This window comes from Arachis stenosperma, chromosome 3, assembly GCF_014773155.1.
Source record: "Arachis stenosperma cultivar V10309 chromosome 3, arast.V10309.gnm1.PFL2, whole genome shotgun sequence".
NCBI classification, from domain to species: Eukaryota; Viridiplantae; Streptophyta; class Magnoliopsida; order Fabales; family Fabaceae; genus Arachis; species Arachis stenosperma.
This window is the reverse complement of record NC_080379.1, coordinates 121,046,781-121,118,869: the sequence shown is the minus strand read 5'-3', so window position 1 is coordinate 121,118,869 and position 72,089 is coordinate 121,046,781. Positions and strand designations below refer to the sequence as shown.

General features: G+C 38.7%; 1 protein-coding gene and 1 non-coding gene across 2 annotated transcripts; one reads left to right on the top strand and one right to left on the bottom strand.

Annotated features, from left to right (window-relative positions):
* Window positions 1-35,533: 35,533 nt before the first annotated feature.
* Window positions 35,534-35,641, bottom strand: LOC130972205 (small nucleolar RNA R71). Its single transcript, XR_009083398.1, has one exon. It is a non-coding gene; the product is annotated as a small nucleolar RNA R71 (small nucleolar RNA).
* Window positions 35,642-51,134: 15,493 nt separating this feature from the next.
* LOC130966649 (ethylene-responsive transcription factor CRF1-like) lies at window positions 51,135-54,942 on the top strand. Its single transcript, XM_057891466.1, has 3 exons — window positions 51,135-51,440; window positions 51,525-51,647; window positions 53,504-54,942. Exons 1-3 carry the CDS (start codon window positions 51,135-51,137, stop codon window positions 54,491-54,493), a joined length of 1,419 nt encoding a protein of 472 aa, XP_057747449.1. The 3' UTR covers window positions 54,494-54,942.
* Window positions 54,943-72,089: the final 17,147 nt, after the last annotated feature.

The following is a 72,089-nucleotide window of genomic DNA, read 5'->3' as shown; positions in this document are numbered from 1 at the left end:
AGTGAACAAGAAGAAGCTTGCGAAAAAAAATGGCGAAAAAAATAAAAGAAAAAAGAAAAAGCAAGCAGAAAAAGCCAATGGCCCTTAAAACCAAAAGGCAAGGGTAAAAAGGATCCAAGGCTTTGAGCATCAATGGATATGAGGGCCCAAGGAAATAAAATCCAGGCCTAAGCGGCTAAATCAAGTTGTCCCTAACCATGTGCTTGTGTCATGAAGGTCCAAGTAAAAAGCTTGAGACTGAGTGGTTAAAGTCATGATCCAAAGCAAAAAGAGTGTGCTTAAGAGCTCTGGACACCACTAACTGGGACTCTAGCAAAGCTGAGTCACAATCTGAAAAGGTTCACCCAGTTATGTGTCTGTGGCATTTATGTATCCGGTGGTAATACTAGAAAACAAAATGCTTAGGGCCACAGCCAAGACTCATTAGTCGCTGTGTTCAAGAATCAACATGCTTAACTAGGAAAGTCAATAACACTATCCAAAATTCTAAGTTCCTAAAGAAGCCAATCATTCTAAACTTCAAAGGAAAAAGTGAGATGCCGAAACTGTTCAGAAGCAAAAAGCTACAAGTCCCGCTCATCTAATTATAATTAATATTCATTAATATTCTGGAATCTATAGTATATCTCTTCTTTTTATCCTATTTAATTTCAGTTGCTTGAGGACAGCAACAATTTAAGTTTGGTGTTGTGATGAGCGGATAATTTATACGCTCTTTGGCATTGTTTTTTAGGTAGTTTTTAGTAAGTTCAAGTTACTTTTAGGGATGTTTTCATTAGTTTTATGTTAAATTCACATTTCTAGACTTTACTATGTGTTGTGTGTTTTTCTGTAATTTCAGGTAATTTCTGGCTGAAATTGAGGACTTGAGCAAAACTCTGAAAAAGGCTGACAAAAGGACTGCTGATGCTGTTGGAATCTGACCTCCCTGCACTCGAAATAGATTTTATGGAGCTACAGAACTCCAATTGGCGCGCTCTCAACGGCGTTGGAAAGTAGACATCCAGAACTTTCCAGAAATTAAATAGTCCATACTTTATTCGGAAATTGACGACGTAACTTGGCGTTGAACGCCAAGTACATGCTGCTGTCTGGAGTTAAACGCCAGAAAAAACTCATGATCCGGAGTTGAACGCCCAAAACACGTCATAACTCGGAGTTCAACTCCGAGAGAAGCCTCAGCTCGTGGATTGATCAAGCTCAGCCCAAGCATACACCAAGTGGGCCCCGGAAGTGGATTTATGCATCAATTACTTACTCATGTAAACCCTAGGAGCTAGTTTATTATAAATAGAACATTTAACTATTGTATTAGGCATCTTTTGACAGTTTAATCTCTTGAATGTTTAGCCTTTGATTATTCGGTCTCTTGATCACTCAGGGGGCTGGCCATTCGGCCATGCCTGAACCTTTTACTTATGTATTTTCAACGGTGGAGTTTCTGCACACCATAGATTAAGGGTGTGGAGCTCTGCTGTACCTCAAGTTTCAATACAATTATTATTACTTTTTATTCAACTCTCTCTTATTCTTATTCCAAGATATACGTTGCACAACACTTTGATGAATGTGATGATCCGTGACACTCATCCTCATTCTCACCTATGAACGCGCGTGATTGACAACCACTTCCGTTCTACCTTAGGCCGGGCGCATATCTCTTAGATTCCCCAACAGAATCTTCGTGGTATAAGCTAGATAGATGGCGGCATTCATGAGGATCCGGAAAGTCTAACCTTGTCTGTGGTATTCCGAGTAGGATCCTGGGAATCCGGAAAGTCTAACCTTGTCTGTGGTATTCCGAGTAGGATTCCGGTATTGAATGACTGTGACGAGCTTCAAACTCCTGAAGGCTGGGCGTTAGTGACAAACGCAAAAGAATCAATGGATTCTACTCCAACCTGATTGAGAACCGACAGATGATTAGCCGTGCTGTGACAGAGCATTTGGACCATTTTCACTGAGAGGATGGGATGTAGCTATCAACCAAGGGTGATGCCTCCAGACGATTAGCCGTGCAGTGACAGCGCCATAGGACCATTTTCCCGAGAGGATTAAAAGTAGCCATTGATGATAGTGATGCCCTACATACAGCTTGCCATGGAAAGGAGTAAGAAGGATTGAAGGAAGAGTGAGTAGTGAAGTAGAGTTTCAAGAGGAACACATCTCCATACACCTATCTGAAATTCCCACTATTGATTTACATAAGTATTTCTATCCCTTTTTATTTTCTTTTTATTATTTTTCGAAACCATAAACCAATTTAATCTGCCTAACTGAGATTTACAAGGTGACCATAGCTTGCTTCATACCAACAATCTCTGTGGGATCGACCCTTACTCACGTAAGGTTTATTACTTGGATGACCCAGTACTTGCTGGTTAGTTGAACGGAGTTGTGAATTCAAATAGAGCCAATTATTAAATTTCATACAAGTACAAAGACAATAGATCACAATTTCGTCCACCAACAAGCACTCAAGAAAAGCACCGAGAGGACAGGCAAGAAGGAGAGCATGGGCAACCACATGAGTAAAAGGTGGTGGAGCTCCTTCTTTGGTTTAACTTTTTCCATTTTTTAATAAGGAAGATCTTGTATGAAATAGAACATGCTTCCATACTAGTTGAACAACTTTCAATTATGCATTTTAAGTTTCTGATGAAGAAGTCTATGCTTGCTAGTCTTTATGTTACTGCATCATATCATTACTTATTGTATGCTTGTCTTTTAAATCAAATGAAAAGAGAATGTTTATGTTATAAAAGACCAGAGTGGAGCTCATGATATGGAGTAATTTTCTGAGTCTTTGGTGTGATCATAAGTTAGCTAAGTTGGTTCAACCATAAGGTGGGAAGACAACTATCTGTCCTGAGTACTTTGCTTTGAATATACCCATGAGACTAAGTATATAACAAGATCCTAATAAGAGAAGGGAAAGAACAATGAAAGTGAAAACAAAAGAAAAAGAGTAAGCAATAAGGCTAGGCACCAATGGTTTAGATCTTAAGACATGTGTCTGTGGTGCTCCTGTGTGAGGGATCTACTTGGATGAATAAGCTCTCAGGAGTACTTTATCACTTGGTAACTTGGGTTAACTAACCCGGGATTATCAGCTGAAAGTCCACTATTAAGAGTAACCCTCACCACAGAGCACTTAGTAACCCAAAGAGGTGCTGGACACCAAGGTCTCAAGAAGGAAAATAAATGAACCAGATGCCTGGTGTGTATGTATGGGGGAGAGACTTGAGGGAGTAAGTCCTTAGGGGTGTCTCAACACCTAGCACCTTGAACCAACTGGTTCGGGAGTGTTGGCTGAAAGCTTATCTTAAAGAGTTGCCCCCTTACAGAGCACTTAGCTTGAAGAACACAAATAAGCCCTAGAATGACAATAAAAGGATCAATAAAAGTCTCATGGGATGTAAGCAAAGTCAGTGTTTTAGGACATGATAAAGGTCTGAAAGCCAGTAATGGAATGAACCTAAGTTGCTATGCATGAAACCACCATAAAATCAGTGACATGACTTCCACAAGAATGACTCATTTCTCTTGGCATTCCATTCATCATTCTCTTGTTCCAGTACTTGCTTAGGGACAAGCAAGCTTTAAGTTTGGTGTTGTGATGCCAGGACATCTTGGCCAGTTTCACTGACCTTTTCTTTACTGTTTTTAGGGTAGTTTCATGCATTTCCTTAGGAAATAAGCTAGTTTTGGGTGGATATTCACTTATACCTTGATTCAAGCATACATTGTGCATTTTACATGATTTCATGAGGATTTTGCATGAGTTTAGTGACAAATTGTATGTTGCATTACCCATGACTTGGATTAGAACTTTGATGCACTGTATTGCTTGATTTCAGGACCAAACGAAGCAAGGAAGAACCACTTAGCAGTCACGTTAATCTAATTAACGTTACCACTAACGTGGAATGGGAGGTAACTTGCAAAGTTAATGAGAAAAGTGATTGCCAATAACGCTCTCGAAGCCATCATTGCCCACGTTAAGAGTCACGTTAACTAAGTTAACGTGAACTCTAACGTGAAGAAGGGACTTTGAGCTAACGTTAGTGACACTTAACATTATCACTAACGTTGGCCAATGATCATAAGTGGCCACGTTAGAGTCCACGTTAACTTAGTTAACGTGGCCTCTAACGTTAAAAGGGGGAAGGAAGCCAACGTTAGTGACACTCAACATTGTCACTAACGTTGGCCTAAGGTGCAATGTACCACGTTAACTCCCACGTTAACTTGGTTAACGTGGGAGCTAACGTAAGAGGCAAGGGAGGTCGACAACGTTAGTGACACCCAACATTGTCACTAACGTTGGAAGCACCCACAAAACCCCCAAGGTGCCACGTTAACTTTCACGTTAACTTAGTTAACGTGGAAGCTAACGTTGATGAGTGAAAGATGAGCCAACGTTGGTGACACTCAACATTGTCACTAACGTTGGGGATGGCTAAGAATGGCCACGTTAGAAGCCACGTTAACCTAGTTAACGTGGGACTCTAACGTGAGACATAGGGGCACACTGGAACGTTAGTGACAATGTTAAGTGTCACTAACGTTCTCGAAGGTTGGCAAGGCCACGTTAGAAGCCACGTTAACCAAGTTAACGTGGGACTCTAACGTGAGACATAGGGGCACACTAGAACGTTAGTGACAATGTTAAGCGTCACTAACGTTCTCGAAGGTTGGCAAGGCCACGTTAGAAGCCACGTTAACCTAGTTAACGTGGGCTCTAACGTGAGGCAAAGGGGTACATTGGAACGTTAGTGACAATGTTGAGTGTCATTAACATTCTCGAACTCATACTTTCACTAAACGTTAACACTCTAACGTCCTGAGCTAAAGTCTCTGCCCACTTCACACTATCTCTCTGCAAGTAAAACCAAGCCCAAATGAAGAGAACTGCTTCAAACTCAAGATCCAAAGGCCCAAGACTTGAAAAGCCAACTAGAAGCTGAGAAGAGTAGTATATATAGGAGTAGCTTTGAATTATTTAGGGAGTTCTGGGAGTTGAAAAATAGCATTACTCTCTGTATTTTTACTTTCTCTGCTCTTCTAGTTCCATGATGTATTCTCCATCTTTGTTTTCATTTTCTAGAGCTATGAAAACTAAACCCCTTTCATTGGGTTAGGGAGCTCTGTTGTAATTTGATGGATCAATACTAGTTTTCATTATTCTTCTTCTATCTTTTCTCTTGATTTTACTTGAAAGCTTTCGATCTTCATCCCATCAGGTAGTTATCTTGGAAAAGAAGCTATTCAAACTTGGATCTCTTCTGAACCTTGAAAGAGGAATGAAGAGATCAAGCTAGAAATGCTTTCTCATGCTGGACCAAATTGGGTTTGGATGGGTATGTGACTATAACCCTCTCAATACTTGATTTGGGAAATGCTGTGGTATAATCAGTGACCACACTTCATCTTTTCTCATAAGTAATTGACCAAGGAATTGGCTATTGATCAAGATTTGAGAGATTGAATTGCAAGAAATTGTAATTCAATCAATTAAGATTGCCAAGGAGATCAATGAGTGCATTGATTGAGGAAGAGATGAAAATGAACTTGATCCGGAGAATTGCAACATCTCCTACGCCCAATGAACTCCCCAATTCTGATCTCACCCTTGCTCTTTAATTTCTGTGTTTACTTTCATGAGCAAACACCCCATTCCCATTTACAATTCTACAATTTACTTTCAGTCATTTACTTTCAGCCCTTTAATTCTAGCATTTACTTTTTCTGTCATTTACATTCCCGCCATTTTATTTTCTGCAAATCTCAACGCAAATTCTGAATTCGCTCAACTAGAACATTCTTCTAATTAAAGTTGCTTGATCAATCAATTCCTGTGGGATTCGACCTCACTCTATTGTGAGTTTTTACTTGACGACAAATTCGGTACACTTGCCGAAGGAAATTTGATGAGAGACAGTTTCCACATGCATCACCCCTTGACCGTGCCAAATTGTGCGTGACATGCTTCCCTGGGCCGTGTCATGGTGCGTGCCTTGCGCCCAAGGAATGTTGCTCTGCCCTCCTTGTGGGTAGCGCAATGGTGCTTCCAAGAGGAGTTCCCAAGTTCAAGCCTTGGTGAAAGCACTCCACTCAAATTTTCTTACATTTTCTTTGGGAGAGAGCACGATACTGCAGTCTACTCTCCTTGAGAGCAGCATTTCCTTGGTTTCCTTGTGTCTCCCTCTTCGAGCCTTGGTGGAAGCACTTTGGTTCAATTTCGCTTATTTTTAGCCCTTAAAGATGCCTTTCACTCATGCCTCAATTGTACGCCAAATATGGATTGCTATATATCGTTGGAAAGCTCTGAATGTCAGCTTTCCAACGCAACTAGAAGCACATCAATTGGGCATTTTTAGGTCAAGTTATAGCCCTTTGAAGTAGGCATGGTCATGCTGTGAGCGCCCCAAATTTAACTTAGCGAAAATTTGCTCCAACCTCACTTTGTTTTCACGATATTGCCCTGCTCTTGGCAAGGGCAGAGCAATGTGCGTGCTAGTTGCTTCCTTCTTTGATTTGGTCATGGGCCACGCTTTTAAGTGTGCTCCAACTTCAAAGTGTGTCCCAAAGCTCTTTTTTCTCCTTTTTAGCTTATTTTGTGCTTCTTTGCTTCTTTTTCTTCTTATTTCCTACAAGATTTATAAATTTAAAAGATCAAGGAAATATACCATTTAACCACAAAAGCATTCAATATTTAAGCACAATTCATCAATTTCTTGTATGAAAAAGCATTGAAAAATAGGTATATGATGACTTGTCATCATACAGATCCTGAGGTGTCAAGGATTTCTCATCCCTGTACCCTTTAGGCGTGTAAAATGCCCTCTGTATGCAATCTTGGCATTTAACGCCAGACTGATGCTTGTTTCTGGCGTTAAATGTAAGCTCTATGCTTGTTTCTAGCATTAAACGCCACTTTGCTGCTTGTTTCTGGCGTTTAATGCCAGCTCTCCTCAGGGTGCAATCCTGGCATTTAAACGCTAGACTGCTGCTTGTTTCTGGCGTTCAACGCCAGCTTCATACTCTGTTCTGGCATTAAACGCCAGCCAGATGCTCCTTATTGGCGTTTAAACGCCTGTAAGCTCTTCCTCCAGGGTGTGCTTTTTCTTCTGCTATTTTTGATTCTGTTTTTAATTTTTGTAATTGTTTTGTGACTCCACATCATCATAAACCTAATAAAACATAAAAGAACAACAGAAATATACATAAATAAAAATTGAGTTGCCTCCCAATAAGCGCTTCTTTAATGTCAATAGCTTGACAGTGAGCTCTCATGGAGCTTCACAGATGTTCAGAGCATTGTTGGGACCTCTGATGAGCGGATAATTTAACGCTTTTTGGCATTATTTTTAGTATGTTTTTAGTATGATTTAGTTAGTTTTAGTATATTTTTATTAGTTTTTAATTAAAATTCACTTTTCTGGACTTTACTATGAGTTTGTGTGTTTTTCTGTGATTTCAGGTATTTTCTGGCTGAAATTGAGGGACCTGAGCAAAAATCTGATTCAGAGGCTGAAAAGGACTGCAGATGCTGTTGGATTCTGACTTCCCTGCATTCGAAGTGGATTTTCTGGAGCTACAGAAGACCAATTGGCGCGCTCTCAACGGCGTTGGAAAGTAGACATCCTGGGCTTTCCAGCAATGTATAATAGTCCATACTTTGCCCGAGATTTGATGGCCCAAACCCGCATTGCAAATCAGCTTCAAAATTCCCAGCGTTTAACGCTGGAACTGGCATAGAAATTGGAGTTAAACGCCCAAACTGGCATAAAAGCTGGCGTTTAACTCCAGAAAGAGCCTCTACACGAAAATGCTTCAATGCTCAGCCCAAGCACACACCAAGTGGGCCCGGAAGTGGATTTTTCTGTCATTTACTCAATTCTGTAAATCCTAGGTTACTAGTTCACTATTAATAGGATCTTTTGACATTGTATCTGGACCTCATGACACTTTACACGTTTCTTTGTGTACCTTCCACGGCATGAGTCTCTAAACCCCAAGGTTGGGGGTGAGGAGCTCTGCTGCGTCTTGATGGATTAATGCAATTACTACTGTTTCTTATTCAATCATGCTTGCTTCCGTTCTAAGATATCACTTGTTCTTAACCCGGATGAATGTGATGACCCGTGACACTCATCATATTCTCAACCATGAACGCGTGCCTGACAACCACCTCCGTTCTACTTTAGATTGAGTAGATATCTCTTGGATTCCTTAATCAGAATCGTCGTGGTATAAGCTAGAACTGATGGCGGCATTCAAGAGAATCCGGAAGGTCTAAACCTTGTCTGTGGTATTCTGAGTAGGATTCAATAATTGAATGACTGTGACGAGCTTCAAACTCCTGAGGGTGGGGCGTTAGTGACAGACGCAAAAGAATCACTGGATTCTATTCCGGCCTGATTGAGAATCGACAGATGGATAGCCGTGCCGTGACAGGGTGCGTTGAACATTTCCACTGAGAGGATGGGAGGTAGCCACTGACAACGGTGAAACCCTTGCATACAGCTTGCCATGGAAGGAGTCTTGCGTGCTTGAAGAAGAAGACAGTAGGAAAGCAGAGATTCAGAAGATGGAGCATCTCCAAAACCTCAACCTGTTCCCCATTACTGCAAAACAAGTACTTATTTCATATTCTTTTACTTTTCACAATCAACCCTGATAATTATTGATATCCTGACTAAGATTTACAAGATAACCATAGCTTGCTTCAAGCCGACAATCTCCGTGGGATCGACCCTTACTCACGTAAGGTATTACTTGGACGACCCAGTGCACTTGCTGGTTAGTTGTGCGGGGTTGCAAATGTGTGATTGCAATTTCGTGCACCAAGTTTTTGGCGCCGTTGCCGGGGATTGTTCGAGTTTGGACAACTGACGGTTTATCTTGTTGCTTAGATTATGACTGTTTTATTTTTGTTGGTTTAGAGTCTTTTATTTGAGTTTAGTTTTATATTTTAAGTTTGGTGTCTTCTTTGTGTTTTCCTTTAAGTTTTCGAAAATTTATGTTTGATTTTCTAAAAATTTTAAGTTTGGTGTCTTTTGTGCTTTTATTCACTTAAAAATTTTTCAAAAATTTGTTCTTGGTGTTCATCTTGATCTTCGAAGTGTTCTTGGTGTTCATCTTGACATTCAAAGTTTTCTTGTTTGTTCTCTTTGTTTTGATCTAAAATTTCTAAGTTTAGTGTCGTTCTGTTGTTTTTCTCTTTCCTCATTAAAATTTAAAAATAAAAAATATCCTTTCCTTGTTTTACTCATAATTTTCGAAATTTTGCATTAAATTAGTCAAAGATTTTCAAAATCATATCTTTTCAATCATTTTTATTTGCAATCATATCTTCTCAATCATATCTTTTTCAAAATAATTCTCAATCATATATTTTTAATTGCTAATTCCAAAATCTTTTTAATTAACTAATTGATTCAGTTTTCAATTTTGTTTTGATCTTATTTTCTGTTAATTTTCGAAATTTTATTTTAATCTCTATTTATTTTATTTTATATTTTTTCGGTCACTTTAAAAAAAAATAAAAAAATAAAAAAATAAATAATCTACTTGCAATCCATATCATTTCCCTTTCTTCATCATGGACCTAAGTGGAATTGAGCAGTCCAGAAGGACTCTTGGGTCATATGCTAACCCCACTACAGCTGCATATGGGAGTAGCATCTGTATACCTCCCATTAAAGCAAGCAGCTTTGAGCTAAATCCTCAACTCATTATCATTGTGCAGCAAAATTGCCAGTATTCCGGTCTTCCACAGGAAGAACCAACTGAGTTTCTGGCACAATTCTTACAAATTGCTGACACAGTACGTGATAAAGAGGTGGATCAGGATGTCTACAGATTATTACTGTTTCCATTTGCTGTAAAAGATCAAGCTAAGAGGTGGTTGAATAACCAACCTACAGCAAGCATAAAGACATGGAAACAGTTATCAGACAAATTCCTGAATCACTTTTACCCTCCAAAAAGGATGACACAGCTAAGGCTGGACATCCAAGGCTTTAAACAAGAGGATAATGAATCCCTTTATAATGCCTGGGAGAGGTATAGAGGTATGCTAAGAAAATGCCCCTCTGAAATATTTTCAGAGTGGGTACAGTTAGACATCTTCTACTATGGGCTTACAGAAAAAGCTCAGATGTCTCTAGACCACTCAGCTGGTGGATCTATACATATGAGGAAGACGATTGAGGAGGCTCAAGAGCTTATAGATACTGTTGCTAGAAATCAACATTTGTACTCTAGCAATGAGTTCTCTACAAAAGAAGAAGTTATGGCAGTAGCCACTGATCCTAATCCTCAAGAACAGATGGTTGAGCTTAATCAGCAACTACACCTGATGACAAAACAGTTAGCAGAATTTAAAGAGATGCTCCAAGAAACTAAAATTGCTAACAAGAACATAGAATCACAGTTGAATCAGACAAAACAGCAGCTATCTAAACAGATAACAGAAGAATGCCAAGCAGTTCAACTGAGGAGTGGGAAGACATTGAATAACACTGCTCAAAGTAGCAAAAAGTCAATAAAGGAACAATTGACAGAGGATAGCCAAACCACTATCCAAAATCCCTCTGAGGATAGTAAGAGCCCAGAGAGGAATACTATTGGCGTTCAACGCCAGAAAAGGGGGGAAAGCTGGCGTTAAACGCCCATTCCCTGCCCAGTTCTGGCGTTCAAACGCCAGAAAATGGGGAAAAGTTGGCTTTAAATGCCCATTTTCCACCCAATCCTGGCGTTCAAACGCCAAAGAGGAACCAGACACCTGAGAGTGCTGATAGTAACCCCTCTAAAAAGGCTTCTCCAACCACCTCTGTAAGGAATAAACCTGCAGCAACTAAGGTTGAAGAATATAAAGCCAGGATGCCTTATCCTCAGAAACTCCGCCAAGTGGAACAGGATAAGCAATTTGCCCGCTTTGCAGACTATCTAAGGACTCTTGAAATCAAGATTTCGTTTGCAGAGGCACTTGAGCAAATACCTTCTTATGCTAAGTTCATGAAAGAGATCTTAAGTCATAAGAAGGATTGGAGAGAAACTGAAAAAGTGTTTCTCACTGAAGAATGCAGTGCAGTCATTCTGAAAAGCTTACCAGAAAAGCTTCAAGATCCAGGAAGCTTTATGATACCATGCACATTAGAAGGTGCTTGCACCAAGACAGCCCTGTGTGACCTTGGAGCAAGCATCAATCTAATACCTGCATCCACTATCAGAAAGCTTGGGTTGACTGAAGAAGTCAAACCAACCCGGATATGCCTCCAACTTGCTGATGGCTCCATTAAATATCCATCAGGCATAATTGAGGACATGATTGTCAAGGTTGGGCCATTTGCCTTTCCAACTGACTTTGTAGTGCTGGAAATGGAGGAGCACAAGAGTGCAACTCTCATTCTAGGAAGACCTTTCCTAGCAACTGGACGAACTCTCATTGATGTACAAAAAGGGGAAATAACCCTGAGAGTCAATGAGGATGAGTTCAAGTTGAATGTTGTCAAAGCTATGCAGCATCCAGACACATCAAATGACTGCATGAGCACTGATATTATTGACTCTTTGGTGGAGGAGGTCAATATGACTGAAAGTCTTGAATCAGAGCTAGATGACATCTTTAAAGATGTTCAGCCTGATCTGGAGGAACTAAAGGAAATAAAAGAAATTTTGAAAATTCCTCAGGAAGAAGATAAGCCTCCTAAACCAGAGCTCAAACCACTACCACCATCCCTGAAATATGCATTTCTGGGAGAAGGTGACACTTTTCCAGTGATCATAAGCTCTACTCTAAATCCACAGGAAGAGGAAGCACTAATTCAAGTGCTAAGGAAACACAAGACAGCTCTTGGGTGGTCCATAAGTGATCTTAAGGGCATTAGCCCAGCAAGATGCATGCACAAGATCCTATTGGAGGATGATGCTAAGCCAGTGGTTCAACCACAAAGGCGGCTAAATCCAGCCATGAAGGAGGTGGTGCAGAAAGAGGTCACTAAGTTACTAGAGGATGGGATTATTTATCCTATTTCTGATAGCCCCTGGGTGAGCCCTGTCCACGTTGTCCCTAAGAAGGGAGGCATGACAGTGGTTCATAATGAAAAGAATGAACTAGTTCCTACAAGAACAGTTACAGGGTGGCGCATGTGTATTGACTATAGAAGGCTCAATACAGTCACCAGAAAGGATCATTTTCCTTTACCATTCATAGACCAGATGCTAGAGAGACTAGCAGGTCATGAATACTACTGCTTTTTGGACGGCTACTCAGGTTACAACCAAATTGCAGTAAATCCTCAGGACCAAGAGAAAACAGCATTTACATGTCCTTCTGGAGTATTTGTCTACAGAAGGATGCCTTTTGGTCTGTGCAATGCACCTGCAACCTTTCAGAGGTGCATGCTCTCTATCTTCTCAGATATGGTAGAAAAATTTCTGGAAGTCTTCATGGATGACTTTTCAGTATTTGGAGACTCATTCAGCTCCTGCCTTAACCATCTAGCACTTGTTCTGAAAAGATGCCAAGAGACCAACCTAGTTTTAAACTGGAAAAATGTCACTTTATGGTGACTGAAGGAATTGTCCTTGGGCATAAAATTTCAAACAAAGGAATAGAGGTGGATCAAGCTAAAGTTGAAGTAATTGAAAAATTACCACCACCTACCAATGTTAAGGCAATCAGAAGCTTTCTGGGGCATGCAGGATTCTATAGAAGGTTTATAAAGGATTTTTCAAAAATTGCCAAACCTCTGAGTAATCTGCTAGCTGCTGACACTCCATTTATTATTGATAATGAGTGTCTGCAGGCATTTGAAACTCTGAAAGCTAAGCTGGTCACAGCACCAGTCATCTCTGCACCAGACTGGACATTACCATTTGAACTAATGTGTGATGCCAGTGACCATGCCATTGGTGCAGTACTGGGACAAAGGCATGGTAAGCTTCTGCATGTCATTTATTATGGCAGCCGTATTCTAAATGATGCACAGAAGAACTACACAACCACAGAAAAGGAGTTACTTGTAGTGGTTTATGCCATTGACAAGTTCAGATCTTATTTAGTAGGATCAAAAGTGATTGTGTACACTAACCATGCTGCTCTTAAATATCTACTCACAAAGCAGGATTCAAAACCCAGGCTCATAAGATGGGTGTTGCTTCTGCAAGAGTTTGATATAGAAATAAGAGACAGAAAAGAAACAGAGAATCAAGTGGCTGATCACTTGTCCCGGATAGAACCAGTAGCAGGAGCATCCCTCCTTCCTACTGAGATCTCTGAAACCTTTCCGGATGAGCAATTGTTTGCTATTCAGGAAGCTCCGTGGCTTGCAGATAGTGCAAACTATAAGACTCAAGGTTCTCCTTCTGTAACCATAGAGAGGAAGCATGAAGAGCTTCTCTCAAAACAGAGTCAAACAGAGCCCCCACAATCAAACTCTAAGTTTGGTGTTGGGAGGCCACCACCAACTTCTAAGTTTGGTGTTGAACCCCCACATTCAAACTCTAAGTTTGGTGTTGGGAGGTTCCAACATTGCTCTGAACATCTGTGAGGCTCCATGGAGCCCACTGTCAAGCTACTGACATTAAAGAAGCGCTTGTTGGGAGGCAACCCAATGTTATATTTATTATTTTCCTTTGTTATTTTATATTTTCTATAGGTTGATGATCATGGGAAGTCACAAATTCAATTGAAAAAGCAGAAACAGAATGAAAAACAGAAGAAAAATAGCACACCCTGGAGGAAAACCTTGCTGGCATTTAAACGCCAGTAAGGGCAGCAAATGGGCGTTTAACACCCAGTCTGGCACCATTCTGGGCGTTTAACGCCAGAAAGGGGCACCAGACTGGCGTTAAACGCCAGGAATGGGCACCAAGCTGGCATTAAATGCCAGAAATGGGCACCAGCCCGGCGTTTAACGCCAGGATTGGTAGTAGGAGCATTTTTGCTCGCCACTTGGTGTAGGGATGAATTATCCTTGACACCTCAGGATCTGTGGACCCCACCGGATCCCCACCTACCCCACCACTCTCTCTCTTCTTTCTTCTTTTGCTCGAGGACGAGCAAACCTTCTAAGTTTGGTGTGGTAAAAGCGTTGCTTTTTGTTTCTCCATAACCATTTTTGGCACCTAAGGCCGGAGAAACCTCTAGAAAGAGGAAAGGGAAGGCAAAAGCTTCCACCTCAGAGCCATGGGAGATGGAGAGATTCATCTCAAGGGATGCACTTTCCTCCACAAAACTATTGGGAGCAAATCAACACCTCCCTAGGAGAATTGAGTTCCAACATGGGACAACTAAGGGTGGAGCACCAAGAACATTTCATCCTCCTCCATGAAATTAAAGAAGATCATAGAATCATGAGAGAGGAGCAACAAAGGCAAGGAAGAGACATTGAGGAGCTCAAGCACTCCATAAGATCTTTAAGAGGAAGAACAAGCCGCCATCACTAAGGTGGACCCGTTCTTTAATCTCCTTGTTCTTTATTTTCTATTTTTCGAATTTTTATGCTTATGTTTATCTATGTTTGTGTCTTATTACATGATCATTAGTATCTTAGTGTCTATGCCTTAAAGCTATGAATGTCCTATGAATCCATCACCTCTCTTAAATGAAAAATGATTTAATCACAAAAGAACAAGAAGTACAGGATTTTGAATTCATCTCTGAAACTAGTTGAATTAGTTTGATGTGGTGACAATACTTTTTGTTTTCTGAATGAATGCTTGAACAGTGCATATGTCTTTTGAATTTGTTGTTTTAAGAATGTTAAAATTGTTGGCTCTTGAAAGAATGATGGAAAAGGAGAACTGTTATTGAGGATCTAAAAAATCATCAAATTGATTCTTGAAGCAAGAAAAAGCAGTGAATAAAAAAAACGAAAAAATAGAAGAGAAAAAGAAAAAGCAAGCAGAAAAAGCCAATAGCCCTTTAAACCAAAAGGCAAGGGTAGAAACAAAGTTGTGATCCAAGGCAAAGAGTGTGCTTAAGAACCCTGGACACCTCTAATTGGGGACTCTAGCAAAGCTGAGTCACAATCTGAAAAGGTTCACCCAATCATGTGTCTGTGGCATGTATGTATCCGGTGGTAATACTGGAAGACAGAGTGCTTTGGGCCACGGCCAAGACTCATAAAGTAGCTGTGTTCAAGAATCATCATACCTAACTAGGAGAATCAATAACACTATCTGAATTCTGAATTCCTATAGATGCCAATCATTCTGAACCTCAAAGGATAAAGCGAGATGCCAAAACTGTTCGGAAGCAAAAAGCTACTAGTCCCGCTCATCTAATTGGAACTAAGTTTCTTTGATATTTTGGAGTCTATAGTATATTCTCTTCTTTTTATTCTATTTTGATTTTCAGTTGCTTGGGGACAAGCAACAATTTAAGTTTGGTGTTGTGATGAGCGGATAATTTATACGCTTTTTGGCATTATTTTTAGTATGTTTTTAGTATGATTTAGTTAGTTTTAGTATATTTTATTAGTTTTTAATTAAAATTCACTTTTCTGGACTTTACTATGAGTTTGTGTGTTTTTCTGTGATTTCAGGTATTTTCTGGCTGAAATTGAGGGACCTGAGCAAAAATCTGATTCAGATGCTGAAAAGGACTGCAGATGCTGTTGGATTCTGACCTCCCTACACTAGAAGTGGATTTTCTGGAGCTACCGAAGCCCAATTGGCGCACTCTCAACGGCGTTGGAAAGTAGACATCCTGGGCTTTCCAGCAATGTATAATAGTCCATACTTTGTCCGAGATTTGATGGCCCAAACCGGCGTTGCAAATCAGCTTCAAAATTCCCAGCGTTTAACGCTGGAACTGGCATAGAAATTGGAGTTAAACGCCCAAACTGGCATAAAAGCTGGCGTTTAACTCCAGAAAGAGCCTCTACACGAAAATGCTTCAATGCTCAGCCCAAGCACACACCAAGTGGGCCCGGAAGTGGATTTTTCTGTCATTTACTCAATTCTGTAAACCCTAGGTTACTAGTTCACTATTAATAGGATCTTTTGACATTGTATTTGGACCTCATGGCACTTTACACGTTTCTTTGTGTACCTTCCACGGCATGAGTCTCTAAACCCCATGGTTGGGGGTGAGGAGCTCTGCTGCGTCTTGATGGATTAATGCAATTACTACTGTTTCTTATTCAATCATGCTTGCTTCCGTTCTAAGATATCACTTGTTCTTAACCCGGATGAATGTGATGACCCGTGACACTCATCATATTCTCAACCATGAACGCGTGCCTGACAACCACCTCCATTCTACTTTAGATTGAGTAGATATCTCTTGGATTCCTTAATCAAAATCTTCGTGGTATAAGCTAGAACTGATGGCGGCATTCAAGAGAATCCGGAAGGTCTAAACCTTGTCTGTGGTATTCTGAGTAGGATTCAATGATTGAATGACTGTGACGAGCTTCAAACTCCTAAGGGCGGGGCGTTAGTGACAGACGCAAAAGAATCACTGGATTCTATTCCGGCCTGATTGAGAACCGACAGATGGATAGCCGTGCCGTGACAGGGTGCGTTGAACATTTCCACTGAGAGGATGGGAGGTAGCCACTGACAATGGTGAAACCCTTGCATACAGCTTGCCATGGAAGGAGTCTTGCGTGCTTGAAGAAGAAGACAGTAGGAAAGCAGAGATTCAGAAGATGGAGCATCTCCAAAACCTCAACCTGTTCCCCATTACTGCAAAACAAGTACTTATTTCATGTTCTTTTACTTTTCACAATCAACCCTGATAATTATTGATATCCTGACTAAGATTTACAAGATAACCATAACTTGCTTCAAGCCGACAATCTCCATGGGATCGACCCTTACTCACGTAAGGTATTACTTGGACGACCCAGTGCACTTGCTGGTTAGTTGTGCGGGGTTGCTGATGAGCGGATAATTTATACGCTTTTTGGCATTGTTTTTATATAGTTTTTAGTAAGTTTGAGCTACTTTTAGGGATGTTTTCCTTAGTTTTTATGTTAAATTCACATTTCTGGTCTTTACTATGAGTTTGTGTGTTTTTCTGTGATTTCAGGTAAATTCTGACTGAAATTGAGGGATTTGAGCAAAACTCTGAAAAAGGCTGACAAAAGGACTGCTGATGCTGTTGGATTCTGACCTCCCTGCACTCGAAATGGATTTTCTGGAGCTACAGAACTCTAAATGGCGCGCTCTCAACGGCGTTGGAAAGTAAACATCCAGGGCTTTCCAGCAATATATAATAGTCCATACTTTATTCGAAGAATGACGACGCAAACTGGCGTTGAACGCCAAGTACACGCTCCTTTCTGGAGTTAAACGCCAGAAAAACGTCATAATCCGGAGTTGAACGCCCAAAGCACATCATAACTCGAAATTTAACTCCAAGAGAAGCCTCAGCTCGTGGATAGATCAAGTTAGCCCAAGCACACACCAAGTGGGCCCCGGAAGTGGATTTATGCATCAATTACTTACTCATGTAAACCCTAGTAGCTAGTCTAGTATATATAGGACATCTAACTATTGTATTAGACATCCTGGATTGTATTTGATCTAGTGATCACGTTTAGGGGCTGGCCTCTCGGCCATGCTGGACCTCTTTCACTTATGTATTTTCAACGGTGGAGTTTCTGCACACCATAGATTAAGGGTGTGGAGCTCTGCTGTACCTCAAAGATTAATGAAGTTCTATTTTCTTTTATTCAATTCTCTATCTTATTCTTATTCCAAGATATTCATTCGTACTCAAGAACATGATGAATGATGATGAGTTAGATAACCCTCATTATTATTCTCACTGATGAACGCGTGATTGACAACCACTTCCGTTCTACATGCAACAAGGCTTGAATGTGTATCTCTTAGATTCCCCAACAGAATCTTCGTGGTATAAGCTAGATAGATGGCGGCATTTGTCTGGATCCGGAAAGTCCAACCTTGTCTGTGGTTTCCGAGTAGGATCCTGGGAATCCGGAAAGTCTCACCTTGTCTGTGGTATTCCGAGTAGGATTCCGTTCATGAATGACTGTGACGTGCTTCAAACCTGTAACCTGCTGGGCGTTAGTGACAAACGCAAAAGAGGGATTCTATTCCAGTAGGGGAGGGAACCAACCGGTGATTGGCCGTACTGTGACAGAGTGCGTGAGCATTAGCTTTCACTGCGAGGATGGGGTAGCTATCAACCATGGGTGATGCCTCCAGACTGGTTAGCTGTGCGAGTGACAGCCGCATAGGATATTTCCCGTGAGGATGAAAGTAGCCACAGTTGATGGTGAACCCCTATACAAGCTTGCCATGGAAAGGAGTAAGAAGGATTGAGTAGAAGCAGTGGGAGAGCAGGCGTCCGAGAGCTCTACAGCATCTCCATTCCGCTTATCTGAAATTCCCACCAATGAATCTGCATAAGTATTTCTATCCCTTTTATTATTCCTTTTTATTAAAACAATCCAATTATCACTATTACAAATGTTTAATCCTCCTGACTGAGATTTACAAGGTGACCATAGCTTGCTTCATACCAACAATCTCTGTGGATTCGACCCTTACTCACGTAAGGTTATTACTTGGACGACCCAGTACACTTGCTGGTTAGTTGAACGGAGTTGTGACTTCAAATAAGGACAATTATTGAATAAATCCAATTACAATGAATCAGATCAAAGAACAGTGATCACAATTTCGTCCACCAAGTTTTTGGCGCCGTTGCCGGGGATTGTTCGAGTATGGACAACTGACGGTTCATCTTGTTGCTCAGATTAGGTAATTTTCTTTTCAAAAATCTTTTTCAAAATTTTTCTTTTATTTTTCGTTTTTCTAAACATTATTTTCGAAAATAATTAATAAAAATCCAAAAAAAAAATTAGAAAATCATAAAATCAAAAAATATTTTGTGTTTCTTGTTTGAGTCTTGTGTTAATTTTTAAGTTTGGTGTCAATTGCATGCTTTTAAAATTTTTCTTGCATTTTTCGAAAAATCCATGCATTCATAGTGTTCTTCATGATCTTCAAGTTGTTCTTGATAAGTCTTCTTGTTTGATCTTGATGATTTCTTGTTTTGTGTTGTTTCTTGTTTTTCATGTGCATTTTTGCATTCTTATTTTTCATGCATTAAAAATTTCTAAGTTTGGTGTCTTGCATGTTTTCTTTGCATTAAAAATTTTTCAAATTTATGTTCTTGGTGTTCATCATGATCTTCAAGGTATTCTTGGTGTTCATCTTGACATTCATAGCATTCTTGCATGCATTCATTGTTTTGATCTAAAAATTTCATGCATAAAGTATTTTTGTTGTTTTTCTCTCTCATAATTAAAAATTCAAAAATCAAAAAATATCTTTTCCTTATTTCCCTCCAAATTTTCGAAATTTTGGATTGACTTGGTCAAAAATTTTCAAAATTAGTTGTTTCTTACAAGTCAAATCAAAATTTCAATTTTAAAAATCTTATCTTTTCAAAATCTTTTTCAAAAATCATATCTTTTTCATTTTTTTTCTATTTTTCGAAAATTTCAAAAATATTTTTCAAATTATTTTCAAAATCTTTTTCTTATCTTTATATTTAATTTTCGAAAATTCACTAATAATTAATGTGATTGGTTCAAAAATTTGAAGTTTGTTACTTTCTTGTTAAGAAAGGTTCAATCTTTAAGTTCTAAAATCTTATCTTGTAGTTTCTTGTTAGTGAAGTAATTAATTTCAAAATTTTTAAATTAAATCTTTTTATCTTTTATTTGATCTTTTTCAAAATTTTTATTTTTTTTCAAATTTGATTTCAAAATCTTATCTAACTTACTATCTTCTTATCTTTTTCAAATTTAATTTCAAATCTTTTTCAATCACTAACTAACTTTTTGTTTGTTTCTTATCTTTTTCAAAACCACCTAACTACTTTTCTCTTTCCTATTTTCGAAAATATCTCCCTCTTTTTCAAAATTCTTTTTAATTAATTAATTGTTCATGTTTAATTTTAATTACATTTTCTCTAATTTTCGAAAATCTCTAACCCCTTTTCAAACATTATTTTGAAATTCCTCTTCTCTTTTCTTATTCTATTTAATTATTTAATTACTAACACTTCTCTTCACCTCTCTTCATCCATAATCCGAACCTCCTTCTTCATTCTTCTACCCCCTTCTTTTTCTACTAACATAAAGGAATCTCTATACTGTGACATAGAGGATTCCTTTTTCTTTCTTGTTTCTTCTCTTTCATATGAGCAGGAACAAGGACAAAGGCACTCTTGTTGAAATTGATCCAGAACCTGAAAGGACTCTGAAGAGAAAATTAAGAGAAGCTAAAATACAACAATCCAGAAACAACCTTTCAGAAACATTAGCACAAGAGGTGATGGCCGAAAATAATAATAATGATGCAAGGAGAATGCTTGGTGACTTCACTAAGCCAACATCCAAATTTGATGGAAGAAGCATCTCCATTCTTGCCATTGGAGCCAATAACTTTGAGCTTAAGCCTCAACTAGTTGCTTTAATGCAACAAAACTGCAAGTTTTATGGACTTCCATCTGAAGATCCTTACCAGTTTTTAACTGAGTTCTTGCAGATCTGTGACACTGTAAAGACAAATGGAGTTAATCCTGAAGTCTACAGACTCTTGCTTTTCCCTTTTGCTGTAAGAGACAGAGCTAGAGTATGGTTGGATTCACAACCCAAAGACAGCCTGGACTCATGGGATAAGCTTGTCACTGCATTCTTAGATAAGTTCTTTCCTCCTCAAAAGCTGAGCAAGCTGAGAGTGGATGTTCAAACCTTCAAACAAAAAGATGGTGAATCCCTCTATGAAGCTTGGGAAAGATATAAGCAGCTGACCAAGAGATGTCCATCTGACATGTTTTCAGAATGGACCATATTAGATATATTCTATTATGGTCTCTCTGAATTTTCGAAAATGTCATTGGATCATTCTGCAGGTGGATCTATTCACCTGAAGAAAACGCCTGAGAGGCTCAAGAACTCATTGACATGGTTGCAAACAACCAGTTCATGTATACTTCTGAAAGGAATTCCGTGAATAATGGGGTCCCTCAGAAGAAGGAGTTCTTGAAATTGATGCTCTGAATGCCATATTGGCTCAGAACAAAGTGTTGACTCAACAGGTCAACATGATCTCTCAGAATCTGAATGGATTGCAACATGCATCCAACAGTAATAGAGAGGCAGCTTCTGAAGAAGCTTATGATCCTGAAAACCCTGCCATGGCAGAGTTAATTACTTAGGTGAACCTTATGGAAACACCTATAACTCATCATGGAGAAATCATCCAAATTTCTCCTGGAAGGATCAACAAAAACCCCATCAAGGTTTTAACAATGGTGGACGTGCAAGGCTGAATAATAGTAAGCCATATCCATCATCTTCTCAGCAACAGACAGAGAACTCTGAACAAAACAATTCTAATTTAGCCAACATAGTCTCTGATCTGTCAAAGGCCACTTTCAGTTTCATGAATGAAACCAGATCTTCCATTAGAAATCTGGAAGCACAAGTGGGCCAGCTGAGTAAGAAAGTCATTGAAACTCCTCCCAGTATTCTCCCAAGTAATACAGAAGAAAATCCAAAAGGAGAGTGCAAGGCCATTGATGTGATCAAAATGACCGAATGCACAAAGGAGGAGGAGGACGAAAATCCTAGTGAGGAAGACCTCCTGGGACGTCCTTCAAGCATGAAGGAGTTTCCTATTAAGGATCCAGAGGAATCTGAGGCTCATCTAGAGACCATAGAGATCCCATTAAATCTCCTTCTGCCATTCATGAGCTCTGAAGAATATTCATCCTCTGAAGAGGATGAAGATGTGATTGGAGAGCAAGCTGCTCTATATTTAGGAGCTATCATGAAGCTGAATGCCAAACTGTTTGGTAATGAGACTTGGGAAAGTAAACCTCCCTTGCTCATTAGTGAACTAGATACTTGGATTCAGAAAACTCTACCTCAAAGAAACAAGATCCTGGCAAGTTCTTAATACCTTGTACCATTGGCACCATGAGCTTTGAAAAAGCTCTATGTGACCTGGGGTCAGGGATAAATCTTATGCCACTCTCTGTAATGGAGAAGATGGGGATCATTGAGGTACAACCTGCCTTGTTCTCATTACAATTGGCAGATAAGTCCATAAGACAAGCTTATGGATTAGTAGAGGACGTGCTAGTAAAGGTTGAAGGCCTTTACATCCCTACTGATTTCATAATCCTAGACACTAGGAAGGAAGATGATGATGCATCATCCTAGGAAGACCTTTCCTAGCCACAGCAGGAGCTGTAATAGATGTCAACAGAGGTGAGTTAGTCCTTCAATTGAATGGGACTACCTTGTGTTTAAAGCACATGGCCATCCCTCTATGACAAAGAGAGTAAGCATGAAGAGCTTCTCTCAGTTCAAGGTCAAGAAGAGCCCACACAGTCAAACTCTAAGTTTGGTGTTGTGAGGCCACAACCAAACTCTAAGTTTGGTGTTCAAACCCCATATCCAAACTCTAAGTTTGGTGTTGGGAATATACACACTAATTGACCTGATCACCATGTGGCTCCATGAGAGTCACTGTCAAGCTATTGACATTAAAGAAGCGCTTGTTGGGAGGCAACCCAATTTTATTTATCTAATTTTATTTTATTTTGTTTGGTGTTATTTTTGTGTTGAATTAGGTACATGATCATGAGGAGTCACGAAAAAATCAAAAAAAATTAAAAACAGAGTCAAAAAAACAGAAGAAAAAAATTTTCACCCTGGAGGATGCACGGGCTGGCGTTCAACGCCCAGAAGGTGCATCTGGCCGGCGTTCAACGCCAGAACAGAGCACCATTCTGGCGCTGAACGCCCAAAACAAGCTACATCCTGGCGTTTAACGCCAGGATGCGCACACAGAAGACAATCTGGCGCTGAACGCCAGAAACAAGCATGAAACTGGCGTTCAACGCCAGAAACAAGCATCACATGGGCGTTTAACGCCCAGAACATGCACCAATGGGCGTTTGAACGCCAGAATGGTGTGCCAAGGCATTTTACATGCCTATTTGGTGCAGGGATGGAATTCCTTGACACCTCAGGATCTGTGGACCCCACAGGATCACCTCAAGGATCTGTGAACCTCACAGGATCCCCACCTACCTCGCCCTATATCTCTATATTCATGGTCATCCCTTCTGTTTTTCATCACCACCCACATTTATCCACTCTTCCCCATACACACCACCTATTTACAATTCACTTCTCCTTCCCACCCAATCCCACCCATATAGCCGAACACATCTCCCCTCACCTCTCCATTTTCTTCTTCTTCTTCTTCTCTTCTTTCTTTTCTTGCTCGAGGGCGAGCAATATTTTAAGTTTGGTGTGGTAAAAGCATAGCTTTTTTGCTTTTCCATTACCATTAATGGCACCTAAAGCCAGAGAACCTCAAAGGGAAGATAAAAAGCTTCCACCTCTGAGTCATGGGAGATGGAAAAATTAAAATATAAGCCGTCATAGCTCAGTGGTAAACATGTGGCTGCAAATCAGAGATCCCTGAGATATCTCAGGGGATAAGTTATATCCCACAAATATTGGAAGCAACTAAGGGTGGAACATCATGAGCACTCCATCATTCCCCAAGAAATAAAAAGAAAAGAGCAATGAGGGAGGAGCAACAAAGGCAAGGAAGAGACATAAAGGAGCTCAAAAAGCACCATTGGACCTTCAAAAAGGCGCCACCTTCACTCAGGTGGATTCATTCCTTGTTCTTTATTTCTTTCTGTTTCGGTTTTTAATTATTGTGTTATCTATGTTTTGTGTCGTTATTTCATGATCATTAATATGTAACCATGCCTTAAAGCTATGAATAAATTCTATTAATCCTTCACCTCTTAAAAGAAAAATGTTTTAATTCAAAGAACAAGAAGTACATAATTTTCGAAATTATTATGAATTTAGTTTAATTATATTGATGTGGTGACAATGCTTTTGTTTCTGAATGAATGAATGACAGTGCATATGTCTTTGGATATTGTTGTTTATGAGTGTTAAAATTGTTGGTTCTTGAAAGAATGATGAACAAAGAGAATGTTATTGATGATCTGAAAAATTCATGAAATTGATTCTGAAGCAAGAAAAAGCAGTGAAAAAAAAAGTTATCTAAAAAGAGTATATAGAAAAAGAAGGAGCAATAGAAAAAGCCAATAGCCCTTAAAACCAAAAGGCAAGGGAAAAAGGATCCAGGCTTTGAGCATCAATGGATAGGAGGCCCAAGGAAATAAAATCCAGGCCTAAGCGGCTAAATCAAGCTGTCCCTAACCATGTTGTGTCATGAAGGTCCAAGCAAAAGAAAAGCTTGAGACTAAGTGGTTAAAGTCGTGATCCAAGGCAAAAGAGTGTGCTTAGAGCTCTGGACACCACTAACTGGGGACTCTAGCAAAGCTGAGTCACAATCTGAAAAGGTTCACCCAGTTATGTGTCTGGCATTTATGTATCTGGTGGTAATACTGGAAAACAAAATGCTTAGGGCCACAGCCAAGACTCAAAGTAGCTGTGTTCAAGAATCAACATGCTTAACTAAGAAGTCAATAACACTATCCCAAATTCTAAGTTCCTAGAGATACCAATCACTCTGAACTTCAAAGGAAAAAGTGAGATGCCAAAACTGTTCAGAAGCAAAAGCTACAAGTCCCGCTCATGTAATTAAATTAATATTCATTGATATTTTGGACTTTATAGTATATTCTCTTCTTTTTATCCTATTTGATTTTCAGTTGCTTGGGGACAAGCAACAATTTAAGTTTGGTGTTGTGATGAGCGGATAATTTATACGCTTTTTGGCATTGTTTTTATATAGTTTTTAGTAAGTTTGAGCTACTTTTAGGGATGTTTTCCTTAGTTTTTATGTTAAATTCACATTTCTGGACTTTACTATGAGTTTGTGTGTTTTTCTGTGATTTCAGATAAATTCTGACTGAAATTGAGGGATTTGAGCAAACTCTGAAAAGGCTGACAAAAGGACTGCTGATGCTGTTGGAATCTGACCTCCCTGCACTCGAAATGGATTTTCTGGAGCTACAGAACTCTAAATGGCGCGCTCTCAACGGCGTTGGAAAGTAGACATCCAGGGCTTTCCAGCAATATAATAGTCCATACTTTATTCGAAGAATGACGACGCAAACTGCGTTGAACGCCAAGTAACGCTCCTTTCTGGAGTTAAACGCCAGAAAAACGTCATAATCCGGAGTTGAACGCCCAAAGCACATCATAACTCGAAATTCAACTCCAAGAGAAGCCTCTGCTCGTGTATTGATCAAGCTCAGCCCAAGCACACACCAAGTGGGCCCCGGAAGTGGATTTATGCATCAATTACTTACTCATGTAAACCCTAGTAGCTAGTCTAGTATATATAGGACATCTTTCTATTGTATTAGACATCTTTGGTCTCAGTTTTGTTTTATTCTTCATCTTAGGAGATCATTGATCACGTTTTAGGGGGCTGGCCATTCGGCCATGCCTGGACCTCTTTCACTTATGTATTTTTAACGGTGGAGTTTCTGCACACCATAGATTAAGGGTGTGGAGCTCTGCTGTACCTCAAAGATTAATGAAGTTCTATTTTCTTTTATTCAATTCTCTATCTTATTCTTATTCCAAGATATTCATTCGTACTCAAGAATATGATGAATGATGATGAGTAAACCCTCATCATCATTCTCACTCATGAACGCGCGTGATTGACAACCACTTACGTTCTACATGCAACAAGGCTTGAATGTGTATCTCTTAGATTCCCCAACAGAATCTTCGTGGTATAAGCTAGATAGATGGCGGCATTTGTCTGGATCCGGAAAGTCCAACCTTGTCTGTGGTGTTCCGAGTAGGATCCTGGGAATCCGGAAAGTCTCACCTTGTCTGTGGTATTCCGAGTAGGATTCCGTTCATGAATGACTGTGACGTGCTTCAAACCTGTAACCTGCTGGGCGTTAGTGACAAACGCAAAAGAGGGATTCTATTCCAGTAGGGGAGGGAACCAACCGGTTGATTGGCCGTACTGTGACAGAGTGCGTGAGCATTAGCTTTCACTGCGAGGATGGATGTAGTTATCAACCATGGGTGATGCCTCCAGACTGGTTAGCTATGCGAGTGACAGCCGCATAGGATATTTCCCCATGAGGAATGAAAGTAGCCACAGTTGATGGTGAACCCCTATACAAAGCTTGCCATGGAAAGGAGTAAGAAGGATTGAGTAGAAGCAGTAGGAAGGCAGGCGTCCGAGAGCTCTACAGCATCTCCATTCCGCTTATCTGAAATTCCCACCAATGAATCTACATAAGTATCTCTATCCCTTTTTATTCCTTTTTATTTATTATTTATTCCAATAACCATCAATCAATTTTATCCTCCTGACTGAGATTTACAAGGTGACCATAGCTTGCTTCATACCAACAATCTCTGTGGATTCGACCCTTACTCACGTAAGGTATTACTTGGACGACCCAGTACACTTGCTGGTTAGTTGAACGGAGTTGTGCTTTCACTCAGTGCCAATTTCTAAAATCCAATTACAATGAATCAAATCAAAGAACATGTGATCACAATTTCGTCCACCACATGGTCACTGGCATCACACATCAGTTCAAATGGTAATGTCCAGTTTGGTGCAGAGATGATTGGTGCTGTGACCAATTTAGCTTTCAGAGTCTCAAATGCCTGCAGACACTCCTTATCAAATATAAATGGTGTGTCAACAGCTACCAGATTACTTAGAGGTTTGGCAATTTTTGAGAAATCCTTTATAAACCTCCTATAAAATCCTGCATGCCCCAGAAAGCTTCTGATTGCCTTAACATTGGCAGGTGGTGGTAATTTTTCAATTACCTCTACCTTAGCTTGATCCACCTCTATTCCCTTGTTCAAAATTTTGTGCCCAAGGACAATTCCTTCAGTCACCATAAAGTGACATTTCTCCCAGTTTAAAACCAGGTTAGTCTCTTGTCACCTCTTTAGAACAAGTGCTAGATGGTCAAGACAGGAGCTGAATGAGTCTCCAAATACTGAAAAGTCATCCATGAAGACTTCCAGAAATTTTTCCACCATATCAGAGAAAATTGAGAGCATGCACCTTTGAAAGGTTGCAGGTGCATTGCACAGACCAAATGGCATCCTTCTGTATGCAAATACTCCAGATGGACATGTGAATGCTGTTTTCTCTTGATCCTGGGGATCTACTACAATTGATTATAACCTGAATATCCATCCAGGAAGCAGTAGTATTTATGACCTGCTAGTCTTTCTAGCATTTGGTCTATGAATGGTAAAGGAAAATGATCCTTTCTGGTAGCTGTATTGAGCCTTCTATAATCAATACGCATATGCCACCCTGTAACTGTCCATGTGGGAACCAGTTCATTTTTTTCATTATGGACCACTGTCATGCCACCCTTCTTAGGGACGACTTGGACAGGGGTTACCCAGGGGCTATCAAAAATAGGATAAATAATCCCAGCCTCTAGTAATTTAGTGACCTCCTTCTGCACCACCTCCTTCATGGCTGGATTCAGCCGCCTTTGTGGTTGAACCTCTGGCTTGGCGTCACCCTCCAATAGGATCTTGTGCATGCATCTGGCTGGGCTAATGCCCTTAAGATCACTGATGGACCACCCAAGAGCTGTCTTGTGTGTCCTTAGCACTTGAATTAGTGCTTCCTCTTCCTGTAGCTCTAAGGTAGAGCTTATGATCACAGGGAAGGTATCACCTTCTCCCAGAAATGCATATTTCAGGGATGGTGGTAATGGTTTGAGCTCGGGTTTAGGAGGTTTCTCTTCTTCCTGAGGTATTTTCAGAGGTTCTATTATTCTCTCTGATTCCTCCAGATCAGGCTGAACATCTTTAAAAATGTCCTCTAGCTCTGATTCGAGACTCTCAGTCATATTGACCTCTTTTACCAGAGAGTTAATAATATCAATGCTCATGCAGTCATTTGGGGTGTCTGGATGCTGCATAGCTTTGACAATATTCAACTTGAACTCATCTTCATTGACTCTCAAGGTTACTTCCCCTTTTTGGACGTCAATAAGGGTTCGGCCAGTTGCTAGGAAAGGTCTTCCTAGAATGAGAGTTGCACTCTTGTGCTCCTCTATTTCCAGCACCACAAAGTCAGTAGGAAAGGCGAATGGCCCAACCTTGACAATCATGTCTTCAATCACGCCTGATGGGTATTTAATGGAGCCATTAGCAAGTTGGAGACATATTCGGGTTGGTTTGACTTCTTCAGTCAAACCAAGCTTTTTGATAGTAGATGCAGGTATCAGGTTGATATTTGCCCCAATATCACATAGAGCTTGCTTGGTACAAGTACCCTCTAATGTGCATGGTATCATAAAGCTTTCGGGATCTTTGAGCTTCTCAGGTAAGCTTTTCAGAATGACTGCACTGCATTCTTCTGTGAGGTAAACTTTTTCAGTTTCCCTCTAATCCTTCTTATGACTTAAGATCTCTTTCATGAACTTAGCATAAGAGGGTATTTGCTCAAGTGCCTCTGCAAACGGAATCTTTATTTCAAGAGTCCTGAGATAGTCTGCAAAGTGGGCAAATTGCTTATCCTGTTCCGCTTGGTGGAGTTTCTGAGGATAAGGCATTTTGGCTTTGTATTCCTCAACCTTAGTTGCTGCAGGTTTATTTCCTACAGATGTGGTTTGAGGAGCCTTTTTAGATGGGTTATTATCAGTACTTATATGTGTCTGATCCCCCACTGGCATTTGAATGCCAGGGGACGCCGACTCCTTACTTGTTTCTGGCGTCTGAACGCCAGAACTGTGCTCCCTTTGGGCATTCAATGCCAAATCCTTGCTTGTTTCTGGCATTGAACGCCAGGACTGAGCATGGTTTGGGCATTCAACGCCAGCTTTCCACCCATTCTCTGGCGTTTGAGCGCCAGAATTATTCCTATCTGGGCTCTTACTGTCCTCAGAGGGATTTTGGTTAGTTTGCTCATTTCTTGGCTTCTTGCTATCTTGAAGTGAGGTATTTAATGTTTTTCCACTTCTTAATTGAACTGCTTGACACTCTTCTGTTATTTATTTTGATAACTGCTGTTCTGTTTGCTTCAACTGTACTTCCATATTCATATTAGCCATTCTTATTTCTTGTATTATTTCCTTGAATTCAGCTAGCTGTTTTGTTAGAAAATCCAGTTGCTGATTGAATTCAGTAACTTGTTCTGTAGGACTCAGTTCAGCAGTTACTGTTTTAGCCTCTTCTTTCATGGAAGGTTCACTGCTTAGGTACAGATGCTGATTTCTGGCAACTGTATCAATGAGCTCTTGAGCTTCTTCTATTGTCTTTCAGAGGGGCATTTTCTTAGCATCTCTCTATATCTCTCCCAAGCATCATAAAGAGATTCATTATCTCCTTGTTTGAAGCCTTGGATGCTCAGCCTTAGCTGTGTCATCCGTTTTAGAGAAAAATAGTGATTCAGAAATTTTTCTGACAGCTGTTTCCATGTCTTTATGCTGTCCTTAGGTTGGTTATTTAACCACCTCTTAGTTTGGTCTTTTACAGCAAATGGGAACAGTAATAGCCTGTAGACATCCTGATCTACTTCTTATCTTGTACTGTGTCAGCAATTTGTAAAAACTGTGCCAGAAACTCTGTAGGTTCTTCCTGTGAAAGACCAAAATACTGGCAACTTTGCTGCACCATGATGATGAGCTGAGGATTCAACTCAAAACTACTGACTCCAATGGAGGGTATACAGATACTACTCCCATATGAAGCAGTAGTGGGGTTAGCATATGACCCCAGAGTCCTTCTGGACTGTTCATTTTCACTTAGGTCCATGTTGGAGTAAATGAGGTAATGTGGATTTAAATTTTATTTATTTTATTTTATAAAAAAAATTAATTTCCAAAATAACAAAATAAAATAAAATAAAAACTAAAATAATAAATAAAAAGAAATAAATTTCTGAAATAATGAAAAAATAAAAATAAAAATAAAAATTATTATTATTATTATTATTATTATTATTATTATTATTATTATTATTATTATTTTGAAAACTTTTGAAAAAATGAGGAGAGAGAAAGTGGTTAGGATATTTTTGAAATTGAAATCTGAAAAAAATTCGAAATTGTGGCTTAAAAATAGTTAGAGAAGATTTTTTTTTTTTTGAATTTTGAATTTTATGATGAAAGAGAAAAACACACAAAAGACACAAGACTTAAAATTTTTAGATTTAATCCTCCTTGTTTTCGAAAATTTTGGAGGAAAAACACCAAGGAACACCAAACTTAAAAATTTTAAGATCAAAACACAAAGAAAACTCAAGAACCCTTTGAAGATTCACAAGAACAATAAGAACAAAAGAAAGAACACCAAACTTAAAATATTTAGAAAACTTCAATAAAATTTTCGAAAATTATAAAAAGATTAACAATAAAACACCAAACTTAAAGTTTGGCACAAGATTCAATCAAAGAAAAATTATTTTTGAAATAGATTTTAAAAAGAACATACCCAATTACCAAGAACATAGACCAACGCTCTAGCCAATTGGGCAGTAAAAGTAACACTTGTTTTGAAGCAGTATATATATATATTTGGAAGACTAATGCTTTGGAAAAGAACAAGAAAAACAAGAAAAGACATAGAACAAGAAAAACTAAAAATCAAACAAGAAAAATAAACAAGAACAACTTAAAAATCAAAGAACATAAATTCGAAAATTTAAAAGGAAAATATAAAATATGCAATTGACACCAAACTTAGAATAAGACACTAACTCACGAAAAATTAAAAATTAATAAGGAAAAGTAATATTTTTGAAAAATTTTTGAAGAGAAATTAAAGGACTCAAATTTAATGACTCTATAGCATCAATACTCTATTCCTAATCTAAGCAACAAAATAAACCTTTAGTTGTTGAAACTCAAACAATCTCTGGCAACGGTGCCAAAAACTTGGTGCACGAAATTGCAATCACACTTTTGCAATCCACACAACTAACCAGCAAGTGCACTGGGTCGTCAAAGTAATACCTTATGTGAGTAAGGGTCGATCCCACGGAGATTGTTGGTATGAAGCAAGCTATGGTTATCTTATTAATCTTAGTCAGGATGCCAATAAAGTTCTTTGAATTTAATTGTAAAAAGTGAAAGTGTTTGGAATAAGTAATTGTTACTCAATAATGGAGAATATGTTGGAGTTTTAGAGATGCTTTGTCCTTTGAATTTTAGCTTTTCTCTTGTCCTCCTCTTCACACACGCAAGGCTCCTTCCATGGCAAGCTGTATGTAGGGCGTCACTATTGTCAATGGTTACTTCCCATCCTCTCAGTAAAAATGGTCCAAATACTCTGTCACAGCACGGCTAATCATCTGTTGGTTCTCGATCATATCGGAATAGGATCCATTGATCCTTTTGCGTCTGTCACTACGCCCAACAATCGCGAGTTTGAAGCTCGTCACAGCCATTCAATCCTTGAATCCTACTCGGAATACCACACAAGGTTTAGACTTTCCGGACTCTTATGAATGCCGCCATCAATTCTAGCTTATACCACGAAGATTCTGATTAAGAAATCTAAGAGATACTCATTCAATCTAATGTAGAACAGAGGTGGTTGTCAGGCACACGTTCATGGATTGAGGAAGGTGATGAGTGTCACGGATCATCATCTTCTTCATAGTGAAGCGCAAATCAACATCTTAGATAGGAACAAGCGTGTTTGAATGGAAAACAGAAATAATTGCATTAATTCATCGAGACGCTGCAGAGCTCCTCACCCCTAACAATAGAGTTTAGAGACTCATGCCGCCAAAAAGTATAAAATTCAGATCTAAAATGTCATGAGATACAAAATAAATCTCTAAAAGTTGTTTAAATACTAAACTAGTAACCTAGGTTTACAGAAAATGAGTAAACTAAGATAATTGATGCAGAAATCTACTTCTGGGGCCTACTTGGTGTGTGCTGGGGCTGAGACTTAAGCTTCTCACATGCCTGGACTATTTCTGGAGTTGAACGCCAGGTTGTAACCTGTTTCTGGTGTTGAACTCCAACTTGTAACCTGTTTTTAGCACTGAACACCAGACTGCAACATGGAACTGGCGTTGAATGCCAGTTTACGTCGTCTATTGATGAGCGGATAATTTGTACGCTTTTTGGCATTGTTTTTAGTATGTTTCTAGTAGGATTTAGTTACTTTTTAGTATATTTTTATTAGTTTTTAGTTAAAATTCACTTTTCTGGACTTTACTATGAGTTTGTGTGTTTTTCTGTGATTTCAGGTATTTTCTGGCTGAAATTGAGGGACCTGAGCAAAAATCTGATTCAGAGACTGAAAAGGACTGCAGATGCTGTTGGATTCTGACCTCCCTACACTCGAAGTGGATTTTCTGGAGCTATTGAAGTTCAATTGGCACGCTCTCAACGGCGTTGGATAGTAGACATTCTGGGCTTTCCAGCAATATATAATAGTCCATACTTTGCCCAATATTTGATGGCCCAAACCGGCGTTCCAAATCATCTCAAGAATGCCCGGCGTTAAACACCGGAACTGGCACCAAAGTGGGAGTTAAACGCCCAAACTGGCACAAAAACTGGCGTTTAACTCCAAGAAGAGTCTCTACACGAAAATGCTTCAATGCTCAGCCCAAGCACACACCAAGTGGGCCCGGAAGTGGATTTTTATGTCTTTTACTCATCTTTGTAATTCTTAAGCTACTAGTTCCCTATAAATAGGACCCTTTACTATTGTATTTTTCAATCTGGAGATCTTTGAATCTTTTGATCACTGGGGGCTGGCCTCACGGCCATGCCTAGACCTTGTTCTTATGTATTTTCAACGGTGGAGTTTCTACACACCATAGATTAAGGTGTGGAGCTCTGCTGTACCTCGAGTATTAATGCAATTACTATTGTTCTTCTATTCAATTCGGCTTGTTCTTGTTCCAAGATATCACTTGTTCTTCAACTTGATGAATGTGATGATCCGTGACACTCATCATCATTCTCACCTATGAACGTGTGACCGTCAATCACCTCCGTTCTACCTTAGATTGGGTAGATATCTCTTGGATTCTTTAACCGGAATCTTCGTAGTATAAGCTAGAATTGATGACTGCATTCAAGAGAATCCGGAAGGTCTAAACCTTGTCTGTGGTATTCTGAGTAGGATTCAATGATTAAATGACTGTGACGAGCTTCAAACTCGCGATTGTGGGGCGTTAGTGACAGACGCAAAAGAATCACTGGATTCTATTCTGACATGATCGAGAACCGACAGCTGGATAGCCGTGCCGTGACAGGGTGCGTTGAACATTTCCACTGAGAGGATGGGAGGTAGCCACTGACAACGGTGAAACCCTTGCATACAGCTTGCCATGGAAAGGAGTAAGAAGGATTGGATGAAGACAGTAGGAAAGTAGAGAGACGGAAGGGACAAAGCATCTTCATACGCTTATCTGAAGTTCTCACCAATGAAATACATAAGTATCTCTATCTTTATCTTTATGTTTTATTCATATATCATCCATAACCATTTGAGTCTGCCTGACTGAGATTTACAAGGTGACCATAGCTTGCTTCATACCAACAATCTCCGTGGGATCGACCCTTACTCGCGTAAGGTTTATTACTTGGACGACCCAGTGCACTTGCTGGTTAGTTGTGCGAAGTTGTGTTTATGCCATGGTATTGAGCACCAAGTCTTTGGGGCCATTACTAGGGATTATTTGAGTTGTGAAAAGTAGTGATCACAATTTCGTGCACCAAGTTTTTGGCGCCGTTGTCGGGGACTGTTTCGAGTATGGACAACTGACGGTTCATCTTGTTGCTTAGATTAGGTATTTTTCAGAGTTCTTAAGAATGAATTCTAGTGTTTCAAGGTGATGATCTTATCATCACCAAAGCTAATTGATTCTCATCAATTTAGCTCTTGAATGCAATGTCCTGCTGAAGCTTGGCTATCCATGTCTAATTCCTTTAGACTGAAGCTTTAGACTAACATTGCATGATTCCTGGAATTCTCATTAAGAATTTTGATACCTTTATTTTCTTTTCCACTTAATTTTCAAAAAATCCAAAAAAAAAATTACAAAATCATAAAAACAAAAAATATTTTATGTTTCTTGTTTGAGTCTAGTGTCTAAATTTAAGTTTGGTGTCTTGCATGCATTGTTTATTTGATCTTGGTTCTATTTTCAAGTCAATAATACAGGGAACTGAAGATTCAGTACATGCAGCAGAGGAATTATACAGAAAAAGCTGGGCGTTCAAAACGCCCAATGAAGAAGGAAAGACTGGCGTTTAAACGCTAGTCAGGGTGCCTGACTGCCTGGCTGGGCGTTTAACGCCCAAAAGGGTAGAGCTTTGGGCGTTAAATGCCAAAATGTGCACCATTCTGGGCGTTTAACGCCAGGATGGCACAAGAGGGAAGATTTTGTTTTTAATGCAATTTTTTTTTCAAGTTTTCAAAGTTTTTCAAAATCAAATCTTTTTCAAATCATATCTTTTCAATCAAATCTTTTTCAAAATCAATTTCTTTCCTTTTTCAAAGATACTTGCTAACAATTAATGATTTGATTGAACATTTCAAGTATGTTGCCTTTTCTGTTGAGAAAGGTTTAATGTTTGAATCATATCTTTTCTTGTTAGGCAAGTCATTAATCTTTAAAATCAAATCTTTTTAAATTGTTTTTCAGATCATATCTTCTCAATCATATCTTTTTAAAACCATAACTTTTAAATCACATCTTTTTCAAAAAAATTTTCAATCATATCTTCTTCAAAATCTTTTTCAAAATGTTTTTTTTAAATCTTTTACTTAATTTTCGAAAAATCTCTTCCCCTCTTTTCACATCCTTCTATTTATGGAGTACCACTCCTCCTCAATGCACAATTCGAACTCTATCTCACTAAGTTTGAATTCTTCTACCTCTTCCTTCTATTTTTCTGTTCCTCTAACACCTCAAGGAATCTCTATACTGTGACATAGAGGATTCCATATTTTCTTGTTCTTTTCTCTTTCATATGAGCATGAGCAAAGACAAAAGCATTCTTGTTGAGGCTGACCCTGAACCTGAAAGGACCTTGAAGCGAAAGCTAAGAGAAGCTAAGGCACAACTCTCTGAAGAGGACCTAACAGAAATCTTCAAAGAAGAAGAACCCATGGCAGCCGAAAACAACAACAATGCCAACAATGCAAGGAAGGTGTTGGGTGACTTTACTGCACCTACTCCCGACTTCTATGGGAGAAGCATCTCTATCCCTGCCATTGGAGCAAACAACTTTGAGTTTAAGCCTCAATTAGTTTCTCTAATGCAACAGAATTGCAAGTTCCATGGACTTCCATTGGAAGATCCTCATCAGTTTTTAGCTGAATTCTTACAAATCTGTGACACTGTCAAGACTAATGGGGTTGACCCTGAGGTCTACAGACTTATGCTATTCCCTTTTGCTGTAAGAGACAGAGCTAGAATATGGTTGGATTTACAACCTAAAGACAGCCTGAACTCTTGGGAAAAGCTAGTCAATGCCTTCTTGGCAAAGTTCTTTCCACCTCAAAAATTGAGTAAGCTTAGAGTGGAAGTCCAAACCTTCAGACAGAAGGATGGAGAATCCCTCTATGAAGCTTGGGAAAGATACAAACAATTGATCAGAAAGTGTCCCTCTGACATGCTTTCTGAATAGAGCATCATAGGTATTTTCTATGATGGTCTGTCTGAACTGTCCAAGATGTCTTTGGATAGCTCTGCTGGAGGATCTCTTCATCTGAAGAAGACGCCTACAGAAGCTCAAGAACTAATTGAAATGGTTGTAAATAACCAATTCATGTACACTTCTGAAAGGAATCCTGTGAACAATGGGACAAATTAGAAGAAAGGAGTTCTTGAGATTGATACTCTGAATGCCATACTGGCTCAGAACAAATTATTGACTCAGCAAGTCAATTTGATTTCTCAAAGTCTATCTGGAATGCAAAATGCACCAGGCAGTACTAAGGATGCTTCATCTGAAGAAGAAGCTTATGATCCTGAGAACCCTTCAATGGAAGAGGTGAATTACATGGGAGAACCCTATGGAAACACCTATAATTCTTCATGGAGAAATCATCTAAATTTCTCATGGAAGGATCAACAGAGACCTCAACAAGGTTTCAACAACAATAATGGTGGAAGAAACAGGTTTAGCAATGGCAAGCCTTTTCCATCATCTTCTCAGCAACAGACAGAGAATTCTAAGCAGAGCCACTCTGACTTAGCAACCATGGTCTCTGATCTAATCAAAACCACTCAAAGTTTCATGACTGAAATAAGGTCCTCCATTAGGAATTTGGAGGCAGAAAGTGGGACAGTTGAGCAAGAGAATTACTGAACTCCCTCCTAGTACTCTTCCAAGCAATAGAGAAGAAAATCCAAAAGGAGAGTGCAAGGCCATCAACATGGCCGAATTTGGAGAGGAGGAAGAGGCAGTGAATGCCACTGAGGAAGACCTCAATGGGCGTCCACTAACCTCCAATGAGTTCCCTGATGAGGAACTATGGCAATCTGAGGCTCACACTGAGACCATAGAGATTCCATTAGATCTACTTCTGCCATTCATGAGCTCTGATGAGTACTCTTCCTCTGAAGAGGATGAGTATGTCACTGAAGAGCAAGTTGCTAAATACCTTGGAGCAATCATGAAGCTAAATGACAAGTTGTTTGGTAATGAGACTTGGGAGGATGAATCCCCTTTGCTCACCAAATAACTAGATGACTTGTCTAGGCAGAAATTACCTCAAAAGAGACAAGATCCTGGGAAGTTTTCACTACCTTGTACCATAGGCACCATGACCTTCAAGAAGGCTCTGTGTGACTTAGGGTCAAGTGTAAACCTCATGCCTCTCTCTGTAATGGAGAAGCTAGGGATCTTCGAGGTACAGGCTGCAAGAATCTCACTAGAGATGGCAGACAATTCAAGAAAACAAGCTTATGGACTTGTAGAGGATGTTTTGGTGAAAATTGAAGACCATTACATCCCTGCTGATTTCATAGTCCTAGAGACTGGGAAGTGCATGGATGAATCCATCATCCTTGGCAGACCCTTCCTAGCCACAGCAAAGGCTGTGATTGATGTGGATAGAGGAGAATTGATCATTCAAGTGAATGAAGAATCCTTTGTGTTTAATACTCAAGGATATCCCTCTGTCACCATGGAGAGGAAGCATGAAGAGCTTCTCTCAAAACAGAGTCAAACAAAGCCCCCACAGTCAAACTCTAAGTTTGGTGTTGGGAGGCCACAACCAACTTCTAAGTTTGGTGTTGAACCCCCACATTCAAACTCTAAGTTTGGTGTTGGGAGGTTCCAACATTGCTCTGAGTATCTGTGAGGCTCCATGAGAGCCCTCTGTCAAGCTACTGACATTAAAGAAGCGCTTGTTGGGAGGCAACCCAATGTTATATTTTATCTATTTTCCTTTGTTATTTTATGATTTTTGTAGGTTGATGATCATGAGAAGTCACAAAATCAATTGAAAAAGCAGAAACAGAATGAAAAACAGAAAGAAAAATAGCACACCCTGGAGGAGAACTTGCTGGCGTTTAAACGCCAGTGAAGTTAGCAAATGGGCGTTTAACGCCCAGTCTGGCACCATTCTGGGCGTTTAACGCCAGAAAGGGGCACCAGACTGGCGTTAAACGCCAGAAAAGGGCAAGAAGCTGGCGTTAAACGCCAGAAATGGGCACCAACCCGGCGTTTAACGCCAGAATTGGCAAAAGGGTGCATTTTTGCACGCCACTTGGCGCAGGGTTGAATTTTCCTTGACACCTCAGGATCTGTGGACCCCACAGGATCCCCACCACCCTCTCTCTTCTTCACCCATTCACCAATCACCTCAACCACTCTTCCCCAAAAACCCTTCACCTATCCAATCCCATCTTTCTCTTCACCACTCACATCCATCCTTCATAAAACCACTTTCCCGCCCAAACCCACCCATAATGGCCGAACCCTACCCCTCTCTTCAACCCTATATAAACCCATCTTCACTCCTTCATTTTCACACACCCTAAACACTATTTCTCCCCCCTTTGGCCGAACCACAAAGCCACCTCTATCTCCTCCATTTCTTCTTCTTCTACTCTCTTCTTTCTTCTTTTGCTCGAGGACGAGCAAACCTTTTAAGTTTGGTGTGGTAAAAGCATTGCCTTTTGTTTTTCCATAACCATTTATGGCATCTAAGGCCGGAGAAACCTCTAGAAAGAGGAAAGGGAAGGCAAAATCTTTCACCTCCGAGTCATGGGAGATGGAGAGATTCATCTCAAGGGTGCATCAAGACCACTTCTATGAAGTTGTGGCCTTGAAGAAGGTGATCCCCGAGATCCCTTTCAAACTCAAAAAAGGTCAACTTTGATCAAAGGTTGGACCAAGTCCTCATAGACATCTGTGAAGAGGGCGCCTAATGGAAGAGAGATTCAAGAGGGAAGCCGGTTCAATTGAGAAGGCATGACCTCAAGCCCGTGGCTAGGGGATGGTTGGAGTTTATCCAACGCTCAATCATTCCCACTAGCAACCAGTCTGAAGTTACTATAGACCAGGCCATCATGATTCATAGTATCATGATTGGAGAGGAAGTGGAAGTTCATGAAGTTATAGCCCAAGAACTCTACAAGGTGGCGGACAAGTCCTCTACCTTGGCAAGGTTAGCCTTTCCTCATCTCATTTATCACCTCTGTTATTCAGTTGGAGTGGACATAGAAGGAGACATCCTCATTGATGAGGATAAGCCCATCACTAAGAAAAGAATGGAGCAAACAAGAGACCCCACTCACCATGAAATCTCTGAGATACCTCAAGGGATGCACTTTCCTCCACAAAACTATTAGGAGCAAATCAACACCTCCCTAGGAGAATTGAGTTCCAACATGGGACAACTAAGGGTGGAGCACCAAGAACATCCCATCCTCCTCCATGAAATTAAAGAAGATCAAAGAATCATGAGAGAGGAGCAACAAAGGCAAGGAAGAGACATTGAGGAGCTCAAGCACTCCATAAGATCTTCAAGAGGAAGAACAAGCCGCCATCACTAAGGTGGACCCGTTCTTTAATTTCCTTGTTCTTTATTTTTCTGTTTTTCAAAAAATCATGCTTATGTTTATCTATGTTTGTGTCTTGTGATCATTAGTGTCTTAGTGTCTATGCCTTAAAGTTATGAATGTCCTATGAATCCATCGCCTTTCTTAAATTAAAAATGTTCTTAACTGAAAAAGAGAAGAATTTCATGAATTTCAGATTTTATAACAGATTAATTATTTTGATGTGGTGGCAATACTTTTGTTTTCTGAATGTATGCTTGAACAGTGCATATGTCTTTTGAATTTGTTGTTCATGAATGTTAAAATTGTTGGCTCTTGAAAGAATGATGAAAAAAGAGACATGTTACTGAGGATCTGAAAAATCATAAAAATGATTCTTGAAGCAAGAAAAAGCAGTGAAAAAAAAAGGGATATAAACGGAAAAAAAATAAATAAAAAAAGGGGGAGAAAGAGAAAAAGAAAGAAAAAGAAAGAAATAAAGTTGTGATCCAAGGCAAAAAGAGTGTGCTTAAGAACCCTGGACACCTCTAATTGGGGACTCTAGCAAAGCTGAGTCACAATCTGAAAAGGTTCACCCAATTATGTGTCTGTGGCATGTATGTATCCGGTGGTAATACTGGAAGACAGAGTGCTTTGGGCCACGGCCAAGACTCATAAAGTAGCTGTGTTCAAGAATCATCATACTTAACTAGGAGAATCAATAACACTATCTGGATTCTGAGTTCCTAAAGAAGCCAATCATTCTGAATTTCAAAGGATAGAGTGAGATGCCAAAACTATTCAGAGGCAAAAAGCTAAAAGCCCCGCTCATCTAATTAATACTGATCTTCATAGATGCTTTTGGAATTTATTGCATATTCTCTTCTCTTTATCTTATTTGATTTTCAGTTGCTTGAGGACAAGCAACAATTTAAGTTTGGTGTTGTGATGAGCGGATAATTTGTACGCTTTTTGGCATTGTTTTTAGTATGTTTCTAGTAGGATTTAGTTAGTTTTTAGTATATTTTTATTAGTTTTTAGTTAAAATTCACTTTTCTGGACTTTATTATGAGTTTGTGTGTTTTTTTGTGATTTCAGATATTTTCTGGCTGAAATTGAGGGACCTGAGCAAAAATCTGATTCAGAGACTGAAAAGGACTACAGATGCTGTTGGATTCTGACCTCCCTGCACTCGAAGTGGATTTTCTGGAGCTACAGAAACCTAATTGGCGCGCTCTTAACGGCGTTGGAAAGTAGACATCCTGGGCTTTTCAGCAATATATAATAGTCCATACTTTGCTCAAGATTTGATGGCCCAAACCGGCGTTTCAAATCAGCTCAAGAATGCCCGGCGTTAAACGCCGGAACTGGCACCAATGTGGGAGTTAAACGCCCAAACTGGCACAAAAGCTGGCGTTTAACTCCAAGAAGAGTCTCTACACGAAAATGCTTCAATGCTCAGCCCAAGCACACACCAAGTGGGCCCGGAAGTGGATTTTTATGTCTTTTACTCATCTTTGTAATTCTTAAGCTACTAGTTCCCTATAAATAGGACCCTTTACTATTGTATTTTTCAATCTGGAGATCTTTGAATCTTTTGATCACTGGGGGCTGGCCTCACGGCCATGCCTAGACCTTGTTTTTATGTATTTTCAACGGTGGAGTTTCTACACACCATAGATTAAGGTGTGGAGCTCTACTGTACCTCGAGTATTAATGCAATTACTATTGTTCTTCTATTCAATTCGGCTTGTTCTTGTTCCAAGATATCACTTGTTCTTCAACTTGATGAATGTGATGATCCGTGACACTCATCATCATTCTCACCTATGAACGTGTGACCGTCAATCACCTCCGTTCTACCTTAGATTGGGTAGATATCTCTTGGATTCTTTAACCGGAATCTTCGTGGTATAAGCTAGAATTGATGACTGCATTCAAGAGAATCCGGAAGGTCTAAACCTTGTCTGTGGTATTCTGAGTAGGATTCAATGATTGAATGACTGTGACGAGCTTCAAACTCGCGATTGTGGGGCGTTAATGACAGCGCAAAAGAATCACTGGATTCTATTCCGACATGATCGAGAACCGACAGCTGGATAGCCGTGCCGTGACAGGGTGCGTTGAACATTTCCACTGAGAGGATGAGAGGTAGCCACTGACAACGGTGAAACCCTTGCATACAGCTTGCCATGGAAAGGAGTAAGAAGGATTGGATGAAGACAGTAGGAAAGTAGAGAGACGGAAGGGACAAAGCATCTTCATACGCTTATCTAAAGTTCTCACCAATGAAATACATAAGTATCTCTATCTTTATCTTTATGTTTTATTCATATATCATCCATAACCATTTGAGTCTGCCTGACTGAGATTTACAAGGTGACCATAGCTTGCTTCATACCAACAATCTCCGTGGGATCGACCCTTACTCGCGTAAGGTTTATTACTTGGACGACCCAGTGCACTTGCTGGTTAGTTGTGCGAAGTTGTGTTTATGCCATGGTATTGAGCACCAAGTCTTTGGGGCCATTACTAGGGATTATTTGAGTTGTGAAAAGTAGTGATCACAATTTCGTGCACCATCTATATTCGCGCAAAGTATGGACTATCATATATTGTTGGAAAGCCCTGGATGTCTACTTTCCAGCCCAATTAAGAGTGCGCCAATTGGACTTCTATAGCTCCAAAAAATCCATTCCGAATGCAGAGAGGTCAGAATTCAACAGCATCAGCAGTCCTTTTCCAGCCTAAATCAGATTTTTGCTCAGCTCCCTCAATTTCAGCCAGAAAATACCTAAAATTACAGAAAAACACACAAACTCATAGTAAAGTCCAGAAATATGAATTTTGCCTAAAAACTAATAAAATTATACTAAAAACTAACTAAAACATACTAAAATCTACATGAAATTACCCCCAAAAAGCGTATAAAATATCCACTCATCAGTCAACAAAAAATCTGAGTTTGGGTATTATTGTCGCACAGAACCTATCTTTCATGGGTATAACATTAGTTTTCTTGTTTGATGGGTACTTTTGTCAACGTTCACAAAATTCATCGGTACAAATGGTAGTTTATTCATAATTTTTTTTTTATGGAGGACTATTATATCTGATGGAGAAAAATGTTGGGAATTAATCTGTATATTAATTTTCTTTATATTAGGTACTAAAATATCTGTTTTTTAAATTCTTAGAGACTGATTTGGATAATTACTCTACTGAAAAATAAATTGGAGACTAATTTGTCTGCTGGAATAAAACTTTAGAGATTGATCTGTGTGTTAATTTTTCTTAAGGACTAAAATGTCTGCTTTTAAATTCTTTGGAGACTCATTTGGTTAATTGCTCTAATAATAATAACCACTAAATAATAATAATAAACATATAGTATAATAATAGTAAATATATAATATAATAAAAGTACAATAATATAATGATAATAACAATAACATCCCTAATAATAATAATAATAATAATAATAATAATAATAATAATAATAATAATAACCACCGTAGTAGTAATATAATAATTTATTATAATATTAATAATAATAACAACCGTGTAATAATAATAATAACTGGAAAATTTTCAAAACAACAACAGTGTAATAATAATAATAACAATTAAATAATGCTAACAATAATAACAGAAAAATTCAAAATAATAATAGTACTAATAACAGGTTAATAATAATTAAATAATAATAACAATAATAACAAAAAAATTTTAAATAATAATAATAATAATAATAATAATAATAATAATAATAATAATAATAACTAACAGTAACATTGTATAATAAAAATATACTAATAACTATAATAACAACAATAAACAAATAAAGTTATCTATAATTAAAATAAAAAATACTTATATATTAAGTATTATTCGGGTGTTTAATAATATACTCTTGAGCTAACATAAAATCATGAATCATTTTAGTACAAATAAATTTATACAGGAAAAAAATCTCCCACAATCTTTCCTGATTTTCTCTCCTCACACACAAGCTTTTTCTTTCTCCTTTTGAAGAATACTTCTTCTTCACCAACTTGAGCAAAATGCAAATGAATATGTAAAGCATATAAAAGGCCAGCTTGTATACATGTCGAACATGCAACATCTCTCCCTTACAAAACGCAAGTTACGATTTGCCCAGCACTCCTGGAAAAAGTAGTCAAAGCGGCAGATCTTGTCTACATGTAAGAGACACGTTTCGATGCATGCTTTCATCTCTTGGCAAAATACGAAAAAGTAAGTTGCATTTTGCATAATCGTTTTCTTTTTTTTCCCTTCTCTTCTCCTAACAAACGCATGTTGCATTTTGCAAGTCTGTGAGGATTTAGATTTACATTTTTACATAACATACCATGATACAATATATTTAAATTGCACTATTTTTAAATTCATTCTTAAATTAATTTCTAAAAAAGTTTCATTATTGTTAGATTTTTTTAATCAAATTCGACCGCAAATATATTTATCGTCAGATGAAATTCCAATAAAAATTATTCAATGAAAAATAATTATTCTGATTGATGCAAAACAAAACATCATTATAGTTGAATTTCTTCGAAGAAAATTGTCATGGTTGACTAATAAAAAAAGGCTTTTTTATTGTACAATTGAATTTTCCAAAACTAAATTTTGCGGTAATATGTTGCAATTTTTTTTTTCAATTACTTTACAAAATATTGAAAGTAATAAATGTTTTAATAAATAATATTTTCTATTATTTTAATTTTTTATTCGTAATCATATGATAAAATTTACTATTTAACAAATTCGAATATAAATAATATTATGTATTACCAAATAACAAAAATGGTTAATATAAAGGTCTCAATCAAGTACTATGAATCCTAACTAATAAAATTAACGGTGGTTATAGATCCACATAATCATTTGCGTTATTCTTGTCACTGTCTTTTTCCTCTTACATTGGCAATATCACGATTAATGGTGAATCCTCCATAGTAGAGTTGCCTCTTACAGGAATTTGTTGATAATACATCATAATATCCTCTATTATCTTATGGATCTTTTTTCTATCCCTCAAGATTTCAACATGGGTCGCTAAAATGACTTACCTATCCGTCTCTACCATTAACTTGTGTTCATCTAAATAAGCAAGGATGACGTGAATCCACTCCTCAACTTCATTTCATGGAGGCCTTAATCATGCAAGTTTTACTTAAGATTGTGATTCGTTAATATAACTTTGTGATGGTCTCTTGAAAACATAGAGGTGTATTTGTAGTTGTGAAAGATGTCGCTAAATGACCCAACCCGAGAGTGTTAGAAAAGAAAGATCATTTTTCATAAATGCTATGTTTGATTGGATGTTCAAAAGTCTCCAACCAACTGCATTAAGACCCACTTGCACAATAAACTCCAGCTGCTACGTCCTTCCCCGTCAATGATCTGCTCCCTCTGCCATGTAGCTCCCGCATGCGAAAGGAAAGTGGAAGGGCATGAAACCGTTGTTCTTTGCTCCGCCGTGCACTTCCGTGTCGTTGTAGAGTCGCATGGCTGCTCATCTGTCGTGATGTCGTTGTCGTCGCGCTTCCCCCTTGCCCTATTTTGTGCTACTCGATCGCTCCCTCTCCCCTATCTTTAGTTCATTCTTACCCCTTGCCCTGTTGTTCCAATTTATTTCCTTTGTCTTCTTACTTTTGTCCCGATTTAATTTGTTTGCTTGTTGATCTATTAATTTTGTTCCAATTTCATCCCTATTGTTTCAATTTATTTATTCTATATTTTGTTTGTTCGAATTTTGCATGAGAGCACCCTTTACTCCCTCTTCCGGTCTGGGTGTGCCCCCTTATTTTTAGGTTTGTTCCCTTAATTATTTTGTTAATTTGTACTTATTTGTTTTATATTTATATGTTTAGTGCCTTTTTCTTCTCTCTTTATTCCTTGTTCTTGTTCTTGTATTTGGTGTGAATTTATAATTTTGTGAAGGAAAAAGAGGGAACAAAAAATTTATTCTAAGATGCATTTATTACAAAGACCACTATTGCAATTATTAGTCATTGTCTCTCATTAGTACTCTTTACAGTTACAAAAAAAATGGCATGGTTATTGATTATTATTAGTATTAGTATTAGTTAGTATCAATTAATTGATTGAACTTGCTAGTTGTGATTCGGAAGGTTAAGGATTTGTATGGTTTTATAATGACAGATTTTTATTTTTACTACCTAATCACATCTTCATTGAAATTGACTAAGTTGTTAATTCTGTTATTTTGCAGATGCTTTTAGTACACTATGCTTTAGCATGTATAAATAGCTCTTTATCTTTCTTTGTTGCACTTATCTTTCAATTCAATACTTACCAACTTGTGAGAATTATTGCTTAGCATGATTTAATAGTACAGCTTTTGGTTCCTGTTAGTCTATTATTTTTGTTTAATTCTTAGTTTCTCTTCTCTTCTGCAGTTAGCTTATTGAACCTACCATTCTCATAATGTGACCCCAATAATAATAACCATGCCTATCCAGTTCAACATCTCTCTATACTAACAATTATTTAAGTGGACCTTACCTCATACAATGAATTGAACCATTGGATGAATATGAACACATTAAGTTGCTTTTGTTTTGTTTTGATCCACATTTAGCTTAATGAAAATGTTTTTTTTTTAATATGTAATATCATAATTTTTAAATATGTAATTAAAGGAATAGTGCCAATAATACATATTAAACAAATTTGGGTTAGTGTCTCACACAAACAATTAGTAGTATACACTTATTTTTCTGTTTAATTAAGTAGGACTTGAATAATGCAATGGTGGATTAATTAGTTAGTAATTATCATTATATTTGAGTAATTAAGTATTACTGGGAACATAGATAAGATTCTGTACCTAGAATTAAGAATTTAGTATTACCACTATATATTTGATTTCTTTTATGTTTCTCAAAATTAAACTGTCCTATGTAATTTAAAGTTTGTAATATAGTGAAAACTCTTTTGCCTTAAACAATATAGTGAGTATACTATAATACTACTATAGATGCTTATATTCTTCTATTAGAGAACTAATATGTTTGTTGTAGGGGACAAAATTTAAACATTTTGATGGTGTGGATTACTCATCCACCTCTAGTTTAGTAAACTACCGAGTGAAGCAACTTGTGTATTCTTGTATTTGTGCACTACATCAGAATAAGTTAGTTCCATGGTCTCCTACTATTATTTTCTAAGCCTTTGGCTCTTTTGAGTCTAGCTAATTGTTGTTCTCTTTAATATAATTTGGATGCCATTGATATGCATTTATTTTACGTCTAAAATTATTATTATTATTTAAACATGACTAGTTAGTTATTATTATTCTTAACATTAGACAAATAAAGAAACAAATTTTGAATAACAAAAATATGAAATCAACAAAGTTATAAGAATTAGAATATTGATTGACACCAAAATTCAAATAGTGTTTGCATATGCAAACACAACTATAGTTCACACATATATCCTATGATTATCACAAGGTTACTAAAAAACCTTAGTTAAGGAAAAAGATAGTCAGGAGTTAAATCCAAAGAGAATTTGTAATTATAGTATAACATATGTTTCAATCTCTGTCTTTGCTTGTCCTTGTAATCAAAATAGTTGTTTATTTGTTTGTTTAGTTTTTATATTTGTACCTAATTATTTCTCTTTCTTTATGTGCCTCTATGACATCGCTTTAATGCTTGCACTTATTTATAATTCTTTAAAGAAGAGTAGTGTTTGTTTTCTTCACTTATTTGTATCATTATCATAATTATTTATACTATTTTCTTTGGTTTTCCATTTTCTATCTTCCATGGCTACACCTTTTAATAAGCAGGCATCAATTGTTTCATCACTTGTAAGCATCATTTTCTCCTTTATGTATTACTTTAGTTATATGCTTTGAAATTATGGTGTTGACCCCTATATTATGTAAAGTTTATAAATCATATCATATTCTTTATTGTATATTAGACACATTGCATAATGATGTGGAGTTGAAGTGTTCCCTGAAATTGGTTTTCATGTATTATTGTGAATAAAAGTTTTGTATGAATATTACCTTTCCCAAGTAGAGTGATGATGAATAGATTTGGGTGCTTCTTTCTGACGCTGTTTATTTTTTCCATCTTGTGCATGCTATACTATATTTTGTATCTTTTGATAGAGAATTGTTGTTGTTTTTGGTTCTAGATTGTCTTTTTTTATGTTTGTTTATTTTATGTCTAGCTTGTAATTTATGTGCTCTAGCTCGTAATTGATTATGTTTGCATATTTATGTCTGTGTAAAAGAATTGTGGAGATTGAAGAATATAATGAATCCTCTAAACTGTTGTCTTAAAATGATTTACTTGCTCAAACTCTCGAAAAAAACACTCGAATAGAGTGCGTGGCATGGGCTTCGGACTGACTTTTAGTCAACTCTTTGATAGGAATTAACATTAGTCGAAAAATGAAGCTCAAACATAGGGTTGCTACTTGAACTATAGGTAGAAGTGGCAGCCTAGAAATTGAAAAGAAAGGCAGTGGAGGACGAAGTAGCACTACAAAAACATCGATAGATGGTGGTGTCTTTTCGATGCCCACATGTTGAACCAGTAGAAAAGTACATGTCCTTGATAATTCCTGCATTCAATGAGGAGATAGGCTTCCCGGAGCACTTGAAGTAACAATGAAGTATGTGGAAGCACTTTTGATTTCTTTTAATTAAATTGTTTCAAATTCTCAAGCACTCCGGGTATTTCATGAAATGCTTATTTGTTTTTCTTCTTATTTAATGCAATAATTAATGGTATTTAAGAATAGATTATCAATTTGTAAGGGAGGACCAAAATATGGGTGAGAATGATGATAATAATTCCTCAAATACGGTGGTTCTACCTTTTTAGATTTTGAAATTAGCTTACTTTATGAATTTTTATGAGCTTCGAATTTTAGCTTATTTTACTTAATATTGTTTATTTAGTGTTCTTTAATGCTAATATTTAAAGTTTAATAAAATATGATATAAAGAAAATAGGTTATAGAATAAAATGGTATAAACTATTGCAATTAGTCATTTTTTTAAATGTCATATATGAAATTGCAGCTATTTAAAACAATCACATTTTTTTAAAAAATCACATAAATTTGCGACTATTTCAAAACCGCTACAGATTATTTTTAAAATCCATTTACTAAAATGGCGGCGGTTTTGCAACTGCCACAAAATCAATTATTTGATTTGCAGCGATTATACTAGCAGTTCTTGTAAACTGCCGCAAAATCACATAACTCGCGCCCTAAATCGTATCACTTTTTGAACTGCTGTTATGTTATTCTGCGGCGGTTGAAAACTGCCACAATTTTCAAAAAAAATGCCACTATTTGACGTGTCTCTTGTAGTAATAATCTTATATAATCTACCAAAAGTCACCTCTAAACAAAGAATTTTTATTTAAATAAAACTTTTTATTTACTAATTTATGCAATGGTCGGAAGAATTGTATTTTTATGTATTATATCTCAATTTTGCAGAATTAGATTGCAAAAATAAAGTAGAAAGCAATTTTGAAGTCACTTTCTCCAGAAAATCGAAGGAAAAACATATGATATGAATAATGTGTTACACTACATTGCTCTTCAGGAGCTTATTGACATTTCTACTCTCTAAGAGCTACATTTGTTATTTAATCTAAAAAAATAAGTATTAATAAAGATTTAAATAAAACAAAAAACATAAAACAAAATGAACACTAATAAAAAATAATTTTAATTATGTTTTAGTTCAAATTCTAAAAATTTTGTATTTTGACAAATTTATAAATTTATAGTTAAAAATTATATTTAAAAATAATTAAAAATTATATTTTGATTCATTGACATCTAAAATATTACAGAGATTTTTCATATTGAAAAATTTAATTTAAAATATAACTTTTTAAGGTTGCAAAAGGGTTCAAACTTAGTTTTTCAAAGTTTGAAATAACAAACAACGGCATCATGATATTTTTTATATACATTATTAATTTTACAAATTAAATAATAATTTCATTGGCATGTTTTAATTATTTTCTAAATAAGATGTTGTATAGATTTAGTTAGTCTCTTTATATTTCTTTATTATGACTATCTATTACTTTTAATTTTATTATTTTTATATTGGTGTCAAAGTAGTGGCAACTAAAAGAATGTACACATAGTAGAATCATCTAAAATTAGTCAAATTTCTAATACAATGAATTTTTAATAAGAATTTATATATATATATATATATAATATAGTTTAATTTATTTTTAATCTATTATAATGTAATCATATCTATTTCAAAGTATATATTTGGGTAAATCACATAAACAAATCAAATAGGAATCAATATTGCATAAATATCTTAAAATAAAATGGCTTATATGCATGTCTGATTTTATCTCTATATAAGTCAAATAAACTAAATTCGATTTATATTTTTCAATGTAAATCGAATCTACTATATATGCTATGTCAATCGTAAATCGAATTTAATTGATTCGATTTACTACTTCTACAGCAGATATATGTCGATTTAGTAGTGATACAGATTATTAACATTTCCATATTACTTTTAAAACATAAATGTCAATTAAAAAAAACCCCATTTAGATTCAAATAAAATATAAAAAAATCAATGCGAATAAGAATAGAAATTCAATTTTTGTGTTTTAGTTCGAATTTCAGAAAATTTACATATTTATAAACTTATGAATGTAAAATGGAATATTAAGCGATTTCTAAAAATTCATCAAAATCATCATTTGACTCATTAGCATCTAAAATATTATTATCGAGACTTTTGATATTGAAAAAATTAATATAAAGTATAGCTCTCCAAAATAGCATAGGAGTTAAAACTGAAATTTCTTCAAACTCAAAAGTAACAGATAGTTATACAATATATAAATTGACCAACTATATTTATACAATATCTTACAGAAATAATTAAAATACTATATCAATTAAATTATCATTTAATTTATGAAATTAAGTATAAAACTTATGCTTTGAAGATTTTATGCTCTGAAAAAATCCAAGATAAAAGTAACATCATCAAAGCAATAAGTTCTATACTTAATTTCACAAATTAAATGATAATTTAATTGATATAATATTTTAATTATTTCTCAAATTACATAGTGTATAACTATATGTTACTTTTAATACAAGTGTATATTCAAGTTTTAACTTTTATGCCACCTTAGAAGGCTATACCTTATATTAATTTTTCAACATCAAATGTCTCGGTAATAATTTTTTAGATGCCAACGAGTCAAATTATGAATTTTAATGAAGTTTTAGAAATCGTTTAATGTTCTGTTTTATATTTATAAGTTTATAAAAATATAGATTTTTTGAAATTTAAACTACAACACAAAAGTTAGACTTTTATTTTTATCCGTTTTGATTTTTTTTGATATTTTATTTCAATCTAGCTAAATGGGAGTATTTTCTTATTGACGTTTATGTTTTAAAGTTAATATATGGTATGTCAATAATTTGTATCAGTAATAAATCGAACCAACTAGATTCGATTTACATGTATATGTTACAGAGTAGTAAATCAAATCAAATTAATTCGATTTACTATTGATATAGCATATATAATATAGGAAATCGAATCTACATTGAAAAAACATAAATCAAATTTAGTTAATCAATTTATATAAATTTATTTTAGAATATGCATGTAACCTAATTCACTTTAGGATATTTGTGAATTACCTTATATGTTTTCCATTACTTCTTATGGTGCTTAATTTCTTTTTTTTCCTTAAATTGTTAATACATTAAAATATCACAAAACATGTTTTATTGTTTTAAAAAATCTAAATTTAAGGCTAGTAATAAAACGTTAAAATATTTAGGGTTAAGTATGATTTTGGTCCCCAACGTAGAGGTCAAAAATCAATTTCATCTTCGACCTTTTTTCGCTACAAAATGATTTTCAAAGTTTTAGTTTATTTTAAAATTATTTTTTTATCAATTTTATTTTTTATTACCAAATTATCCTTCATTAAAAAATTAAAAATAAAATAAAAAAAGAAAGAAAGGCATCAAAGGGAGAAAAAGAATCGAGGGAAGGGGGAGCGAGAAAGAGAATGGTGGGAGGGAGGAGGAAAGAGAATTTGAGGGAGAGAGGAGAGAAGGCTGCACCGTCGCACCGCTGCATCACCGCACCGCTACAGCGTCGCACCGCCGCCTGTGATCGGAAGGGGAACAGAGAGCAAGAGAGGAGAAAGCTAAGGGAGAAGAGAGAGATCGAAAGGGAGAAAGCTAAGGGCCATTGCCGCTGCTCCTCGCCGTCGCCGCCGCCGCTCCTGCTCCTCGCCGCTTGCACTGCTACCCGCGTCCTTGCTGCTGCTCCACGACCCTCACCGCGTGCCGCTTCTTCTTCTTCTTCTTCTGTGAACTGAATTTTTAGTTTTGAATTTTGTTGATGGTTCTGAGTTTTGATTGTTCTGATTTTCTGAGTTCTGATTTTCTGATAGTTGATGATTTTTCTGATTTTCAATTTTGTTGATGGTTCTTCTTCTTCTTCTGATGACGATGACTATGATGATAATGGTGGTGGTAGTGGGTTCTGGTTCAACTTGGGCTTCTGGTTGATTTTGGTTGATTTTGGGAGAAGTTCTGATGATGATGATGATGATGACCATGATGATAATGGTGGTGGTGGTCGCTCTGGGCCTAGGCTTCTGTTTTGCTAGCTTCTGTTGAGTTTGGTTAATTTTGAGGTGAAGGGGGAAGGGTATTTTAGTCCGAAGGACGATTTTAAAACAAACTAAAAACTTTGGAGATCATTTTTTAGTGAAAAAAGGCCAAAAACAAAATTGATTTTCGACCTCTACGTTGATGACCAAAATCATATTTAACCCAAATATTTATCAATCTTAACCAATTTTATATTTTCTTTGTAGGATTTAATTTAATATGTGCCATTTGTACTCATATTAAAATTATTATTAATAAAACTTTTAAACTTTGTATATTGTTCATATAAAAAGTTTTAATATATCCTCTTAGAATACATATTAACTAAATTCTTAAAATTTTTGCTAACATCTCCTAATGATATATTTTAAGAGTATCATAAAAAAATTAATAATAAATTTACTTAATCAAAATGGAAATGGTTGTTGAAGTAATTATGGAGTATTAGTCGAGTTGAAACTTGAAAGTGGCACAACTTGCAGTTACCTCTTTTCAGTCAAAGGAAGTGGAAGACTGATATGATACAGAGAGTGTCACGTCACGTGATTGGTATGCCTTCTGTCGACTCCACGTGTCATCTGATTATTGGATGTAGAAACTGCTGCGTTTCGTAAATGTCTATCGTCCGGTATCTACTTATCTCATCAGTCATCACCCATCACCTCACCAACCGGTAACAAATAAAAAACAAACTGCATGCTTTTGTTTTGTTTAAATACATAATTTTTATGTTACAGAGATTAAACGGTGGTTAACAAGTAGGGCCGTTAGAGTTAGATTTTCAGAGTTTCAGAATTCAGAGTTTGATGATAGAATATCTCGTATCATTTCTCCTTCCATTTCAGTTGCTTTTCCTTCGCAAATAGTACACACAGACTTGGCGATTTTTGCTGAAATTAGTCAAATTACACCTGCTAGAATTGAAGCACAAAGTTCTCTCAGTTCATTCGGTTCAAAACTTATATAGTAGTAAGGAATATATGAACAAGAAGCGCAGTTATTCGATTTCGGCACTATTTTCTCAATTTATTTACCCTTCTTTTTCCGGTAAAGGTGTCGTTAAAATCATTATTTTGACGTGTTATTATTTTTTTTATTGTGCCTACAAACTTTTTCCGGAAAATTTGTTTCTCCTTTTGTTCCATTGGGCTCCCTCCCACTTGCGCTGCTGTGTTCTTCTGAGGTCTGTCTGTTGTCTTTTGTGTGTCCACGCTTAAACAGTGGTATCTGTATCTAGTCATGCACGCTCTTATATGTTATTCTCTTCCCTTTTGAACCCCATACCATACCATAACTTTTCTAGGAATTTAATTTTCGCTTTTTATTAAATTATTTAACTAAAGCGAATTTTAATTATATTTTTTTAAAAGAGTTAAAATGAAAACTCTAACAAGAAAAAACAAAACGTTTATCTTTTTAATATTACTAATGCATTGAATATGTTTTTTATTAAGGCTTTTGGTAGCAAAAACAATCAGCAGTGTTAAGCTAGTATTTAAATTTAAATTGATAGATTATGGATGGTATGGGAAGTATGTGTGAAGTGTGATTACTGATTAGTCTCACCTTTTAAGCATCTCTCTCCGACGTGTTCTTTCTTAGCTTTCTCCTCTCCTTTGGCCCCCTTTCCTCTCCTTTATTATCTTCTTTTCTTTATTCTCTCCATTCTCCAAGGAATCTATCTCACATTCACACTCACACTCGCTCACAAACACATAACCTTTTCTCCTCTTCTTCTTCCATTTCACTCTTCCAGACTACTCACCCCTCTACACTCTCAACACTGCATACAACAACAACAACAAACATATACATGGCTGCAACTACTGCTTTTTCTTGTTCTGGTTCTTCTTCTTCTTCTATGAAGCACACTACTCAGCACCTCAACCGAACCAAACTCCTCATGGAACAACAACACCCAACCAAGCATCCATATCCTAAACTCATACGAATACGCGTCACCGACGCCGACGCCACCGATTCCTCCAGCGACGACGAACCACCTACCCACTCCTCCACATGCCGCCGAGTCAAGAACTTCGTCAACGAGATCACCATTGCCCCCTCCGCCCAAGAAGCCACCGCTACACTCGCTTCCAACAAGAGAAAGAAGAAAGCCAAGTCTACAGCTGCCATCGCAGCTCCGCCCAGCCGCCGGCGTCAGTCAAAGGCCTTCTCCGGGAAGAAGTTCCGGGGAGTGAGGCAGAGACCATGGGGGAAGTGGGCTGCTGAGATAAGAGACCCTTCTCGCCGCGTTAGGTTGTGGCTGGGAACCTACGACACCGCCGAGGAAGCTGCCATGGTGTACGACAACGCTGCCATTCAGCTTCGCGGCGCCGACGCTCTCACGAACTTCATCATTCCGCCGGCGCAGTGCTCGGCGGAGGATAGCAATTCCAGCGAAGAAGAATGCACTCCAATCAGCAACAAGAAGGAGAAGAACATGTTGTCTCCCACTTCGGTTCTTCTTCGAGGTTGTTCTGAAGAAACAGAATGCGCAACCGCCACCAGTGAAGAATATGAGTATCAGAGCGAGTCAATGTTTCCGATTCCGAACGATTCACTCTTTGATTTCCAAACAGAGGAGCTTTTCAGCGATGATTTTTCAAGTGTGTTTTTGAGCTCGATTGACGAGACTCTTTTGGATTTCGGTTTCAAGAGTAGTAGTCCTTGGTACACAGATTATGATGACACTTTCCAAGAGATTGCGGATTTCTTTGTCTCCGATCCTCTTGTGGCTCTCTGACTACTCACTCTTGTTCCATTTTTGTTCTTCCTTACTTGCATCGCCATTTCAAAGAAGAACGGGCAAGTTTTGTATCGGCGGGAAACAAATGTTGCAACTTGCAAGCAGTTTTGTTTTAATTAATTTCACTTAGTCCAACATCAATGTATGTATTATTAGTCTTCAATCTTCAGTTTGGTTGTATCTGTGTTCTAGTGTAGTGCGGTCCACCCTAAAATATGTATGTTTTGATTTTAGTTGTGCAAATTCAGGATTTTGGAAGATGAGGGCAATTTGAAGGGTCTATTTTTGTGTTAATTGGTAAAATGAATCATAGATGAAATGAAAGGCTCACACGCACATCTACCGTGAGCAGTGAAGTTGTACCTATGTCCTCCTTCCAGAGTACTTGAGATGAGGAATTTATCTTTTCAGTTTTCTCCGTATTTATTTGTGTTGCGGCCTCTACTTAATGCCTTCAGCTACATACTCACCAAATATTCAAATCTTGCCAACAACTTTAATTTCTTACCAGAAATTTTTGCTGGGGGTCGTTTCGTTAATCAGGGTAAACTCACAACTACCCATGGTTATTATTTACATGCCCATTCAATTCATCACTACGTTTTAGGGATTCAATTCCGACATAAAAAGGTTAATTTGAACATCTACAGCTGGTAATAATATTCATATTTCAGAGACTGTACTCTGTCAGTTGTTTTCTCATTTTTTATTTATTTATTTTTTTTGGTGTTTACAGTTTACCACAAGATGAAGTCATTTTGTTTACTTTCTTTTATAAAAGAGAAGACGAAACATTTTTATTTTTGGCACCACTCGAAGGGAAAGCCAAATTTAACATATTAATGTGCATCTTTTCCGTTTCTATTTTCTGTTTCGGCCAGATTGAGCCTTGTCCCGAACTTCCCAGAAAAAAGCAAAAGCGGAAAAAAAATCTGAGAGGATCATTGAGATGCCAAGTGGCAAATAAAACCGTCATTTGAGGTTGAAACTTGAAAGAGACCGTAGAAAGTTGGAACGATGAAATTCTTATTCTTATTCAAATTGAATATTGTTACCCCTAAATTATGTATCATCGCTTTGCTTTATTTATTATATTTTATTTTGCGCTTCTTGTATACATTTCATTTTAGTTTAGTGTCGAAAATCAATCGTAATCGAAGAAAAATATGGTTAGCAAAATATAAAATAAAAAATTTGTTTCGAGAGTTACCTGAAACGTTGATTTGGACATGGACGTGAGGTTTAGATCTCTTTGTATGGTAGCGTCTGACTTGTTGAGTCGAGGTGCAGTCTGTCCAAGTTCCTCGTTAGGAGGTGCGGGTGGTACCTGTAAGAGATTCCGATACTTAAATTAACAAGGACTTTAAGTAGATTTTTAGTAAATTAGAATGTAAGTTATACTAGAGGGGTGTCAGTGTATTTATAGCAGAGTCGAAACTACCTTTGTTTGGAGTAGTTCCATCTTTATTGATGGATAACTGTTCACTTTATCTTGAAAGTTTGATGGCATCTATTTTTTAGGGGAGATAGAGATTGCAGGAGAAATTTCCAAAAGGCAATTACCTGTTGGAGTAGGTAGAGCTGGGCTCCTTTGCAATGTTCGACCTCTTTAAAGAGGTCGGATGAGAGAGGGGATCCTTTTCCTGGATTGGGATGACAACCTTATTGGACATGGCTTTAATTTATTGGATCAGGGTATAAATAGTGCCACTGCTGGAATCCGAGTTTTATACTAGGTCGGATTTGAGCATTATGTGGCTTCTTCTTGGACGTCGGGTACCTTGCATTTCTAGAAGTCGAGTACTCGACGTGTTTCAAAAATTTGAACGTTTTCCTCTTTAAGTGAGGGGCAAATGTTGCGCGGTAGTTTTTTTTGGAATCCGCGCACGTTTTAAAGAGGCATTAAGAGTCATTGTGCCCTTTTGTCCCTTTTGAAAGCATTTTTGGCTCTTCTTCTTCTTCTTCTTCCCTTTTTCCAACTGTTGAAAGCTTTTTCATTTTCTTATCTGTTCGCAAAAACCTTTCTTCTTCTGTTCTTACCTTCTAGTCGTTCTTGATTCCAAGATTTCTTCATCCTGGATCTTTTAAAGATTTTGCTTTGTGGAGAGGAACGTTCGTGACTTGCGGTGTTGATGTGCCCCTTTTTCTTTGAATTTTCATCAACGTTAGTGCTTTTGTTTATGTTATCAGTAGCTTTGTGTTTTATTTGTGGTGTGGCTATTTTGAATGAATAGAGATGCTAGCAATGTGCTTCTTGGATTTCGGTAGTAGTCTTACTTATTTTCTTTGGGACTTTTGTTGATTATCGTCGTTTACTCTGAAGGCTTTTTTGTAACCATTTTTGTTGATTGGGTCACAACGGCTTTTTGTTGATAGAATCACCGTTGGTTATTTGGGATCTTTCTGAGTTTTTGTGAAACTGTACTGCAACTATTTGTTTACAGTCATAATGCCACCAATGGTGTTGTTGCTATGTTGTTACTGATACCATAGGAGGGACGCCGTTTTGGCGCTTTTTGTAAAAAAATATTAAAAAATGGCTTTTGTTGGTTTTTACTTGCTTTTGACCGATCTCTTTTGTACGATGTCCGAGTTGTTCGAGTAACGACTTCTTTATTTTGTATCTGTAGGTATAGCTTATACGTCGCGTGCTGTAGTTCTAAACATGTTGACCAAAGTTCCCCCTAGTCTTCTAAATTGGGTAGATACCACTGTTCTTTCTTGTGTTCCTGTAGTTGATGAGGAATATTGCGATACCTTCCACAGGCATCATAAGATCTGTGAAAACAGAGAAGATGAGAGGAAGTATGAGTTAGTAGTACTCGATCCCGAAGAGAGGATTTGCTTTCCTCTTTTAGACAAGTCGGACCGGCCTTTCTTCTATGTCTACGATTGTTTTTTCACCAAATTAGGTGTTTCACTCCCATTCACTGATTTTGAGACAAATGTTCTTTGGGCCTGTAATGTTGCCCTTTTCCAACTTCACCCAAACTCTTGGGCTTTTTTAAAGAATTTTCAGCTTCTATGTCGGGAGCTGGGAGTTCGACCTTCCACGAAGGTCTTCTTTCATTTGTTTGTTTTGACCAAACCTGGGACGATGAAAGGTAAGGCATTGATGCGGCGGAAATTGGTGAATTAAAAATTATTAAAATGTGTACGTTGCAAGTATAGTTCTTAACTCACCAGAAATCTACTTATCAATTTAGAAATGTGTCACAGAAATTTAAATTTTAAATACTGGGAGTATGAATCCCAGATCGTCTACCAACGAGTCGCAGAAAAGTGTGCTATTTTATTAATCAGATGTTTTCAAAAAGGTTTGAGTTGAGTAAACAGGAAATAAAGTCGGAGAATTTGAATAATGTAAATAAAAGCCTTGACTGGGAGTTGATTAGTTGGAAGTCCCGCTGTTGTTGGATTACTCTCTAGATTAATTGATAATAAAAGGTTATCCTGTTTAGTTATCTCTTACTAGGTAAGTGAAAATTAAACAAGTTGTGATGCTCTGCCCGTTCACAAGTTGCAATCCACTTAATTAAAAGGGATTGGTGTTAGTGACTAGAGGGCAAGCCAACAATAACCCAATTACAATCTTTCTTTCAAGCCTTCCAACTCAATTGGTTCCTTTCAATCAACTCCCCATCAAGTTAGGGAACTACTCGCTCATTGTGAATGTAAAATTCATAACATATGAAAAGGAATTAAAGAAAGACATTGTAAATAAAATCAAAATAATCAAATTAAAATAAAAGTAATCATTGTATTAAATAAATCCTAATAATATTCCAATGGTAAAATTAACAAAGCAAAGGACATGGAAGAGTAAAGCCAAGTAAAGAAAACGAACTAGAATGACGAAGTCTTGATGAGGTAATAACTCTTCTCAATATCCCAATACAAAAAAATGGTAGAAAAATGAAATCCTAAGATTATCAATGTGTAGAGAGAAAAACCTAGAGGAGGAGTAAAAACTAGATCTAAAAACTAAAACTGTGTAGAATGAATGTTGTCTCTGGTTTCTGCATGTTCTCTGGCTCTAGTCTGCTGTTCTGGGCCGAGAACAGGGTCAAAATAGGGCCCAAAATCGCTCCCAACGGAATCTGCATATTATGCAGATCGCGCACGTCACGCGATCGCGTCGTCCATGCGGGGCTTCGTTCGCATTTTTTCATGCCACGCATTTGCGTCGTCCACGCCTCCGCGTCACCTGTGCTTTTCCATTCCGCGCGGTCGCGTGAGCCATGCGGCCGCGTCACTGCGATTTCTCCTCTTTCGTGCGAACGCGTGAGCCATGCGGCCGCGTCACTTCTCCCTGGTTATCTCCTCAATTTCTTGTGTTCCTTCCATTTTTGCTAGGTTCCTTTCTAATCTCCAACTCATCCATGCCCTATAAAGCCTGAAACACTTAACACACAGATCACGGCATCGAATGGAATAAAGGAGAACTAAAATGCATAATAAAAAAGTCTCTAGGAAGCAGTTTTCAACCATGTAATAATTTTAGGAAGGAAATATAAATGCATACTAAATTAATGAATAAGTGGGTAAGGATCATGATAAAACCACATAATTGAACACAATATAAACCATAAAATAGTGGTTTATCAGGCATCCAGGTTTTCCTTTTGTGTTGTCCAGGGTAAGAAAGTTTTTGCCATCTTTGATGAGTATTTTCATGATTTTAAGAATTACTTCTTTAAAATCTGAGCCGTAGAGGGTGCTTAGCCTTTCTTTCTGGATGAGAATGATGAGCCCTCCTTTCTTTTATACTGGCAAGAGGAACCTATAATAGCTAAGTATGTGTAGATAAACTAGATGAGATTGAAAAGGATTTTGAGAACGTGTTACAAGAGTGTTGGAGTCGGGCTCCACACTTGGATACAAAAAGGTTTCTAGGAGACCCCGAACAACTTCAGTTTGAAGTAGGTAGTTTCCTAACCTCTATCTTCCAGAATTTTGTTAGTTGTATACTGTTTTTCCTAAAGATCCTTTATTCTTGTTTTGTAGATACTATGGCTTCTAAGACTTCTTCTATGAAATTTCCACGCCAGACAATAGTGGCCCGAAGTCTTCAGGGTCAAGAGGCCAGGGGTACTTCTTCCCGTCATTCCCCAAAGAAAACAGACTTTGGTCCTGCTGCCCAGAAGAACATCATCCCTACTCCTGCTATTCATTTGATACCTTCGGACCTGACTTTGGAGAGCTCGGGTACCCTGTCTGCTCCGTCAGCTTCAGGGCCTCCTCCCAAAAAATAGAAAATTGCTGGGGATTAGAGTCAAGTATCAACAATAATGATTTTGACGATTTGCATGGAGCGAGAAGAATATTTTGCCCTATAGCCAGATATCCATGGATGATGTGGATGTTCAAAATCACCTCAACCATATGGCCCGTAATTGCATCCATTTGGCAGGGGTGAGCATCGCTCTGACTAAGGAGCTGAGGAAGACTCCTGTTGGTGCCACTCAGTCCTTTCTTGACTCCTCCCGAACTGAAGTGGAAAGACTAAAGGGTTTGAAGGAGGAGTTAGAGGAGAAGAATGTCAGACTGAAGTCTGACCTGAAGAAAGCTCGCTCTCGAACGGCAAAGGCTGAGGTTGCGGCGTTAATGGATGATGAAGTGAAAAAGAAGGCCGAGGAGAGTTATACTTGAACCTATGAGAAGCTGATTGTCCTTCGAAAGGAGTTAAAAGATGCTAGGGAGGAACATGCCGCCCTTTAGGAGCACGTGGTTAGGGGGATGGACGAGATGTTCAACATTTTGAAGGCTCAAATCCAAGTCCTTGTTCCAGACCAAGATCTTTCCTTATTTAGACCGGATAATATTGTCGTAGACGGGAAGATCGTGCTTGCCCCCGAGGATGATGGAGAACCCCTGCATCGACCTGAAGACTTCTATCCTTCACCTTATATTGCTATTCCGGCCGCCCCTATCTCAGTTCATCCTCCAACGCCTCCTGTCTAGGGTAAAGATGTGGAGACCGGTGAAGATCTTAACCCCTTTATCGACACTACTTCTTAGTTTCATTTTCTTTAGTGATGTTTAAAAATGGCCTGACTTGTGGGTTCTTAAACACTTTATTTTTTGTAATAGTTAGTAGGTTTCTTAAACACTTTATTTTTATTATAGTTGTTTTTCACACAACTTTATAAAGTAGTATTCAAGTATATTTTAAAGAACCTTTCTGCTTTTTATGTGAATGAAGCTAGGTCTTTGAGGTTGAGTATAGTTGCTTGATTTCGGATCTTACTTTTTAAGTAATGAATCTATTCACAAGTTTCTTTTCCTAGTTCTAACTTCGTATAGTCGGGCTTTATTAAGTTACTCTACACTTTGTTTTTATTCGGCTCATGGTTGAAGTCGGTTTTCACGAATTGGTTTTATAACTTCTTACATTAATTTGTACCTCGTCGCTTCATCTGGCTGACCATTTTAGATCAGATAATGAGTTTTGCGATTTGTCAAACTTAAATTAATGCGTTTTTAATAAGAAACATTTGAAGAAATAAATATGAATTTTATATTGATAAATAAGAAATCCCTTTATATAGACATGCTACCAAGGGTGTTTGTTTACCCTTAGTCCTTGCTATAGTGCCTCGTTAAAATTCCCTTAAGAAAAAAAAACCCTTTTATGGGAAAAATCCTAAGGTTGGAAAAAAGAGTACACCAGGTGTTCATACCTTGGGTCAAAGCTGTCCGACCCAGGATGTTCTACCGACAAAGCGACCGACCTCTTCAAGTTAGGATGACCCAACCTCTTCTCAAAGAGCTTGGCCAAGTCACAGGAAAGCCCAATAAAGGGCCAGACAGAGGAACACGTCCCGAATTCAGGGGCAGCCCAAGCCTATAGAGATAAAGGCGGTTCCCTTAAAGATAAGATGACCTCACTCGAAGATAAAGATAAGATAAGATAACTAACTTATCAAAGGAAGGTCACCCTACGCCATTATAAATACACTGGAGCACCCAGGTATAACTCATACTCTGATTCTACTCAATACCTGCTTAATACCCTTGCTAACTTAAGCATCGGAGTCCTTTGCAGGTACCCCCCACCCTCCGGAGACGAAGGAATCAACTCCACCATTAAGTCCAACAAATCGGATACAACTGTTCCGACCAGCACAGAAGATCTCATCCGAGATCGACCTACAGTTTCAGGTAACCCTCAGAACATTGGCGCTGTTGCCGGGGACCTGAAAGTCATCCCATTACCATGGCGGACGACCATGACAACGATCACACCTCAGATCTAGAAGAAAGAACGCCACATAAAAATGCGGACACCACACCAAAAGATACTCCCCAAATCAATAACAAGAAGAACTCCCCAAACGAGGGAGCCCTGGATGCATTTCAAGATCGGTTAAAACAACTTGAGAAAGATGCTCTGCGTCAACGAGAGGCCGAGAAGGATCTACAAAGGGAAATAAGGCGACGCTGGGAATTGGAAAACAAACTCCTAAAACTTAAAGCCGATGTCAAGACCAAAGCCAGCCGATCCACTCCGGAAGATAACGCATGAAAGGAGCAAGACCCATTCACCATGGAGATCATGAAGACAAAAATCCCAAAGGACTTTAAACTCCCAGACATGACCTTATACGACGGTACTACAGATCCCAGCCATCATCTCAGCAACTTCAGAAGCAGAATGTATCTCACCGACGCCTCAGATGCAGTTCGTTGCAAAGCCTTTCCAACTACTTTAACAAAAACAGCAATTAGATGGTTCGACAATCTCTTTCCTAGGTCCATCTCAAGTTTCGACGACATGGCTAAGAAATTCCTGGCCAGATTCTCCGTCCAAAAGGACAAAGCTAAACATGCTCCGAGCTTACTGGGAATCAGGCAAGGAGAACGGGAAACCCTGCGTAACTACATGGAAAGATTCAACAAGACATGCATGGATATACAGAACCTGCCAATAGAAGCCGCTATTATGGGCCTCATTAATGGCTTGCGAGAAGGGCCCTTTAGTCAATCTATATCAAAAAAGTACCCCATATCTCTGAACGAGGTGCAGGAATGAGCGGAAAAGTACATCAACATGGAGGAAAACTCTCGATTAGGAGAGACCTCGAAGGCCAGGTTCACCTCCCGGGATAAAGACAAAGAATCCAGAAAGAAAGAAGATCGACATGGAGAAAAAAATAAAAAATACCATAATTATACCCCTCTTCGGGTGTCTCTTGTGGATGTATACAGAGAGGTTTGCAACACGAAAAAAATACCACCAGCTCGACCACTCAAAGGCAAAAAAGGAGGAGGAAACCGGGCTGAATATTGTGAATACCATCGAATCCGCGGGCACTCTACCAATGAGTGTTTCGACTTAAAAAATGTCATTGAAAAGCTCGTACGAGAAGGAAAGCTAGATCGATATCTGGCCACCCATGATGATGAACAAAGAAAAAGAAAAAGAGCAGAAGATGTCGGACCAACCGCGCGATCATCTTGAACGCCAGAAAGACATGTCGACATGATACACGGCGGATTTGCCGGGGGAGAAATCTCTAAATCATCTCGCAAAAGATATCTCAAATACGTATATCACGTCGCAGGAAAGGAGAAAGCACCCGACATCCCCGCGATCACATTTACCAAGGAAGACGCATCCGGCATCGCATCAGGGCATGACGATCCCATGGTCATCACTATTATACTTGCAAACGCAAATCTTCACTGCACGTTGATAGACCAGGGGAGCTCCACCGATATCTTATTCAAAACTACTTTCAACAAACTCGGCTTGGAAGAAAAAGAACTCAGAGCATATCCGGACAGCCTGTTCGGGCTAGGAGATACCACAGTTCAACTGATGGGATACATCTCGCTCCACACAACTTTCGGAAAAGGTAGTCAGTCAAGAACACTCAAAATAGATTACATCGTAGTCGACGTAAGCTCAGCCTACAATGCCCTAATAGGTCGGACAACGTTAAATCAGCTCGGCGCAATAGTCTTGACTCCGCATCTATGCATGAAGTTCCCAACTGCAGGAGGAACAGCCACGATAAAGGCAGATCAGAAGATGGCATGCCGCTATTACAACGAAAGTCTAAACCTCAGAGGCAGAGGAGAAGAATTCCACACAATTGAGCTCGGTGGAGTTTAGAGGCGGGAAGAGCTCCGCCCACAACCTGAAGGAGAAATAGAGAAAATCCAGATCGGGGATACCCCGGACCAAACAACCAATATCGGCACACTCCTAAAAGGAGACATAAAAGAATCACTCATACAGTTTCTACGAGACAACACCGACCTCTTTGCGTGGAAGGCCGCAGACATGCCAGGCATAGATCCCAAATTAATATGCCATAAGCTAGCAGTCTACCTAAGATCTCGGCCGGTACAACAAAGGCGTAGAAAGCTAGGACCAGAACGCTCTCAAGCTGTGGAAGAACAGGTACGAGCTCTACTAGAGGCAGGTTTCATAAGAGAAGTCAAATACCCACTATGGCTTGCTAATGTCGTATTGGTAAAAAAGTCAAACGGGAAGTGGAGAATGTGCACTGATTATACCGATCTCAACAAAGCTTGCCCGAAAGATCCTTATCCGCTCCCAAACATCGACGCTCTGGTAGATGCCTCCTCCAGATATAAATACCTCTCCTTCATGGATGCATACTCAGGATATAACCAAATCCCAATGTACCCACCCGACCAAGAAAAAACCTCATTCTTAACCCCAAAGGGAAATTACTGCTATATTGTTATGCCCTTCGGTCTTAAAAATGCGGGAGCCACTTACCAAAGATTAATGAACAAGTTTTTTCCAGATCACATCGGAAAGATCATGGAGGTCTACGTAGACGACATGCTGGTGAAGACGCAAAACGAAGAGATGTTATTATACGATCTGACACAAGTATTCAACACCTTAAGACGACACGACATGTGACTCAATCCCGTAAAGTGTACCTTCACAGTAGAAGCTGGTAAATTCTTGGGTTTTATGATCACACAAAGAGGAATCGGGGCAAATCCGGACAAGTGCAGGGCCGTACTCGACATGAAAAGTCCGACTTGTGTCAAAGAGGTACAACAACTCAACGGGAGGTTGGCAGCCTTATCTAGATTCCTGGCCAGATCAGCAATAAGATCTCTCCCCATCTACGCCACTCTAAGGAAGGGAAAGGTGTTTGAATGGACAGCAGAATATGAGCAAGCCTTTCAAGACTTCAAAAGATTCTTGGGACGGCCACCTATACTAAGTTTGCCACGGGAAGGAGAATCACTCATATTGTACCTCGCGGTGGGAAATCAGGCAATAGCCTCAGCACTGGTCCGAGAAGACAACAGTGGGCAACAACCCATATACTTTATCAGCAAAGCATTACAAGGATCCGAGCTGAACTACCAGAAAATAGAAAAGTTCGCTTACGCTCTCATAATAACATCTCGACAACTTCGCCCATATTTCCAGTCTCACACCATTAAAGTTCGGACTAACCAGCCCATAAAAGGGATCTTACAGAAAACAGACTTGGCAGGCATAATCTTGCAATGGGCAGTCGAGTTGTCCGAATTCGACCTTCAATACAAAGCTCGGCCGGCCATCAAATCTCAACATCTGGCCGACTTCATTGTGGAATTCACAGACACACTGGAAATCCCCACAGAATGGAATCTATATGTGGACGGTTCCTCAAATAAAACGGGAAGTGGCACGGGCGTAATAATTGAAAGCGACCAGGGAACCCAAATCAAACTCTCCCTCAAATTTGGGTTCCTTGCCTGAAACAATCAAGCGGAATATGAGGCACTACTAGCTGGTTTGAAGCTGGCTAGGGAGGTTGGAGCTCAAAAACTTATCGTCTTCAGCGACTCACAGGTAGTCACTTTACAAATAACAGGAAGCGACCAAGCCAAAGATCCCACTATGAAAAAGTACTTGGACAAAACTAGGGAACAGCTCGGACAACTCGGAGAGTATGAAATTTGTCACATGCACTCTCAAAACTAGCCAGCACCAAACTAAGAGGCAACAATAGAAGCCTTATCCAAGAAATTCTATAGAATCCATCAATCTCAGAAGAAGAAAAAGTCCTAGCCATAATAGGTCGTGATCAGGGATGGATGACCCCCATAATTAATTACCTCACAACAGAAGCCCTCCCTACAGATGAGAAAGAGGCAAAGAGGTTAAAACGGGAAGCACAATACTATACCATCATAAATAATACTTTATACAAAAAAGGGATTTCAATACCATTGCTAAAATACGTCCCAACTTCCAACACAAAAGATGTCCTAGAAGAAGTACACAGTGGCATTTGTGGCAATCACCTTGGAGCGCAGGCACTCGCTAAAAAAGTACTTCGGGTAGGATTTTATTGGCCAACTCTACAAAAAGAAGCCACAGAATTTGTAAGGACATGTTAACCATGCCAGAAACATGCCAACTTTCACACCGCCCCGCCAGAGGAACTTATCAATGTAACCTCACCTTGGCCATTCGCAAAATGGGGACTCGATCTCCTCGGACCTTTCCCTCAAGGATCGGGACAAGTCAAATTCCTCATAGTAGGAATAGACTACTTCACAAAATGGATCGAGGCAAAACCCCTAGCCAACGCCACAGCTCAAAAAAGTCAAAATTTTCTATATAGAAACATCGTCACAAGGTTCGGAGTTCCATACTCCATCACCACTGACAATGGTACCCAGTTCACAGACGCAGGCTTCAGAAAACTAGCGGCCAACTTGAATATAAAACAATAATTCACCTCTGTTGAGCACCCCCAAGCCAGTAGGCAAGCTGAAGCTGCTAACAAAGTTATATTAGCAGGGTTAAAACGGAGATTACAGGATGCAAAGGGAGCCTGGGCTGAGGAGCTCCCGCAAGTCCTATGGGCATATCGAACGACTCCACATTCCACGACAAAAGAGTCACCTTTCCGACTAGCTTACGGAATGGAGGCAATGATCCCAGTGGAGGTCGAAGAAGGATCACCCAGAGTAATCCATTTTAACGAAAAAGCCAATTCCCAACTTCAAAGGGAAGAGCTCGACTTACTTCCGGAAATCTGAGAAAGAGCTCGGATAAGGGAAGAGGCGTTGAAACGACGAATGGCCTCCAGATACAACCGAAAAGTGATACAGCAGGCCTTTGCTGAAGACGACCTCATCCTAATCCGAAACGACATAGGAACAACTCGACCTGGAGAAAGAAAGCTGGCAGCAAACTGGAAAGGACCCTTCCGAGTCATAGAAGTACTGGGAAAGTGCTACTATAGGCTTTCCGAACTCGACGGGCGAGAGCTTCCTAGGTCATGGCACGCCTGCAACCTAAGAAGGTACTATAGCTAGGGATGATAAAAGATCTTGGACAAGGCGCACTCTTTTTCCTGAAAAAGGTTTTTTAACGAGGCCCCCAGCTAAGACCTACAAATCACCCAACTTAGGAAATTAACTCCTCATGTATATTTGTATTCTTTTTTAATAAAATTTGTTCAGATTCTCTACAAACGCTCAAGTCGTATTATTCTGAAAATATTCATCGTCCGATTATAAAGCTACAGATCGACAGAAAATGAAAGCCAAATTCACTGTGTGATCACGATAAAAACGAGGGTTAAAACCCAAATTCTACAAAATCGGCAGAGATGAAAACAAAATAATGCAAGAAGATATAGAAAGTGATCCATAGAAAGGACCTGATGAGGTCCTAATAAAATGGATTGCTATAAAATAACTTAAAGACTGGCCGGCACAAAAAGTCGGACCAGCCACAACAACTCAAGTTATAAGTAAAGCCCTGGAAAGAGGTCTGGCGAATCCTATAAAAGAGGATTACTATAACTTCGAAGAGCCCGACATGATGAGGTCAGACTCCTTCAAGAAGTTACAAAGATAATCCCTGAAAGAGACCTAAACAAGGTCCAAGAAAGAGGATTATCAAGTAGCTCGACAGGGCCCGACGTGACGAAGTCGGCCCAGAAAGATAAAGTTACAAAGATAATCCCTGAAAGAGACCTAAACAAGGTCCAAGAAAGAGGAATCAAGTAACTCGACAGGGCCCGACGTGACGAAGTCGGCCCAGAAAGATAAAGTTACAAAGATAATCCCTGAAAGAGACCTAAACAAGGTCCAAGAAAGAGGATTATCAAGTAACTCGATAGGGCCCCACGTGACGAAGTCGGCCCAGAAAGATAAGTTACAAAAGGTAATCCCTGAAAGAGACCTGAACAAAGTCCAAGAAAGAGGATTACCAAGTAACTCGACAGGGCCCGACATGGTGAAAGTCGGCCCAAAAATATAAAGCTACAAAGTTACAAAGGTAATCCCTGAAAGAGACCTGAATAAGGTCCAAGAAAGAGGATTACCAAGTAACTCGACAGGACCCAACATGATGAAGTCGGCCCAAGATACAAAGCTACAAAAGGTAATCCCTGAAAAAGACCTGAACCAGGTCCAAGAAAGAGGATTACCAAGTAGCTCGACAGGATCCGACACAATAAAGCTAATCCTAGACGATATCTTAATAAAAGGAAAGGCTACATACAAACAACACGGGCAAAACCCAAATTGAGGAAATCGGCAGACTCGGTAAGAAAACACTATTGAAAGTAGCGTCAAGCAAAGGAGTTAGGCCGATACTCTCAAAAGACTACGAAAACACCAAGATAAGCGCAAACAGATATGATATAAGTCATTATAATAAGCTAGCATCAGAGGCTGACAAATGCTGCCCACAAAGCCGGAAAACTATTTTATTTACCAAAATAAAGTTGCTAAAACCAGCAACTAAAAAGGTGGCAAAAAATAAAGAGTTTAAACGCCCACAAACCGGGCTATCTACACAAGATAGTTACAGAAGTCAAATCAGGCACCCGAGGACTTCTCGGCAGCATCAGCACATGGTGAAGGAGGGCGAGTCTGGAGAGGCACTACGTCCACTGTCCCGTCATTCCGATTCAAAATCTGGCATTCAGGATCGGCCACAGAACAAGCAGGAGTTGAAAAAGACGACACGATAGAAGCTTTAGCAATAGGCTCATAGAGGGGTTCAACATCATCATCATCAGGGTCCTCGGGAACGATCTTGCCATCCTTCACAACATTATCTAAACTAAATAAAGCAAGATCAGCTCCCGGGGCGATAACCTGAACCTGCTCCTTCAGGTTCTCATAAGCAGCAGTTACGCTGCCCACAAGATGACCCTGGAACTCGGAATAATCAACCCGGACCGACTCTAGGTCCTCCCGAAGACGCATCACTTCTCGGTAAGACGTGACGTAGCTTTCTTTGTGCTTCAAAGCCATATCCTCAGCCAATCGCACAGAGGCCGCCAAGGCAAGAGAGCTGGCCTTCTCTCCCTCCAGCTCCTTCTTCAGTTTAGTCACCTCCGCTTCAAACTCCTCCTTTAGACCCTTCATTCGATCAAATTCTTGCTTAGCTTCCTCCATAAAAGCTTTGGTAGCATGTAGAGGCAGATTTTGGGCAGTGCGATACAAAGCAGCTCCCATATGAGCCATCTTAACACTACTCCGATTTATAAAATCCAAGTGATGAAGGAGAGATACATCATCCATTGAAAGAGCACCATAAGGAGCGATCTGCTGGTCAACAAAACCAATAGGATCAAAATCCGGGGCATCTAGATTGAAAGGTTCAACAGTTCGAGGTCTTTTTGGAGGAGGGGCGGCCGAAGAAGAAACCACAGCAGCAGTAGAAGATTGAGGGGGATCCACTAAACGGACCCGAGGTGTAGGGATCATTCTCCTTGGGCCAGGAGAGCTCGGCACGGAAGGCTTCAAAGGAGCTTGGGAAGTTCCTTCTTCATCAGCCCGGGTCGATATATTTTGAGCTGCAGTAGCTTTCCTCACCTTCTTGAAAGCCTTCATCGCATCATTATTCTTGGCCATCTCTGAAAAATGAAAAACAACAATTTATCACACTGGGAGAAAAGTAGGAAGAAAACAAGAAACAAAATATATCAAGGCAGTACCCAAAGCAGTTCGAACGAGGGACGGGTCTCCCAAAGATTTTTTAGTATCCAAATGAGGAGGTTCCCCCCAAATATCCTCCAAAACATTCACAAAGGCCTGCTCGACGTCGCTCAACATCTCCCAAGTATATCGAGATACCATTACATTCCTCTGCCACTCTAAGGGAAAGCAGGGCTCGTTATTTTCATCCAGAAAGAAAGGTCGGCTCCTTCAACAGCCTGAACCTTAAAGAAGTAATTCTTAAAATCCAGAAAGATTCGTCATACATGGAAAAAACCTTGTGCCCCTAGGCAGACCTAAAAGAAATTCAAGAAGCATTCTTCTTGGTAGTCCCAGGCTTGGTCAACATAAAAAGATACAGAAAAAGAGTTTGAGAAGGTGTAACTCCAAATTCTTGACAAACAAGCTGAAAAATCTTGATGAAACCCCACGAATTCGGATGGAGCTGCGAAGGGACCACATTACAAGACCATAGTAGGTCAGTTTCAAAAGAGGTGAAAGGAAAGGTGATGTTCATTGGGCCAAAAAAGTAATCATAAACATAGAAGAAAGGACGCTCCCCCTGGGTCAGGACCGGGAAGCAAACTCTATCACCAGAATCAGGTGCTACTAACTCGTAATTGCTCTCCTGATCCTCACTACTACAGACACGATGATGCCTTCTAGGCGTCACACAAAATTTAGAATCGGCTAAAGAAACACACAGCAAGACAAGAGAGTCCAGCCAATCAGACATCCCTTCAGGAACCAGAGGAGATGCCTCGACAATATTTTTTTGGGAAGACATGGCCAACTAGTCCTACAAACAAGAAAAAGATTGGATTACTAAAAAGGTAAAGACTTCCCAGACGAAATCAAAACAACTCGGACAGCACAATCCAGCGCGGTACAACAGATAAAAAGGAAAACCCCAGGACATAACCCAAGGTCTAGGGGCATCCTTTGGAGGCAATCAGGAATAAAGATTCAAGAAAATCAACAAGACTAATGTCTCAGCAGACCCCCTTTCCAAAAAAAAAAAACAAACGCGAAGAAGATCAAAAAAGCCATCAAAAGGAGCAAATTTCCTCAAAACTACAAAGTTTAGCAAAACAGGAGTAGCATACGAAGCCCTAAAAAACCAAATCAGGAGAAAACACCCAGAAACATACATAAGGACAAAAAGAAGACCAGAAGGCGTGCATCACAGTGATAAACCGAGCATAATAATATACTAAGATTCAAGCTTTCCAACATGGACTCAGTCAGAACTTCAAAAAACAAATACAGAGCAGAAAAATAGATGACCGAAGAAAAAGAAAAACCAACCTGAAAAAAGGAGAAGAATACGGAAGAAGGTTGAAGACGAAGAGGCCAGAAGTTGCCGTCGGAAGCACTCACGATCGCCAAAACCACGTTGAGACACCAAGAAACGTAAGCTTTCAGGGGAAAACAGAAGGTGAGAAAGAAAAGGGGAGTTACGAAATAGAGAAGAGAAACCGTTTGGTGAAAAGTTCAAAAAGATCAAAGAAACGAAGCATTAAAACCAATTAATGAGGGCATTTAAAACCCTTGTGCATTCCCGAGGCAAGGAAGCTAAAAAGCGCGCGCTCTCAGAAGAAACGAAACGCTCTGCATTCAAAAACTCTACAAGGATGAAATTGACAAAATGCTCGAGTTCGGCTTCACCTGAGAAGGTTCAAAGTCCTAAAACTAAGACTCGACCTCCAAATAAAGACCAAGCTCGAGCAGGGGCACTGTTCATACCCTGGGTCAAAGCTGTCCGACCCAGGATGTTCTGCCGACAAAGCGACCGACCTCTTCAGGTCAGGATGACCCGACCTCTTCTCAAAGAGCTCGGCCAAGTCACAGGAAAGCCCAATAAAGGGCCTAGACAGAGGAACACGTCCCGAATCCAAGGGCAGCCCAAGCCTATAGAGATAAAGGCAGTTCCCTGAAAGATAAGATGACCTCACTCGAAGATGAAGATAAGATAAGATAACTAACTTATCAAAGGAAGGTCACCCTATGCCATTATAAATATACTGGAGCACCCAGGTATAACTCATACTCTGATTCTACTCAATACCTGCTTAATACCCTTGCTAACTTAAGCATTGGAGTCCCTTGCAGGTACCCCCCACCCTCCGGGGACGAAGGAATCAGCTCCACCATCAAGTCTAACAAATCGGATACAACCGTTTCGACCAGCACAGAAGATCTCATCCGAGATCGACCTACAGTTTCAGGTAACCCTCGGAACACTAGGGAACAAGGTTCGCTACCTAGTTGTAGTACTTTCTTAGGTTACATGCGTGCCAAGACTTCGGGAGCTCCCGCCCTTGGAGGTCAGGCACTTTATAGTAACCTTTGCCTAAGACCTCGACTATCTTGTAAGGTCCCTTCCAGTTTGCAGCTAGCTTTTCCTCGCCTGATTTTTGTATTCCGATATCATTTTGTATCAGGATGAAGTCGTTAGTGATGAAGCTTCTTTTGATCACCTTTTGATTGTACCTTAGGGCCATTCTTTGTTTTAGGGCTTCCTCTTTAATCCGAGCTCTTTCTTGTACTTCGAGGAAAAGATCGAGCTCTTTTTTTATCCTTTAATGTGAGTTCCTTCATTGTAGAATATGACTCGAGTTGATTCTTCGTC

What these genes read in the sequence shown, in the direction of transcription:
- LOC130966649 (XM_057891466.1), top strand. Translation starts at nt 51,135, where the DNA reads ATGGTGGGAGGGAGGAGGAAAGAGAATTTGAGGGAGAGAGGAGAGAAG. An exon ending in CTTCTTCTTCTTCTTCTTCT is followed by an intron (nt 51,441 to 51,524) that starts GTGAACTGAATT and finishes ATTTTCTGATAG; the next exon opens with TTGATGATTTTTCTGATTTT. An exon ending in TGGGCTTCTGGTTGATTTTG is followed by an intron (nt 51,648 to 53,503) that starts GTTGATTTTGGG and finishes TCACTCTTCCAG; the next exon opens with ACTACTCACCCCTCTACACT.